We start from the raw sequence: 72,089 nt of genomic DNA, 5'->3' as shown, positions 1-72,089 counted from the left end.
AGCCACATTCTGACCTTCAGCATAATTGATTGGCATCACCTGTTCTTGAACTTCATACAAATGGAATCCAATAGTTACTCTTTTGTGTCTGGCTTCTTTCACTCAACCTGATGTCCATAAGATTCATTTCTGTTACAGAGGTTTCAGTGGTTTGTTCTTTTTATTGCTGTGTAGTATTCCATTGTGTGATTACACTGCAATTTATCTACCCTCCTCCTGTTTTGGGGGATACGCAGTTTTGGAGCATTAATGCACAATTCCTGGAGAGTCTAGGAGTGAAGGCTCCTCAGTTCCCCAGCAGTGTCATTGCATGGCAAGATCATTCCCTCAAAACCCTATCAGACCTGCCATACAAGAGTTGTCTACAAGATGAGCAGTTTGTCTCTTGCCCCAAATAGTGGGGATCTAAAATACACATTGAGGAGCTCCACGGAGCCCATAATTCTGGGAGTCTGAAAGCCCAGAGACTGCACACCTCCCTTGTTTTGGCCCTACTTCTCCTACACCACTCCGGGCTCACTACTACATTGTAACCTTGGCCAAATCCAGCCTAGCCATCCTCCACCTGAGTTTCTTCTTCAATTAACTGCAAAGAGGCCCAAATCAAATCACATATCAGGCCTATGATCAGGAATAACAAAAGCAGGAAAAGCCTCAGGGATGAGATTCTGGGCAGCTGATGCCGGGCTTTAACCTCCTCACCCTGCCATTGTGAGGACAACTCACACTACCCTGTCCTTAGCCCCTGCCAGCAGTTTGAGGCCCTTTATGAGATCTGCCCTGGGAGTAGGGGCCCAGACAAAGGCCGGGACTCTGCTGAGCTTATTGAAAGGAGAAAGGGCCCATTGATATGCATGGGAGGCCCGCCTCCCCTCCTTCCCTCCCTCCCTTTTCCTGGCCAGGAGTGGAGGACAGCTGGGCCCAAGGCAGGCTTTGGGCAGGGCTGGACCAACTCTGAGGCAGCTTCTGCTGACCCCTCCCAGGGCCCACTTGCCTGGAGCACTGGATTTGACCCATGTCCCCCACCCTCCACCGACCCTCGACAGGTTAGCTATGATGGGGCAAGCAAAAGGTCCTGGCACTTCATTATCAATAAATGAAGTTTCCTGGGCCGGGCGAGGTGGCTCATGCCTGTAATCCCAGCAATTTGGGAGGATGAGGCAGGAGGATAGTTTGAGCCCAGGAGTTCAAGATCAGCCTGGCCAACATGATGAAACTCTGTCTCTACAAAAAAAAAAAAAAAAAATCGCCGGGCATGAACTACAGGTGGCACAAACCTGTAGTACCGACTACTTGAGAGGCTGAGGTGGGAGGATCACCTGAGCCCAGGAGGATGAAACTTCAGTGAGCCCTGATGGTGTCACTGTGCTCCAGCCTGGGCGACAGAGCAAAATCTTGTCTCAAAGGAAGAAGAAGAAGGAAAAAAAAAAAGGCCAAGGCAGGAGGATCAATTCAGCCCAGAAGTTCAAGACTAACCTGGGCCTTGTTTCCACAAAAAATTTAAAAAATAGCTGGGTGTGGTGATGCACACCTGTAGTCCCAGCTACTCGAGAGGCTGAGGTGGGAGGATCACTTGAGCCTGGGAGGCTGAGGCTGCAGTGAGCCGTGATTGCTCCACTGCACTCCAGCCTGGGTGACAGAGCAAGACCCTGTCGCAAAAAACAAAAGAAATACAATGAAGTTTCCTATCCCTGCCTCAGGCCATGGGGCCACCTCCACCAAACCCCTTGGAAGTCTTTGCTACCTTCCAGCTGCTGCCATCCTTCAGAGACCCCTGTCCAAGTCTGTCCTTGGGCAGAGCCTTGAGCTTGCTGTACCTTCTGCTGAGATTCCCTTTCCCCTGCTCTTTGCTCCTCTGCCTCTTCCCATCATTCACATCTTAACTCAAATAGCACCACCTCAGAGGGGCCTTCCCTGACCAACCAAGTTCATACGGTACCTCCGAAACACATCACTCTGTTTTATTTTCCCCTTGTTTGGTTATGTGATTATGAATGGTCTCCCCTGTTTGGAATGTAAACTTGCCATGAACTGAATGGTTGTATTCCTCCAACACTGGTATGTTGAAAGCCTATCAATATGATGGTGTTAGCAGGTAGGGCCTTTGGGAGGTGATTAGGTCATGAGCTCTCATGAATTGGATGAGTGCCCTTATCAAAGAGGCCCCAGAGAGATTCCTTGCCCTTTCTGCCACGTGAAGACACAGCTGGAAGGCACTATCCATGAATCAGAAAGCCAGCCCTCACCAGACACCAAATCTGCTGGCACCTTGATCTTGGACTTCCCAGCCTCCAGAACAGTGGGAAGTAAGTTTCTGCTGTTTAAGCCACCCAGTCTACATATTTTGCTACAGTCCTAGCTGACTAATATAAAACATCATTAGACGATGTCCATCTTACTCACCAGTGTATCCCTTGGGCCTCCAACCAGGCCTAATGTTGGTAACAAATCACCCCGAAAACTTACTGGCCTAGAGTGTTAGCAATTTTTTAAAAATCCTTCAAGATTTCCATGTGTCATGAATTTGGACAAGGCATAGCAGGGGCAGCTTGTTTCCACTGCAGAATGTCTGGTGCTGGAATCGTCTGAAGGCTTGCGCACTCACCTGTCTGGGGGTTGATGCTGGCTGTCAGCTGGGCCGCAGCTGGACTGTCAGCTAGAAACCTACATGTGGCCTTCCCAGGTGCTCTCTCCATATGGGCTAGTTTGGGCTGCCTTGCAGCATGGCTGCTGACTTCCAAGTGTGAAGATCTCAAGTGGGGTAGGCAAAAGTGGTGTCAACTTTTAAGACCTAGGCTTGGAAATCAAATAGTGTCACTTCTGCTGTAATCACACACCCACCCAGATTCAAGGGGAGGAAGCACAAACCCCATCTCTTGATGGGAAAGTTCTCAGTGTCACATTCTAAGAAAAGCATGTGGATTGGGATATGTTGTGGTGACCATCTTTGGAAAACACAATCTGCCACATCACTCATAAATCTTTGTTGATTGAATGACTGCTTTATGCTCTCAACTTCTTTCTCCACCTGCCTGTTTCGCCACTTACCAACTATATGACTTGGGAAAAACACTTTCTGTATCAGTCAGAGTTCTACAGAGAAGCAGAACTAGTAGGATATGTGTGTGTGTGTGAGTGTGTGTGTGTTTATTGTAGGGGAAGAAAAAACATCTTTTCCTCTACATCCTCCTAGTTTCTCTGGCTGCGGCCCTGTTAATTAGACTAAAAAAAGACAGATTAACAAGAGAAAAGCATACAAACTTATTTAATGGAAGCTTCACCTGACACAGGAGCCTTCAGAGGAAATGAAGTTAAGCTTCAGCATTTTAATACTAGGTTTGATGAAGAGTGGAGAGTAGTGAAAAAATGTGATAGAAAGGACCAAGGGGTATGCGCTAAGTGGAGTAAACTGAGGGAGACTTAGCAAGGCCTGTTAGTTCAGATTCCTATTGGTGTCCCTCTGTCTTCAGATATAAGGATGATCTTTTCTTCCAGGTCTAGAGGGGCCACCTCTCACATGAGGATCTTTCGATTTGTTTCAGAGGAGAAAGGGGAGTGAGAGGGTCTTTCCTGCAACTGCCATTTCTCAAATTCCTTCAACCTAAAATATTCTATATGCCAAGGCATTATATCTTGGGATAGTGTGTGTTGAACCCCTTCAGTGGATGGATAGATAGATATAGATATTTAAAGGAATTGGTACATGCAACTGTGAGGGCTGGCAAGTTTGGAATTTTTTTTTTTTTTTTTTTTTTGAGACAAGGTCTCATTCTGTTGCCCAGGCTAGAGTGCAGTGGCACGATCTTGGCTCACTGCAACCTCTGCCTCCCAGGCTCAAGCAATCCTTCTGCCTCAGCCTCCCAAGTAGCTGGGACTATAGGCACATGCCACCCACCACACCCAGGTACTTTTTTTTTTTTTTTTGTATTTTCAGTAGAGATGAGGTTTCATCATATTGACCAGTCTGGTCTCGAATTCCTGAGCTCAAGTGATCCGCCTGCCTTGGCCTCCCAAAGTGCTGGGATTACAGGCATAAGCCACCATGCCTGGCCCAAGTTTGAAATTTGTAGGGCAAGCTGGTAGGCTAGAAACTCAGGCAAGATTTGATGTTGCAGTTTTGAGCCTGAAATTCACAGGACAGGCCAGCAGGCTGGAAACTCAGGATTTCTATGTTACGGTCTCAAGGCAGAATTCTTTCTTCTTTGGGAAACCTCAGTTTTGCTCTTAAAGTCTTCAACTGATTGGATGAGTCCCGTGCAGATTATTGAGGGTAATCTCCTTTACTTAAAATCAACTGACTGTAGATGTTAATCACATCTGTAAGATACCTTCACAGCAACATCTGGAGTAGTGTTCGATCAAACAATTGGACTCCACAGCTTAGCCGAATTGACACGTAAAATGTAACCACCACACTTACCCTCTCTGAACCAGCTTTTCCCCCTTTGAAATAAAGATAAAAGTTCTTTACAAAGCTGTTGGGAGAATAAAATGAGAATCCCTATGTGGTACGCAGCCTCTACAATGGCCCCCATGATCTCTGCCTCCTGGTGTTCATGCCCTTTTGTAATCCCCTCCTCTGGAATGTGGGCTGGACTTATTGACTCAATTTTGCTGAAAAGAAATAGAGTAAGGCAGAAATGATGGGATGTCACTTCTGAAATTAGGCTATAAGAGGTTTTGGTTTGTATCTTGCCCACTCTATCTTGCTGTGTCACTCAGTGGCTCTGAAGGAAGCCAGCCGCCATCTTGTGAGCTGCCCTATGGGAAGGCCCACCTGGCAAGTGATATGATTTAGATGTGTGTTCCCTCCAAATCTCATGTTGAAATGTGATCCCCAGAGCTGGAGGTTGGCCTGGTGGGAGGTGTTTGTGTCATAGGAATAGATACTTCCTGAAAGGCTTGGTACCCTCCCCATGATAAGTGAGTTGTCACTCTGTTAGTTCATGAGAGAACTGGTTGTTTAAAACAGCCAGGCCGCCCCTCCTCTCTCCCTTGCTCCCACTCTCACCATGTGAGTGCATCTGCTCCCCTTTTGCCTTCCACCATGATTGGAAGCTTCCTGAGACCCTCACCAGGAGCAGATGCTGGAGCCATACTTCCTGTACATCCTGCAGAACTGTGAGCCAAAATAAACCTCTTTTCTTTATAAATTACCCAGCCTCAGATATTCCTTTATAGCAACACAAAACGGACTAACAGAGCATGGAACTGATGTCTCCAGCCAGCAGCCAATGAGGCCCTGAGGCCTGCTGATAGCAACTGCATGAGTGAGCTGGGAAGTGGATCTTCTCCCATGTCATGATTACAGCCTTGCAAGAGACCCTGAGCCAGAGGACCCAACTAGGCCACACCTGCATTCCAGACCCCCAGAAACTGGAAGATAATAGTTTGTTGTTTTAAGCCTCTAAGTTTCGGGGTAATTTGTTACACAACAATAGGTAACTAACATGCCACATCAGTGGTAACTGCCTTGCACAGTCCCTGGCACACAGTAGGTGCTCGATAGATGTGACGGGAATATGATTCTAACTGAGCTATGGGTCCATGTGAAAGTCTTCCCAGAGAGATTTGTATTTTACCTTGTCATTGATAAGCAAGTTAGTAACCTGGAGAAATGTTAGACAAATAAGGAAGAATGTGTGTGAACATAGAAAGAGATGGATAAAGCAAGAAAGTCTTGGCTGGGCAGCGCGGTGGCTCAGGCCTGTAATCCCAGCACTTTGGAAAGCCTAAGCGGGTGGATCGCCTGAGGCCGGGAGTTCGAGACCAGCCTGGCCAACATGGCAAAACCCTGTCACTACCAAAAATACAAAAATTAGCTGGGTGTGGTGGCACATACCTGTATTCCCAGCTACTCAGGAGGCTGAGGCAGGAGAATGGCTTGAATCCAGGAGGCAGAGGTTGCAGTAAGCCGAGGTCACACCACTGCACTCCAGGCTGAGCAACAGAGCAAGACTCCGTCTCAAAAAAAAAAAAAAAAAAAAAGTCCTAATATTCGTGAGGTCCTAAAAGGTACGATTTTGTCACAGTGGAATTTTCCCACAGAATAATAGGAGAAATAGTACTTCTGAGACAACTTGAGGTCACACTACACAAGTGGCCATCAGTTTTGATTCCAGGAAAGGCAAGCCTTTGAGAGAGGAACTAGCTGGAGATGTTCCTGAGGCAGGGGCTCCGGTGATGCCTCAGAAAAAGAATCTATATTGACAACAATAAATACTTATGGAGAGGGCACTGTAGATACAGTGGGGGGAGCAAAAGCCCTGATCTCAGAGCATCCACGGGTATAGTACAGAGGTGAGCAGTAAACATTTTCACCAATGCAAATATAATTATAGGTTGACACTGCTGTTCTATAAGGAAGGGATTTATTAGGTTGATGCAAAAGTAATTGCGGTTTTTGCCATGGCTTTTGCACCAACCCAATATAAACTAGAAAACCGACTGACACTAGAGGGATCAGAAAAGTAGAAGGAACACAAATGCTGAAATATGAGGATAAATGGGCATTAACAAGGTGAGGAAGGAAGGGCAAAGCATCACAGACAGAACAGCATGTGCAAATACCGTAAATACCATATGATGGGAGGTAACACAGCATATTTGGGAACTGATAGAACATCAGTGTGCAGCTGGAAGACAGCCAGGGGGATGGTGGTGAGAGAGAGACAGAGGTGGTCAGCTGCGGACAGACCATGTGGCCTGGTAGTAAGTTGTAAGCTCTAGTGAGAGTTTGGATCTTTATTCAAAGAGCAATGGGAGCCAGGCACGGTGGCTCATGACTGTAATCCCAGCATTTTGGGAGGCCAAGGCGGGTGGATCACTTGAGGTCGGGAGTTCGAAACTAGCCTGGCCAACATGGTGAAACCCCATCTCTACTAAAAATACAAAAATTGGCTGTGTGTGGTGACGCACACCTGTAGTCCCAGCTACTTGGGAGGCAGAGGCTGGAGAATCACTTGAGCCCAAGAGGCGGAGGTTGCAGTGAGCGGACATCACACCACTGCACTCCAGCCTGGGTGACAGAGCGCAGAGTGAGACTCTGTCAAAAAAAAAAAAAAAGAGCAATGGGAAATCACTGGATGGCTTAAGTGAGGGTGTGATGGAATTAGATTTGTGTTGTTAAGCATCCTCTCTGGAAACCATGTGTAGACTGAATTCATGGGTGGGAGAGGCAGAGTTGGATACTATAATAGTCCAGGCAAATGGTACTAGTCAGCTTGGACCAGAGCAGAAGCTGCAGAGGTAAAAAGATGAGCAGCACCAAGCTGATGTGGAACATCACCCACCTCCCAGTGGAGACCAAAGCTCAAAAGCACGAGGTAATGGAGAGAACATAAAACAGATCCCAGTTCAAATTCTGGCTCTGCTTCTTATCAGCTGTGTGACCTGTGGCAAGTTTCTAACCCTCTCTGTTTCAGTGTGCTTATATGTAAAGCTGGGATAACGAGGCCCACCTTGCTGAGTAGTTATGCAGATTACATGAGATACCCCTGAAAGTGTAGAGCAGTGGACTGAGGCACCTGAGATCCAGTGAACCCTCATAGACATGTGATAAATCCTGACCGAGAACAGGCCGTTTAGTTTTGGCTGCAGCGGACGTAATGTATATTTGTTATAGCGTTTGAAAATGTTCCATTCTGGCCGGTGAATGCCCAGTGTTCCATTCTGGCACAGTGGCTCTCGCCTGTAATTCCAGCACTTTGGGAGGCTGAGGCAGGAGGATCACCGGAGTCCAGGAGTTTGAGATCAGCCTGGGCAACATAGGGAGACCCTGTTTCTACAAAAAATAAAAAAATTAGCTGAGCATGGTGGTCCATGCCTGTAGTCCCAGCTACTCGGGAGGGTAAGGTGGGAGGATCACTTGGGCCCAGGAGTTCGAGGCTATAGTGAGCTGACATCATGCTGCTGCACTGCAGCCTGGGCAACAGAGTGAGACCCTGTCTCAATTGAAAAGGGAGAGAGAGAGAGACAGAATGTTCTATTCTGCCACAGAAGCCAAGAAAATAAGTAGGATGGATGAACTTTGTGACTGATAAGTAAGTTAGTAACCTGGAGAAATGTTAGACAGATCAGGAAGAGCATAGAAAGAGATGGAACATAGAAAGAGATGGAAGGAGCAAGAAAGTCCTAATATTCATGAGGTCCTAAATATACAAGAGACACAAAATATTCATGAGGCTCTAAATATATTTAAGGTACCTGAGGCACTAAATATTCATGATAACCTAAATATACATGAAGCATACGAGGCACTCAATATTCAGCCACCCATTGGTGACACTCATTCTAGCGCCATGTGTCCTCTGCCCAAGAAATGCAAATACCATGCGTGGCTGCTCCTCAGGCTAATTGGAGAAGTACAGCTGTGGCCAAGTGTCTTTGTCTCTGCATATCTTCAATGGAGCCAAGTATGCACTGCTGGCTTCAGGCACCTTCTAGACGTCTGCGGACTTCAAACCTCAGCACAGATCTCAGAAGCACCCTCAGCAGGCAAGGTGGGTGGATGCAGCACCTCCACTCTCCCTCGGTTCAGGCAGTGTTGTCCTTCCATCCACTTGTACCCCATCCTAAGTGTGTGAACCCACCCCACCCCACCTCTCTTTCCTGCTTCTCGCTGTGTGTTTTCAATGGATTTCATACGCTGGGTGATTTAAGCTTTTCATCTTGTCTGAGAGCCTCTCTCCTTGTGATCTCTTGGATATCTTGTCTGGACATGTACTCAGAGGCCACTGCTGCATGGAGGTGAGTTCCCACGTGACAACTGAGTAACCATGGAGAATGAGATTCTGCTGGCTCTGTGTGAGATGGAACATTTTCTAAGCATGTCAGGAGCTGATGTTGGGAGCATGAGAAAGAGGTGAGGCGTCCATCAAGCCAGTTCTGAGAGAATCGTGATTCTCTGAAATGGGTGAATGCTTCTTCCAGGGGAACATTAGAAAGGAAGGTGACAGGAATCAAACAGTTGGTTAAAGCAGTTGTCCCCAACCTTTTTGGCACCAGGAACTGGTTTCATAGAAGACAATTTTTTTCCATGGACAGGGGCGAGGGGAGATGGTTTTGGAATGAAACTGTTCCACCTCAGATCATCAGGCATTAGATTCTCATAAGGAGTATGCAACCTAGATCCTTCGCATGCACAGTTCACAGTAGGGTTTGTGCTCCTATGAAAATGTATTGCCACCGCTGATCTGACAGGAGGTGGAGCTCAGGCGGTAATGCTCACTCAGCCACCACTCACCTCCTGCTGTGTGGTCTGGTTCTTAACAGGCCATGGACTAGTACGGTTCCTCGGCCTGGGGGTTGAGGACCCTGGATTAAAGGGTACAAAAATAGAGTTCGAGAGAAAGAATAAGTTTTAGGGTTGCATAGTACAGTAGGGAAATTACAGTTAACAATAATTTATTGTATATTTCAAAATAGCTAGAAGAGAAAAATTCTAATGTTCCCAGCTCAAAGAAAAATGTTTGAGGTGATGGATATCCTGGTTACTCTGATTTGATCATTACACCTAGTATCAAAATATCTCATGTATCCCCCAAAATATGTACAACTATGGTATTTCAACTTGAAATATTCTTGGAAAAAAAGACCAAGGCAAATGGTGCACAGAATTGAAGACCGATAGCTGCGGAAGATGATAAAGATACTAAAAAACTGCAGTAGGGAATGATTTGGGCCCAAGTCATTGTTTAGTGTTGTATGAGATTTCTAATCCCTTCAAGCGGGTTGAAAAGAATTCCCAAATTGGAAAATCGCCCCAAACACCAAGAGGTTAGAACCCCTGTGGCAAATGCTAGGCTATGCTGCAGTCGTAAATTGTCTCCTACTTCTCAGTAACTTAACACAGCACATTTATTTCTTACACACACAATACACCCATTTGGAGTTGGCTGGGTGTTGCGCTTTATCTGGCCTTCACTCCAAGACACAGGCTGATGGGCCAGTGTTTAGAATATTGCCATCCGTTCCAGCAAAAGGAAGCAAGCTCCGGAGGGCTTCACTCCAGCAATTAAATGTCCTGGTCCAGAAGTGAAACACATCACTTCCCACTTGTAACTCATTGGTCATGACTGGTCACATGGCCTCACTCAATTATAAGTGGCCAGGAAGTGCAATTCCGCCATGTGCCTGGAAGGCAGAGAGCCAGAAATATTTAGTGGACATCCCTGATTTGACTTCCACAGCACTCTCATTTGTATGCACAAAAAGTCAAGGACACAGGATGATTTGGAGGTGACAGTGTCCAGCTGTAAGACCCAGACCCCCGACACCACCTTTAGAAGACACTCCGGGGTTTCCTGATACCACAAACATCCTGGCGGACTCTGATCTGCCAAGACCTAGAGAGCCCAGCTTCATTTATGTATCTGTGTCATCTTACGTAAACATCCCCTGCTCTCACATTATTCTGGGCACGGTGCAGGAGGTGGCTGATGACCATCAAGAAAAGCAAGGTCTCTGTCTCTGACAGGCAGGAGACCCATTAGAGTGACAGTGCAGTGGCCAGAGGGGAAGAAAGGTCTGGAAAGAAAGACAATGAATGGAACACATCAGGGCAGCTGAGTGACCTCTGCATGACCTTTCCAACTTAACCGGGGAATAGGGAAACACTTTTGGCTTTTTAAATAGCATTTACTTTAAGTAGCCCTGTTAATTAGTATTAATTAACAGCTGGTAGTTTCTGTTACCTCCTAATTGGTGGTTTGCAAGTCAAGAAGTTTAGGTAGAGAGTGAGGTAAAGGTGAGAGGAGAGAGGGGCTCCTAGCTTTCTAGAATGAGCAATTAGTACTCATTCATTTGAAAGCAGGGCACCTTCAAGGTTGAGAAATGCCCCTGAGTAGTCACCCCTGGCTAGATATATACTCCCTATTCTGCTTGACAAAACACACACCCAGCTTTCTTTCACAGGTGGCTTCTGTGGCTTGAGGGCAACAGCACTTTACCTCCAGCACTCTCTGAGCCCTGGACCAGTGATCCTTTACAAACCCGTTTCAGGGGCATTGCCCACTTGCCAGAGCCTGTTCCGGCACGTCCTCTTTCATCTTCATCTGCAGCCTCGCTAAAGAACTTGCCAGGGTAGAAATTGCCAGATCTTTGGGAGTGTCCCAGGTTTCTGCTCCCTGAGGGAAGGAGACGTGTCAGCTCAGGGAGCCGGCTCCAGGCGGATGGAGGGAGAGAGTCAGTTTCTACAAGAAATCACCGAAATGTTCGCCCCTGGACTTTGGAATCAATGAAACCTGGGTGCAAGTTCCAGCTCCTCCACTTGCTAGCTGTGAGACTGTGGGCTCATTCTACATAACCCCTCTGACCCTATTAATAAGAGAACCTTCTCCACGTACACTTGTGAGAGTAAATGCAATCACGTGTGCTAAGCATTTAGCACTTTGCCCAGTATATAGGCCTCTATTATTATAAACAAATATTAGAATAATTAGATAAACATTTAGCCCCATTGAGGCCTTCGGCACAAACCTAAATTTGAAGCTAGACTCTCGGCATCTGCCACCGGGAGCCCTCAGCCTCCTGTGAGCACTTAGAATCTGGCTGGCTTTGATAGATGTTATCTAGCTCCCTGGGGGAACCTGGAACCAGGCAGATAGTCTGTCACTAACGACTTCAACAACCCTGTGGGTTGAAAGAGCTTGAAAACAGCTAGCAGGCTTCTTCTGGTGTGTTTCTAGGCCTGGGAGGGATTTCTGGCCTCAGCTCTTTCTGGGCCCGTGCAGTAGGGGGATCCTGGTGGTTCCAAATCAGCCCTTGGCCTTAGGTACCAAATCATCTGGGGATTTTCCCTCATGGCATTTGCCATTGTACCAATTAAATTCAAAAACAACAGCAAGTAGCTGAGACCCAAAGTCACAGCAGCCTACAAGATAGTTTATTTCTTTCAAACACAGAATTCCAGAAGAATAAAGCCTAGGGCTGGTATCATGGCTCTGTTCCACCAAGTTCTCAGAGGTCCAGGTATATCTGACAAGATCCTACTGTCTTGTCACTCAACTGTGCCTGGGCTCCATTCCCAAGGTCGCCCCTTGGCCCAATATGTGCTGTGGCTCCAGCTTTCATGTCCACATTCCAGCCAGAAGAATGGAGGACAGGTAGGAAGAGGGGCAAAGGACACATGCCAACTGTCTTTGAAGGAAGGTTCCCAGAAATTTGTCACATGACCTTTCCCCTTACTTCTCAGTTTAGTGACATGGCCACAGCTGGCTGCAAGGTGGTATGGAGGAAAGATGGTTGGTTTGCAAGACAGGGAAAGATAAAGAGATCACATAGAGAAAGTAAGAGTTGAGAGGTATTTCTGTGCCTACTCAGAAAGTCTCACTGGGGGCTTAAGTTAGCTACAGTTTGTAACTTGCAGTCAAAACAACAGCGAAGAAAATCGTGATTAGGATAGTTTTCTTAGTCCTGCACCAGTGGTGTTGCATACTTTGATATGCCTAAGAATCATGTGGAGGTGTCTGTTTAAAACATCAATTTTTCTGATTCCATCCCCAGAAATTCTGATTCCTTGAGCCTGGAGTGGGGCCAGGACCTGTGTCTTTAACAGCGTCTTCCCCCACTCTGCTATAGGCAGGCCAAGGACTACAGTTTGAGACATACAACTTTACAGTCAGTTCAGAGATCTATCAGTTACTGTTGCTATGTAACAAATATCCCCAGGCTTACTGGCTTAAAGCAATGACTATTTTATGTTGTTCACAGATTCTGTGGGTCAGGAATCTGGAAAGGGCACAACAGGGGCAACTTGTTTCTGCTCTATGATGTCTGTGGCTTCAGTTAGGAAGAGTCAAAAGCTGGGGGTGTCTCAAAGGCTGGGAGCTGGCATCCTCTGAAAGCTCCTTTAGTCCCACATTCAGTGGTTGATGGTGGCTATTGTCTAGAACCTCAACTGGGGCAATCAGCTGGAATACCTACACATGGGCCACTTCCCATGTCATGGGCTTCTTTGCAGCATGGTCACTGGATTCTAGCAGTGAAAATCCTAACAGAGAACCTGGAGGAAACTTGATGGCCTCTAATGGCCTAGTCTCAGAAGTCAAATAGTGTCACTTCTGCCATAATCACAGGCCACTGGATTCAGGAGGGAGGGCACATAGATTCCACTCGATAGTACATTGTAAGAAGGGCATCCACATGCTGTGGGATGGATGGGAGCTCTGGTTGCAGCCATCTTGGGAAAATATCATCTTCTACTAGGATGAAAACTGGTGTCTGCAGAGGGAACTTAGGAAGTGCCAGGTGGCCAGGTCTCTGGCCCTCATCCTGATGGAACCAAATCCCTACCCCGCATGTTGTATGTGCTGACTTTTTTCATCAGCCAAGATTCTGCCTTTCCCTCAAGTCCTGATGTGGAGCTCAATACTCTGAGGGCAGGGGAACGGAGCCAGCCTCTTTGCATTTCCTCCCAAGCCTCAGGAGTATGCCAGTGGTGTATTGGTTCGCTCAGGAGTGAGTGGATCCAGGTGTAGAGGAAACCTTTGGCCAGGATTCCACGTGGGGTGTGTCAAGGAACTGCACTCAGGATTTTTAAAACCATCTGTCACGTGGCTCTTTAGCCAGCTTAGAATAATTGCCAAGTTTTTTCCTCCTGAAGTTGCACTGCGGATGCAGAAGAATTCTTTGATTTTTTTTCCTTTTTAATATCAACTTTAATAGTTCCCTGGGATAGGATTTTCTTTTTTTTTTAACAAAGGAAATACACCCATGCAACCATAGTGTGGGATTCTTAGTGACTCTGTCCACTGGCTGAGAATGGGACCTCAGACATGCCGGAGTTTGAGGGCACAGACTCAGCTTGTACTTGGCGTGTTTCCTGCCTAGGCCCATGCTGGTGGGCTTGGCAAAGCCCTGCTGAACTGGATGCATTTCCCTTGGTTAAAATTATGGAGTGCTGGCCCCAGGACTAACCTCAGAGACATTTATCCGACCCTCTCACTTTCCAGTTGAGGAGACAGAGGCCAGAAAGCCGGGCGACCTGTCCAAAGCCGTGTGGTTCTCCAATCCTTAATCCTGAACAATTTCTGACCCCTCCTAGGGCTATCTTATTAAGAGGGGCCTAGGGAGGGGAGAACAAGCACTCCCACCTTACTAATTGGTGAAATGCCTCTCACCCTCTTTTTTTTCCTAAGCACCCCTTCCCTCCACTATTTGCACTAACCTGTGAATTTGCTGTTACCATCAACACATGTGACAGAAGGTGTATTTGAGCTGAGGTGCTTTAAGCTCTTTCTGGAAAGATCTTACTGCTGGTGGCTGCCCTGGTTCAAGCTGTCATTCAAATAATATGCAACTCTTAGATTTAGGCTTTTCCCATAATAAATCCATCAATGGCATTATTAGGAACCCTTAGGTTTCTTTTTTAATATAGCCATGACAAAAGCCTGCAGTGTATTACAGAGGGGCGGGACTACCCCATAGACATCGTCTGGAGCAGTTTTAAACAAGTCTGCAAATTCTTTGACACTCATCCCATAGAGAGGTGTCATCTGTGTCCTCTCCCCTGGAATCTGAGATGGCCTACTGACCCACTTGTAACCAATAGAACGCAGTGCAAGGGTCAGTGAATGACTTCTTGAGCTAAGTCAGCCAAAACCACCTGGGTCTCTCTACGGAGACAGTCTCTCTGTTGCTGTCACTCTCATTCTCTTGCTCTGTGACTGTGCTCTGCCTCCTCTTTCCTGTTGTCTAACAGGGGCTCAGCTCCACGGCTCTCCACTGTCATAGATTCCACACAAAGCCTACTTCTCTTTTATTGACTTTCACTGCTTTTGTGGTTCATAAGTGTTGCGAGAGCCCTTTCTGGAATCCTCTATGGGGACCCAAAATTGAAGAGCAGTCCCCAGCAGGGTGTACACTCCAGGCCCAGCATGCTTCTGTCACCAGCCCCTGTGCCATCCCACCCACACTCCTGTCCCTGCAGTAGGGAGGGGCAGCAGGAGATGGGTGGGGTCAAAGGAGGCCGTGTGGGGCCTGATCGGTCTAGAAAGGGTGTCACTGGCCTTTCCCACACTGAGCTGTGTCACAGAAATTGCTGCCGACAGGGGTCAGATGGCCTAATACTGAATTTGGGGGGCGGGGATCAGTGTGAATGGCGCCTTGCACTGGAAAGGGGCCCAGAAGACCCCCAGGGCTAATGAAGGCGGCCAGGCATTGTGAAAGGCCTGCAGGACACTCCTAGGGCATGGTGGGGAGGCTGGGAGAGGTCTTAGCCCCGAGGGGAAGAATGCCCATGTCAGGGAAGGCAGGCATTAACTCCATCAGGCAGGGCCGAGGGGCCCCCGCATTAACTCCTCAAAGGCGGCTGAGCAGGGCCTGTGATTGACAGGTGGACTCTGTCAATCAGGACAAGCTGGCGGTGAAAGAGTGGGCCACCAGATACAAAAGGAGAGATGTTTGATGAGCTCCGGGGGCTGGGCTGGAATGGGGGGAGGATGAGCCAGAATCACAGGGAGCCCGCGACTTCATGTGAGCGATGAGATTGGAGAGACCAGGGTTTTAAGTGGGGACCTTTGAGGCCCAGGCATTCATTTGTTATAGAGTGCCTGTCTTGGCAAAAGTGCCAAAAGGAAGCTGACTTGTCAATGATGTCTGTGCCAGATCCTTGAGCTTGCCTCAGGTATTCGGTGAGGCACTTAGTCACAAATGCAACACACAGACGATGACATTGTATGTGTGTATGTGTGTATTGCGGGGAGAGAGACTGGGGAGGCTTTGCTACGGGGGGAGAGGGGAGAGGTTGGCAGTGATGGTTTTATTATGCAAAGGATTCTGAGGACCACGATAGGTGCTGGATAAATATTTGATCATTTACACATATAGCACCGGTGCTCCAAATTGTATTTTTAAAAGCAAGTTCCAACGTTCTATTTTTCTAAGTTTAAAGATTAATTTAAATTAGATGTATGCACTCATTCTAGAAAATATTTGGAAATATATAGATTAAAGTACGGAACAGTGGGGGGAGGCTCCTCCTCCCACTGAAAGTCAGTCGTTGCCAGCATGACGGTGTATTTAGCTCCAGGCTTTTCACTATACATCTTTTAAAATATAATTGTGATCAACTGTACATGCAATTTGGTAATTTGCTCTTTTCTTGCTCAATGTGGTGATACAAGCATTTTCCATGCTATTACAAATTCCTGGTAAACATCATTTTTAATGGCTATGTAATATGGATTGTATTTTCAATTTTCATTAAATTTCTCTTTTATCTTCAGCCTGATTGCTTTGAGGGGCCTAATTTCTGCCAGTCCTAATCTGCTTATCTGTTTATCAGGAGCTGCATTTCCACCACCACTATCTCCTTTTCTGAGGGAACAGGGAGGGCATGACAGAGAGGGTTTCAAATGGGACAGACACAGCAGCTACACGAGGTCACTGGCAAGTCAGAGACACTGTTAGGGCAGGATCACCAAGGGCCCTTGCTGTCCTGTGGCCAGTCTCAAGTTCAAAGATTTTGTCCAGTTGTGTGCATAAGTTTATTAATTCTTACAGAGACCATGTGGCCCACTTAGGATTCAAGAATACCGTTCCCATAGTTATGGGCACATTGTGCTAGAAGAGAAAGTTTCAGACTGGGTAAAATGGTGGCAAAAAGGGATTGTTGCATCCAGATGGGGCGGTGGTAGGGAAGTTCTTTGCAGAATATTGAACCTCCAATTTCTACAGGTGATAAGTGTGTCTTTCCGACGCCTGTATCAAATCTTCCTTCTTAAAAGAGGAATGAAGTCATGCTTTTTTTGAATAGACAAATGGTACTGGGTGTTTAATTCATTAAGGGGCACCCCTTCCAACTTGTGTGCGCGCGCACAGGTGTGTATGTGTGTGTGTGTGTGTGTGTGTGAACTGCCTCTAGCCCTCTTTATTTCCTAAGAACCCCTTCCTTCCTCTATTTGCACTAACCTGTGAATTTGCTGTTCTATGACTTTTCACACAGGTATAGATTTTTGTAACCACTACCACAATCAGGGTACAGAACCATTTCATTAATTCCCAGGACTCATTTGTGCTACCCTTTTGCAGTCAAGCCCTCTCTCACCCTTAGTGTCTGGCCAACACTGATCCAGGCCCCATCACTCATGTGTTTATTAATGGAATCATGCAGCATGTGAGCTGTTGAAGACTGGTTTCCCTCTCTCAACATAATGCTTTTGCAATTCATCCAAGTTGTATGTATCAGTAGTTTGTTTCTTTTCGCGGCTGAGTAGTTTTCCATTGTGTGGATATAACACCATTTGTTTAACTCTTCACCCACTGAAGGATGTTTAGGGTGCTTCCAGCTCTTGGCAATTATGATTAGAGCTGCTATGAACATTTGTGAACAGATTTTTGTGTGAACATGAATTTTTATTTCCCTTGGGTAAATAACCTAGGAGTCAGATTGCTAGGTCTTATTGAAACTGCTTGTCTAACTTTATAAAAAACTACCAAACAATTTTTCAGAGTGGACATACCACTTTACATTCTCACCAGCGACATATGAGACTTCCAGTTGTTCCACATCCTTGTCAGCACTTGATATGGTCAGTGGGTTTTTTATTTTTTTATTTTAGCCATTCTGATAGGGGTGTGGTATATATCTCACCATGGTTTTAATTTGCATTTCCTTAATGGCTGATGATGTGGAACATCTTTTTCTGTTTATTTGCCATCTGTTTATCTCTTTGAGGATAACCAAAGAGGTTATCTTTTTGACCATTTTTAATTGGGCTGTTAGTTTTCTTTTCTTTTTCTTTTTCTTTTTCTTTTTTTTTTTTTTTTTTTTTTTTTTGAGACAGAGTCTCTGTCGCCCAGGCTGGAGTGCAGTGGCATGATCTCGGCTCACTGCTTGATCCGCCTCCCAGGTTCAAGTGATTCTTCTGCCTCAGCCTCCCATGTAGCTGGGACTACAGGCGCGTGCCACCATGCCTGGCTAATTTTTGTATTTTTTTAGTGGAGACGGGGTTTCACCATATTGGCCAGGCTGGTCTCAAACTCCTGACCTCGTGATCTGCACACCTCAGCCTCCAAAAGTGTTGGAATTACAGGCGTGAGCCACCACGCCTGGCCCTAGTTTTCTTACTGTTGAGTTTTGAACATTCTTTATATATTCTGTATATAAGTCTTTTGTTGGATATATGATTTACAAATGTTTTTCTTCAGTCCATAGGTTGCTTTTTAATTGTCTTAATGATGTCTTTCACAGAACAAAAGTTTTTAATTTTTAAATTTTGCTGAAGTCCAACTCATAAATTTTTCTTTATGGATCACATATTTGGTCTCATGTTTAAGAATTCTGCCTAATCCTAGGTCATGAAAATTTTTCCCTGTGTTTTCTCCTAAGAGTTTTATAGTTTTATGTTTTACATTTAGACCTATGATCCATTTTTCAGTTAATTTTTGTATAAGGTGTGAAGTTTAAGTTCAGGTTCATTTTGTTTTTCGTATGGATATCCAATTGTTCCAACACCGTTTGTCAAAAAGACTACTCTTTCTCTATTGAATTGCCTTTGCACTTTTGTCAAAAATCAGTTGCCTATGTCTGGACTCTATTCTATTTCATTGATCTATGTATCTCTCCACCAATACCACATCATCTTGATTATTGTAGCTTCGTAATAAGTCTTAAAATTAGGTAATGTGATTCCTCCAATTTCATTTGTTTTCTTCAAAATTGTTTTGGCTATTCTAGCCTCTTTGTCATTCCATATACATTGTAGAATCAGTCTGTCTTTATCTACAAGAAATTGTGATGGGATTTTGATTGAAATTATGGTAAATATGTAGATTGACTTGGGAGAGAATTGGCATCCTTGCCATGTTGAGTCTCCCAATCCATTAACCTGGTATGTCTCTTCTCCACCTTGTTTTATTTGTTTGTTTGATTTAATAATTTTCTTCCCCCTCTGAGAAAAGGCATAGCTCAAAATGTTTGGCTTCAGAATGAAGAGAGCACCATCTGGTACAGATTCTTTCCTTTTACCCAGCCATGTCTTTTTTCCTTCAAGCCCATTAGAAATGACTTGTTTTTTGCTGGCAGTTTACACTTTGGGGGCAGGGTAGGAAGAGAGTTTTTTGTTTTTGTTTTGTTTTCTGAGACAGGGTCTCACTCTGTCACTCAGGCTAGAGTGCAGTTGTACAATCATAACTCACTGTAACCTTGAACTCCTGGCCTCAAGCCATCCTCCTGCCTCAGCCTTCCAAAGTGCTGGGATTACAGGTATGAGCCACCCTGCCTGGCCTGGAAGAGGTTTTATCAGAACCATCTGTGCATGTGCTAGAGAATCATGTTTTGGTGTTAGTGCATACATGGGTGTCAGCTTGTACATGTACTTGGGCGTCCATGTGTACACACATGTGAATGTTCTTGTATACACATACATATACACATGTGGGTCTCCTCATGTACACAGTACATGTGTGGGTGTCCTCATGTATATACACACATATATAGATTCCCATATATACACACGCACATATGCGGTGTCCACGTGTACATGCACACATGGCCCCACTGAAGCAGACTCTGCCCTCCTCCCTGCTTCAAGCAGCCATGTGACATCCAGCTGAGATGAAGGGAAGGCATTTGCTTTACATGCAGAAAGCTGGCCAAACTTGACCTTCAAAGAATCAGCACAAATGCCCATACAGAGAGCTTCTTAGCAACTGCTTGTTGAATAAGAGAAAAGAATCAGGGAAAGGAGTCAGAAAACAAGGAAGAAGGGAAGAAAATCAAGACAGAAAGCAAGCCTGACCCTTTAAGAACCTAGCTGGTTCCAATAGTGCTCTCAAGGCTTTCTCAGGCTTCTGAAAAGAAAAGGGGAAAGAAATGAATAATACTTTTAGTCCTCCAGCTGGGAGAATGAGCCATGTTGACATCAATTGAGTCAAGAAGGGAAGGAAACACTGCAGACTGTGTAGCCACTTATATTAGCACAGTGCCTGTGTTACCTCCTTAAAATATCTCAGAAATTCCAAAAGTTGGTATCATTATTCTCATTTTACAGAAACAGAATCAGAGAAGTTCAGGAATTTGCCCAAAGTCTCACAGTAAAGAGAAGAGCCTGGATTTAAACTTTTATTTTCACCCTCTAAAATCATTCCTGATATGGTTTGGATATTTGTCCCCTCCAAATCTTATGTTGGGCGTGGTGGTAGGCTCCTATAATCCCAGCTACTTGGGAGGCTGAGACAGGAGAACCGCTTGAACCCGGGAGGCAGAGGTTGCAGTAAGCCGAGATCACACCATTGCACTCCAGTTTAGGCTACAAGAGCAAAACTCCATCTAATATATAAATAAATAAATAAATAAATAAACAGAGCCTGGCATCTTCCTTGCTTCCCCTCTTGCCACGTGACACCCCAGCTCCCCTTGCCTTCTGCCACGAGTGGAAGCTTCCTGAGGCCTCACCAGAAGCAGACGCTGGTGCCATGCTTCTTGTACACTCTTCAGAATTGTGAGCCAAATAAACTTTTCTTTATAAATTACCCAGCCTCAGGGATTCTTTTACAGCAATGCAAAACAGACTGACACGCTTTCTCTGCAATTGGGTACATATACCGTGAAGCACTCAGATTATGCAATGGTTGACATGCTTACTTCAGGCTGCTCAATAATCTGAAGGCCACAGCCCTTTCAAATCACAGGATTTAGGAGCAACAGAGATTAATCACGCCTACACTTCTCCTTTCACAGCTGATGAAACTATGGTGCAGAGAGATGGCTACACAGCAAGTCAATGAGCAGGTAGAAATAGAAGCTGGTTCTCCTACCTCCTGCTTCCACTACATCACCTTCTTCTCAGGGTGACTGAGGTTTTCCAACCCAGGATGTGGCAAGGCAGCCCTCAGCAGTTCTCATTACTCCTTCCATGATGTGGCCCAAGGCGGTTTAGATGGGGAAGTTAGTGGCAGCCCAGGACCCAGGATTCTCAGGCGTCTCAGGCTTCTCAGCTCATTTGCCCATGCTGAATTCCCAGGAATTATTTGAATATGCAGAAGCTAAGGAGCCAGAGGGCAAGAGAACTAGTGGTCTAGGCAGGAGGGCCTTGGAGTCACACTGCCTGGGTGCAAATCCTAACTTCCTAAGTAAGACCTTGTGCCTCAGTGTCCCTATCTGTTAAGTGTGGATATGTGTTATTCAAGGTTCTCCAGAGAAACAACCAGTAGAATAGTATAAAATTTTGACAGTATACTGGGGTTCTTCCTCAAGGGAACCCTGACTTCCCTACACTTAAGGAGTTCTGAGTCTGCAACCTGGCTCAAGTCTGGCAATAGATTGAGGGGCTATGACTATCTGTTTATATAATTCGGATTAGACTTTTGTTCACTTGACCTAGAACTTTTTCTGCTTCTTGTGGGATATGATGAGGTTTCTCTTGAAATAATCTGATCAATCTTTTATTCTTTAATTCATAGTACCCTCCCTTTTTTTCTCCTTTTTTCTCCTTTTTTTTCCTTTTTGCCTTTGTTAGATGCCCAGGCATGCCACAGTACCACGTGTTATCAGTACCAGCTCACATTCCTTTCTTTATTTGGAAAGAGGACTAACTTTCTAGCTTATTAAGGACACCCCTTTCCCTTCCTCTCCACTTTCTTTTATGCGCCCACCCTATCTTAAAAAAAAAAAAATCAAATGTTCAGCCAACCGGGATTAGTTTAGATTGTACGACCCAACCCAAGCCAATGGGGAAAGGGTACAGGGGCAGCACTTGCGTCAGGAATAAAGGCTCTCGTGCCCCTTTGTTCAGGTGTGCTTTCATGGCAACTGGCCAAGGAGGCACTCCTCTACACAGAAGTAAAATTGCTTTGCTAAAAATCCTCTGTTCGAGTGTTCAATTTCCTCAGGATTTTGTAGATTCCTAACATTCTACAGATCAAGTAAGAATCTAGTAGGCTTCCTATCTATTTCATTTCTAGGAACACTATGATCATCTAGCGAACGCCATAGGTATGCATGAGCCAGACTATTCTTATTGCTACTTTGGCTCTGCTATCCATTATGGTAACAATTCCCACCTTGCCTTTGGCAGTCAAGTGCCTGCCACTTGGCCCCTGCCACCCTGGGATTCAATTAGCCCCATTGAGTTTAGTGCAATTCAGTGACTGTAGTTCCTACTGTAAGATCTGGCCTACAAAGAAGAGCAATCCCAGAGCTCTTCAAGGATGCCAGGGCTCCCCTCACAAATCTATTTCTCACAGTGTTGGTGAAAGTTATCTCTTTTGGACCCTTCCAGGGTGGGTGAGTAGGTCTCAAATGACAAATCCACTCTAACATTCCAATCTCCCTAAGCCTTTGAATTTTATCCTCTACATTAAACTAAGGCAGATCAACTCACTTACTGTGAGTGAGTCACCTTTCGGTCTGTGGCCCACCTTTTGGTCCATGTTTCAGCTAACCAGCCAACCCAACTGTTGGAGTCCTTTCCAACTCCTTAAGCTGCAATATTAAATGTAAAATCTCTGCTTAGTGGGCCCATATCAATGAATTCGGCCTGATCCAACTTTGTGTTCCCTCCACCATTATCCCACGTACTTAGTATCCATTCCCACACATGTTCCCTAGATTCTGTCTGTATAAATTAGAAAACTCAAGTAGTTTGTTGGAGTGCAGTGCACCTCCTCATGGGTCATACTTCATACCTCACCTTTAGAGGCCTGTTGGAACTTGAGTCTAGGTATAGGTCTAGAAGCAAAGAAGCGTGGTGGGGTGGTTTCTGAGGAGACTCAGCATTGTCTTGCACAGCAACTGCCTCAGGAGAAGCCATTGCAGTTTCCTCAGGCAATGCATGACTAATCTCCTCAGATGGGGATAGAGAAGCTGCTCCCACTGGAGGTGAGGATGCTGCTCCCACTGGGCTTGGGGAGACTTCTTCCATTGGCAAAGAAGATTAACGAGAATTTAGGGGCTCAATGACCCCAGCTTCATCAGGGCCTTTCCCACACAGCCCCATTCCAACTTTCAGGATCCCATTCCTTCCCAATCAATGCCCCCACTCCATTAGTAGACAAACGACGAGGCTAGAAGTTCAACTTGCATTGTAATTCAGCCAGTTACAGGATGAGATTCTGGATCTGATTTTCGGCAATCTGAGCCCTGTGGTACAGGAGATAAGGGTCTCTTTCATGAGACACATGGAAGCTTTCAGATCATTTATGTGGTACTTGAGCTAGGAATTTGAATCCCTGAGCTCATCCTTTTCTTTCCTCATTTTGTACAGCAACATTAAAAGCAACCAGCCAATCTCATATTCATTAATTTGAAAAAAATTGCTCACAAATATTATATTCACAGTCACCCAGCTCCTTGTTTCTTATAGGTTGATTAGGAACATCCAGTGGTGATATTTTGTGTAACTCTATTGCCAGATCACACCGTAGATTATCAGTGCTCTTGTTACTACTAGAAATAGAGTCATTAATGTTTTTAAATCTAATCAGATTAGACAGCCAATTCCAGAAACCCTAGAACCAATTCAGAAACCTCATCCTTAAAATTCTGTTCCTCTAGAACCACTCTTTGTTCCAAAATATGTATTAGCCAGGATTCTCCAGAGACACAGAACCAATGGAAGTAGAAGATGATAGGATAGATAGATAGATAGACAGATAGATAGATAGATGATAGACATAAATAGATATAAGGAATTGGCTCACATGATTATGGAGGCTGAGAAGTCTCATATTTTGCCATCTGCAAGCTAGAGACCCAGGGGAGCCAGTGGTATAGTTCCAGTCCAAGTCTGAAAGCCAGAGAACTGGGAGATGTAAGTCCAGTCCAAGGACAAGAGAAGACTGATGTTCCAGTTCAAACAGTCAGGCAGGCAAAGTACCCCCTTACTCAGCCTTTTTGTTCTATTCAGGTCTTCAACCAATTGTACAAGGCCCACCCACATTAGGGAGGGCTATCTACTTTGCTATCTCTACCAATTCAAATGTTCTTCTCATCCAGAAACACCCACAGAGACATACCCAGAATAATGTTTGACCAAATGTCTGGGTACCCTGTGGCCCAGTCAAATTGACATAAAATTAACCATGATAGGATGCTAACAGTATTGCCAAAGGAGTGTCTTGGGGAATAAATGAAGTATATAAAGCACCTTGAATAATGGCTGGCATATACTAGGCACTTAATAAACATGGGGGAGGAGACATTGATGATGCTGACAATGACCGTGATGAAGGTGGTAAAGGATGTCAGGCCCAGGGGTTCAAACTTCAAAGGGGCAACTTAGAAAGGGGCTTAGAAAGGTTACTGTTCAGTGGATGATATCAAGAGTCCATTACAGGCGGGGCACAGTGGCTCACACCTGTAATCCCAGCACTTTGGGAGGCCGAGGCCAGTGGATCACTTGAGTCCAGGAGTTCAAGACCAGCCTGGGCAACATGGTGAAACCCCATTTCTACTAAAAATACAAAAATTAGCTGGATGTGGTGGCGTGCACCTGTAGTCCCACCTACTCAGGAGGCTGAGGCAGGAGGATCGCTTGAGCCCGGGAGGTGGAAGTTGCAGTGAGCCAAGATCGCACCATTGCACTCCAGCCTGGGAGACAGAGTGAGACCCCATTTAGAAAAAAAAAAAAAAAAAAGGGTCCATTACAGAAGCTAGAAACCATCTTTTGGGGAAAAATAGATAGGTAAAACAACCACTACTCTTCACAGCAGCCAAAAAACCGTCATGGTCTCTCTTTGACTCCTTCAGGAAGATTGGGCTGGGGCTACCTTACCCCTAAGGACACAACATAGCTTCTTTCATCATCCTGGTGCAGTAGATACAAAAATATATCCCAACTCCAGGATAGACAGAGCTGTATATTAAAGCAATCCCACGAAAGCATCCCATCAAAATGTCCATGAGAAATGCTTGAATGCTGATGCAGAAGGGCATCTTGTTCATGTCCCAAATGCACACACGCATTCCCGTAATGCCCGCCCACAGCTGCACCCTCAGCATCAGGCCCATTTTCCGCTGCCATCATCAGAGAAGCGAGTTCAGACATCAGAGGCAAAACGGCTCAGCCCCTCTTGCCTCCCTTCTCATTTGTTTCCCCAGAAGTTCTTAACTCAAAACAGCTAAGCAGACTAAGCCCTAAACTCCTGCACTTCTTCCCATTCCTCTGTTTCGACCCCTCATGTGAAAAAAAAAAAAAAAAAGATCTTGGAGGATCCCCGTAAGTAAATATTTTCGCCTGAGAGGAGAAATTCTCCAATAGAAACTGGCAGCAACCAGTGAAGCTGGAGAGGCCTGCAAATGTTTTCCTCTCTCTCGCACACAACCCCCATCTGGTGCTGTGTACGTGATGTGTAAAGTGTGCACACAACACGCACATGCACATGCACGCACGTGTTGGATGGGCCCCTATTCCCCATCACTCACTCTCGCCAGGCCTGCAGAGCTCACTATAAATCACCTCAGCCAAGAGAGAGGCCGGGAATATGCTGAATCATCTAATTGGCCAAGAAAGACAGTGATAGAACGATTCCCTTCCCCCTCAGATGCAGAGCAGAAGCCGCCAGCTGCCCGAGGACGCTGAACTGGCTTCTGTTTTCATGTTAATCAGGATCTCCATGCTCCAGCCAAGGACAGGACTGAGACCTGGAGGCCGGCCCGCAATCCTGGTGGTGCATAGCCCCCCACCCACTTCCTTGGACAGGGCCTCTTGCGTCTCAACCCCTGTACCCTGCGAGGCAGTGACTCAGGGGACCTCTCTATAAAATGAAAACTTGCCCCCGTGTAGCACGTTGAGAGTCTGCAATGGGGGCCACTTTCCGTATCAACCTGCAATTAAGTGGAATTACAGGATCCCTACCTTGTTATGTATTTGTCCCAATTTTGCTCTACAGCAGCCTTTGTCCTACCCGAAAGTCACATTTCTGAAGTTTAGACAGGAGCTAAAGAACCATTTCGAGGCTTGTGCTCTGTACACAGTGGCTTCTCTCCTGAGCTCTTGGTTTTCGTTTTCCTTGGCAGGGTGTGGTCCCTGAGAGCAACCAGCAAACCTAAGCAGGAAAGCTGGCCAAAAATCCTATGGAGGGCCGGGTGCAGTGGTTCATGCCTGTAACCCCAGCACTTTGGGAGGCCAAGGCAGACTGATCACCTGAGGTCAGGAGTTTGAGATCAGCCTGGCCAACATGGGGAAACCCTGTCTCTGCTAAAAATACAAAAATTAGCCGGGTGTGGTGGCAGGCACCTGTAGTCCTAGCTACTCAGGAGGTTGAGGCAGGAGGATCGCTTGAACTCAGGAGGCGGAGGTTGCAGTGAGCCAAGATTATGCCACTGCCCTCCAGCCTGGGCAACAGAGTGAGTCTCTGTCAAAAAAAAAAAAAAAGAATCCTATGGAGAAGGCTGCCTGTTTGCACCTCCAACACTCACCCCCCTGGTGTGGGCAGCTTGGATGGGAAGAAGCCACCATCTAGAGCCTCGTCCCACCTTCCTTCACCCCACCTGCTGCTACAGAAGAACGACCACAACCTTCAGGACAGCCTGTTTACTGGAGGGGTAGGGGTGGAGTGGGGTTAGGGGCTTCAAGTCATCTGGGTACAAGGCTGGGGTTCATGGGTGGAGAGGAAGGTCTTGGCAGGGTTTCTGTGAGCAGGGTAAATTCAAGCCATTAAAGAAAATTAAGTACTTAGCACAGTGCTTGGCCCGTGGTCATGTTTTCGTTGAAAGGACAGAAGGGTGGGCCAGAGGGAAACCGAGATCCCGAACACCAGTAGCACCTGCGAGAAGCTTCTCTGGTCAGGATCAGGAAAAGCCTTCGTTGACCAGTGGCCTCACAATTTTGGCCTCATTCCATGCCCCCCATCCCCAGCAGGGGAGGTCTGCTGGAGAGAAATGATATCTTGTGGCGGAAAAACTTGCTCCTCTATCCAACTCACCCCCCTCCGCCCATTTTGTAGGAAAACAGAAAACAACCTAGGGAGAAGTGTCTGGGCCAAGAAGGATGGAGTGACTGCTGAGCTGAGGGACAGCTTTCTGCTTTCCCCTCAGGCCATCAGTTCTCCCACAGTTATCCATCCTCCAGAAGTGCTCAAGTGGGGACCAGGAATCTCTCCTCTGACTCACTAAAGCCACCACAAAACTAGGAAGGTGGGTCTGGTGTTTTGCCCCTGGAGCTGATGTTTGCCTGGACTCTGGGCCCAGTGACCTCCGGAGGACTCTGTTTTCTGGAAGCACTGTGACCTCTGTGGACCCATGTCTGCCACAGGCCTATGTCACTTGAGCCTTTGCTATAGTTCCTGTGAGCGCCTTGGGCTTGTGTCTGCCATGGGCCTCCAGCTACTGTGGACTCTGGACCTGCCATGGCAATCCGCAGAGGCCTACAGGAAGGCAGGTGGAAGGAATGACTAGGAGGGTGGTATTGCTTTCCTAAAGGCAGAAATGAGTTTTAAAAACTTTGGGAAAAGTATGAAAGCTGTACCATTATAAAATGTTTCAGCAAGAAAAGAGAAGGACACATATTTCTACACTTTTTTTTTTTTAGAGATGGAGTCTCACTGTGTTGCCCAGGCTAGAGTGCAGTAGCTATTGTCAGGCACAATTGTGGCTCACTGCAGCCTCAAACCCCTGGGCTCAAGTGATCCTTCTGCCTCAGCCTCCCAAATGGCTGGGATTACAGCCATGCAACATGGCGTCTGGTGGGACTCATTTTATCTCTTGGGAAGTTGGTTCTTTGAGGACCTTTTAAAGGAATAAGGTTAACTGGTTGTTATGGACTGAGTTTTGTCTTCCAAACATTCATCTGCTAAAGCCCTAACCCCTAGTACATTGGAATGTAACTATATTTGGAGATAGTGCCTTTAAAGAGGTGATCAAGGAAAAATGAAGCCATGGGGCCGATGGGTGTAGTCCAAAATGGTTAGTGTCTTCATAAGAAGAGATTAGGCCAGGCACAGTGATGTTTGCCTGCAGTCCCAGCTATGCAGGAGGCTGAGGCAGAAAGATTGCTTGAACCCAGGAGTTCGACTCCAGCCAGGGTATATTAGTCCGTTTTCATGCTGCTGATAAAGACATACCTGAAACTGGGAACAAAAAGAGGTTTAATTGGACTTACAGTTCTACATGGCTAGGGAGGCCTCAGAATCATGACGGGAGGCAAAAGGCACTTCTTACATGGTGGCAGCAAGAGAAAAATGAGGAAGAAGCAAAAGCAGAAATCCCTGGTAAACCCATCAGCTCTCAGACCAGCCCCCATGATTCCATTACCTCCCGCTGGGTCCCTCCCACAACATGTGGGAATTCTGGGAGATACAATTCAAGTTGAGATTTGGATGGGGACACAGCCAAACCATATAATTCCACCCCTGGCCCCTTCAAATCTCATGTCCTCCCATTTCAAAACCAATCATGCCTTCCCAACAGTTCCCCAAAGTCTAAACTCATTTCAGCAGTAACTCAAAAGTCCACAGTCCCAAGTCTCATCTGAGACAAGGCAAGTCCCTTCTGCCTACGAGCCTGCAAAATCAGAAGCAAGCTAGTTACTTCCTAGATACAATGGGGGTATAGGTATTGGGTAAATACAGCCATTCCAAATGGGAGAAATTGGCCCAAAAAAGGGGTTACAGGGCCCATGCAAGTCTGAAATCCAGTGGGGCAGTCAAATTTTTAAGCTCCAAAATGATCTCCTTTGGCTCCAGGTCTCACATCCAAGTCACATTGATGTAAGAGGTGGGTTCCCATGGTCTTGGGCAGCTCCGCCCTTGTGGCTTTGCATGGTACAGCCTCCCTCTTGGCTGCTTTCACAGGCTGGCATCAAGTGTCTGTGGCTTTTCCAGGTGCATGGTGCAAGCTGTCAGTGGATCTACCATTTTGGGGTCTGGAGGATGGTGGCCCTCTTCTCACAGCTCCACTAGGCAGTGCCCCAGTAGGGACTCTGTGTGGGAGCTCCAACCCCACATTTCCCTTCCGCACTGCCCTAATAGAGGTTCTCCATGAGGGCCCTGCCTCTGCAGCAAACTTTCGCCTGAACATCCAGGCATTTCCACACATCTTCTGAAATTCAGGCAGAGGTTTCCAACCTCAATTCTTGACTTCTCTGTAACTGCAGGCTCAACACCACGTGGAAGCTGCCAAGGCTTGGGGTTTCCACCTCTGAAGCCACAGCCCAAGCTCTACATTGGCTCCTTTCAGTCACTGCTGGAGTGGCTGAGACACAGGGCCCCAAGTCCCTAGGTTGCACACAGCATGAGGACCCTGGGCTCAGCCCAGGAAACCACTTTTTCCTCCTGGGCCTCTGGGCCTGTGATGGGGAGGGGCTGCTGTGAAGGTATCTGACGTGGCCTGGAGACATTTTCCCCATGGTCTTGGGGATTAACATTAGGTCCTTGCTACTTATGCAAATTTCTGCAGCCAGCTTGAATTTCTCCTCAAAAAAAAAATGTTATTTTCTTTTCTACTACATTGTCAGGCTGCAAATTTTCTGAACTTTTATGTTCTGTTTCCCTTTTGAAATGGAATGCCTTTAACAGCACCCAAGTTACCTTTTGAATGCTTTGCTGCTTAGAAATTTCTTCTGCCAGATACCCTGAATCATCAAGTTCAAAGTTCCACAAATCTCTAGGGCAGGGGCAAAATGTCCCCAGTCTCTTTGCTAAAACATAACAAGAGACACCTTCACTCCAGTTCTCAGCAAGTTCCTCATCTCCATCTGAGACCACCTCAGCCTGGACCTTATTGTTCATATCACTATAAGCATTTTTGTCAAAGCCATTCAACAAGTCTCTAGGAAGTTCCAAACTTTCCCATATTTTCCTGTCTTCTTCTGAGCCCTCCAAACTGTTCCAACCTCTGCTTGTTGCCCAGTTCCAAAGTCACTTCCACATTTTCAGGTATCTTTTCAGCAATGCCCCACTCTACTGGTACCAACTTACTGTATTAATCCGTTTTGATGCTGCTGATAAAGACATATCCGAAACTGGGAACAAAAAGAGGTTTAATTGGACTTACAGTTCCACATGGCTGGGGAGGCCTCAGAATCATGGCAGGAGGCAAAAGGCACTTCTTACATGGTAGTGGCAGGAGAAAAATGAGGAAGAAGCAAAAGCAGAAACCCCTGATAAACCCATCAAATCTCATGAGACTTATTCACTATCACAAGAATAGCACAGGTAAGATCAGCACCCATGATTCAATTACCTCCCCCTGGGTCCTTCCCACAACACATGGGAATTCTGGGAGATACAATTCAAGTTGAGATTTGGGTGGGGACACAGCAAAACCATATCACTGGGCAACATAAAAAAATAATATTAAGAAGAGATTAGGACACAGACATGCACAGAGGGAAGACCATGTGAAGACACAGAGAGAAGACAGCCGCCAACCAACCAAGGACAGAGGCCTCACAAGAAACCAACTTTGACAACATGTTGACCTTGAACTTCTAGACTCCAAAACTGTGAGAAAATAAATTTCTGTTGTTTAAGCCTGCAGTCTGTAGTATTTTGTTATGGCAACGTGAGCAGACTAACACACTAGGCTATAGTGGATGAAAGAAGATTGGGCCTGCTTTGTTTATTGCTTCGTTTTCCTAGCACCTGTCATGAAGCTTTTTTTTTTTTTTTTTTCTTTTTTGAGACAGGGTCTGGCTCTGTTGCCCAGGCTGGAGTGCAGTGGTGCGATCTTGGCTCACTGCAACCTCCACTTCCCAAGTTCAAGCGATTCTTGTGCCTCAGCCTCCTGAGTAGTTGGGCCTACAAGCATGCGCCACCACAGCCAGCTAATTTTTGTATTTTTTTTAAAATATGGACGAAGTTTCACCATGTTAGCCAGGCTGATCCCAAACTCCTGGCCACAAATGATCTGCCTGCCTTAGCCCCGCAAAGTGCTGGGATTACAGGCATGAGCCACTGCACCTGGCCATCATGGAGCTTTCAATAAGAAAAAGTAAACCATAGTTGCATAGCAAACTATTCTAAAATCTAGTGGGTTAAAAACCCCAACAAATCATTAATTTTACTCGCAATTCTGTAATTAGAATGGAGCTCAGTGGGGACATCTTGTCTCTCCTTCATGCAGCATCAGCTGGGCTGCCTTGACTAGGGAATAGAAGGTTGTATTAGTTATCAGTTTCTGCATAACAAATTACTCCAACATTTAGTGGCTTAATGTAAGAAACTTTTATTATCTCACATAGCTTCTGTCGGTCAGAAGTGCAGGTGTGGTTTAGCTGGGTGCCTCTTATCTAGCCGTCTCTGGCTTGAGGTGTCTCATGAAGTTGCAGTCCAGTTGTCAGCTGGAGTTGTGTTCTCATCTGAAGGTGCAACTGGTGGAAGAATCTGCTTCCAAGCTCCCTCATGTAGTTGATGGCAGGTCTCAGTCTCTTACCATAAGGGACCCTCTATAGGGCTGCCTCACAATATGGCAACTGGCTTCCCCCAGGTAAGCCATGCAAGAGAGAGAGAACATGTAAGAGAGTATCCAAAATGGAAGCTAGTCTTTTCTCCCCCAGCTTTATTGAGATATGATTGATGCCACATCAGTTTTATAATATAATCTTGGATACCACTTATGCTATACTCTATTTGTTAGAAGCTAGGTACTCAGTGCCATCTACATTTGGGGGAGACCAGACATCTCTCCTCTGACTCACTGCAGCTGGATGTCTAGAAAAAGAAGTAAATTCTCATAATTCAGGATATGACACTCCTGAGACCTCCATCCCTGGTTCTTTCTCTGGTGTAGTTCATCCTTTATCACGAACATACTCTTCAGAATACATCAGTGTTTGGGCGAGGTGATTACACAAGGGCAGGAATCCTATCATTGGGGGCCATCTGAGATGCTGCCTACCATGAGGTTTGACTTTCAAGATGGCTCTCTCATACAACTGGCAAATTGGTACTGGCTATTGGCTGGAAGCATAGATGAGGCTGTGGGCTGGGAGCTTTGGTTCCTCTCCATGAGTTGCTTGGGCCTCCTCACAGCATGGTTGCTGGATTCCAACAGCAAGTGTCTCAATAGAGTATTAAGGCAAGTGTACATTACATATTTAATGACCTAGCCTCAGAAATCACATAGCATCACTTCCACCACACTCTATTGGTCAAAGGCCACACAGGTTTAAGGGTAAGGATCATAAATTTTACCTATTGATGCAAGAGTGGCAAGGTTCAAGAAGAGCCTGTGGGACACAAAATATTATTGCAGTTATCTTTGGAAAATACCTTTTGCTACATTGGAGCTTAGTAGTATTCAGAGAAGGGGCTGAGTCTATAGCTGAGGAAACTAGACCCAAGGTGGATGTCTAGGAAGAGAAGTCAGTTCTCATAATTCAGGATATGAGACTCCTGAGACCCCTGTCCCTGACTCTGTTTCTCTGGTATAGATCATCCTTCATGACTGAACATACTCTTCAGAGTATATCAGTGTTGCTATGGTTTGGAGTCTACAAAGATGGGCCCCCGACTCTATCGGTTAGGATGTTTGGTTGCAAACCAAAGCCCCAGTAGGAGGGCTGAGCCTTGAAGGTGAAAAAGTCTTTTAAACTCAAACTGGAGGAGTGAATTCCTAATGGCAGAATGTCAGGCACCAGGCCTGGGGAGCAATTTGTGGATGATGACTTCAAAGCCACGCCATTAACTCACAAGGCCCACCCTGCTAATTTTCAATATGCGTATTCACCAGTGTCCTCAGTTCTCCCAGTCTGTTCTGCCAGAGTCTTGCTGCTCAAAAATCAGAGAAGTTGGCCGGGTGCGATGGCTCACACCTGTAATCCCAGCACTTTGGGAGGCCAACGCAGGCAGATCACGAGGTCAGGAGATTGAGACCATCTTGGCCAACACGGTGAAACCCCTTCTACTAAAAATACAAAAAATTAGCCGGGCGTGGTGGCGGGAGCCTTTAGTACTAGCTACTCGGGAGGCTGAGGCAGGAGAATGGCATGAACCTGGGAGGCAGAGCTTGCAGTGAGCCGAGATTGCGCCACTGCACTCCAGCCTGGGTGGCAGAGCAAGACTCCGTCTCAAAAAAAAAAAATCAGAGAAGTTATGGGGCCCTGTAAGCAGAATTATCTCCTCCCCATAGAAGAGCCTGGTATCTAAGTAGGAGATTTCCAGGGGTTGAAAGGCTGGCCTTTCCAGAATGGAGGCTGCCAAAGTCCCAGGGAACCATATATCAGTGAGAGGACTAACAGGATTTCTCATTCATTCATTCAGCAAATATTTATTTACTACTGCATAGCACAGTATAAATTTCATTAGTTTGGTGGACATTTCCTTTCCCCTTCCTAACAGCAATAAGATTTTCCTCTAAGAATGCCCCCTCCCCCCGAAATTATGTAGCAACCATGCAGTTTACCCCATTTTTACCTCCATAGCCTAAGCTAATCAGATCAATTCCATTTCCTTTGTCACAGTGGCAGGGATGGTTCACTCAAAGAGATGCTCAGGACTTTTATGGGAAGGAGTATGCTCTCTTTCTTTCCCTGGATGTGATTGAAAAAGCTCAAAGACTCAGTTTCTGTTGGCAGCCATCTTGCCACCACGAGGGAAGTCCACCTGAGCAAAGAACCAGTGCAGAAGAGAAATGGAGCCAGAGCCTTGATAAAACCATGCATGCCTGAAGCCCACTGGATATTTTAATTGTGTGAGCCAATAAATCTTCCTTATTATTCAAGTCAGTTTTTTGGGTTTTCTTGAGACAGAGTCTCACTCTGTTTCCCAGGCTGGAGGCTGGAGTGGGGTGGCACGATCTTGGCTCACTGCAACCTCTGCCTCCCAAGTTCAAGTAATTCTCCTGCCTCAACCTCCCGAGTAGCTGGAACTACAGGCACATGCCACCATGCCTGGCTAATTTTTGTATTTTTAGTAGAAACAGGGTTTAGCCATGTTGGCCAGGCTGTTCTCGAACTCCTGAGCTCAAGTGATCTATCCACCTCGGCCTCCCAAAGTGCTGGGATTACAGGCACGAGCCACCACCCCCAATTCCCCTCAAGTCAGTTTGAATGGGCTCTTCTACAATTTACAAGTTCTTTAACGGATGCAACTTCAGCAAAGTTGCAGGATACAAGGTCAACACATGCAGGTTAGTTGTATTTCTGTACACAGGCAATGAAAAATCTGAAAATGAAATTAAGAGAATGAGAAGACAAGACAGAAAAAATTTGCAAAAGACATATCTCGTAAAGGACTGCTATTCAAAATATAAGAACTCTTAAAACTCAACAATGAGGAAATGAACAACCCAATTAAAAATATTGGTAAAAGATCTGGAAAGCCACCTCACCAACGAAGACATGCAGATGGAAAATAAGCATGTGAAAAGATGCTCAACATCATATGTCATTAGGAAATTGCAAATTAAAACAACAATGAACTATCACTACAGACCTATTAGAATGGCCAAATCCAAGACACTGACAACACCAAATGCTGGTGAGGATGTGGAGCAACAGGAACTCTCATTTGTTGCTGGTGGGAATGCGAAATAGTATAGCAGTTTGGCAGTTTCTTACAAAATTAAATATATTCTTACCCTATGATCCAGCAATCTCACTCCTTGATATTTACCCAAATTAGTTTAAAACATACATCCACATAGAAACGTGCTGCACATGGATGTTTATAATAGGTTTATTGACAATTTCCAAAACTTAGATGCAGCCAAGATATTCTTCAGTGGATGAATGGATAAATAAACTGTAATATTCCAGACAATGGAATATTATTCAACACTAAAAAATGAGCTACTAAGCCATGAAAAGACATGGAGGAACCATAAATGCATGTTACTAAGTGAAAGAAGCCAAACTGAAGAGGCTACCTACTATCCGATTTCAACTGTATGACATTCTGGAAAAGGCAAAACTATGGAGATGACAGTAGAAAGATTAATAGTTGCTAGGGTTAGGAAGGGAGGGTGGGATGAATAGGCAGCACATAAAGATGTTTAGGGCAGTGAAACTATTTTGTATGATACTATAATGGTGGATACATGTCATTGTATATTTGTCAAAACCTATCAAATGTACATCATCAAGCCAGGCACGGTAGCTCATGCCTGTAATCCCAGCACTTTGAGAGGCTGAGGTGGGTGGATCACTTGAGCCCAGGAGTTCGAGACCAGCCTGTGCAACAACATGGTGAGATCCTGTCTTTAAAAAAACAAAAAGAAGAAAAGAAAGAGAAAAAAAAAAGAACGTACAACATCAAGAGCGAACACTAATGTAAACTATGGACTCTGGGTGACAATGATATGTCAATGTAGTTTCATCAGTTGTAATAAATATACCACTCTGGTACAGGATGTTATGGTGGGGGAGGCTGTGCATATGTGGGGTACTGGCATAAGGAATAAGGATAGACATATAGATCAATAGAATAGAATTTAGAGTCCAGAAATAAACTCATGCACTTACGATCAATTGATTTTTGGCAAGGGTGCCAAGGCCATGCAATGGGGAAAGAATAGCCTTTTAAACAAATGGCGCTGGAACAACAGGATATCCACATGTAACAGAATAAAGTTGGACTCCTAGTTCACATTGTGCACAAAAATTAACTCAAAATGAATCAAAGACCTAAATGTAAGAGCTAAAACTGTGAAGCTCTTACAAGAAAATATAGGGGTAAATCTTCATGACCTTGAATTTGGTAATCAGTTCTTAGATATGACACCAAAAGCATGAGCAACAAAAGAAAAAATAGATGAACTGGACTTCATCAAAATTTTAAAAACTTTTACGCATCAAGGAATGCGATCAATAAAGTGAAATGACAGAATGGGAGAAAATATTTGCAAATCACTTATCTGATGAGAGTCTAGTATCCACAATATAGAAAGAACTCTTACAACTCAACCACAAAAAGACAAACAGCCTAATTTAAAAATGAGCAAAGGACTTGGATAGACATTTCTCCAAGGAAGATATACAAATGGCCAATAAGCACATGAAAATATGTTCAATCTAATTAGTCATTAGGGAAATGCAAATCAGAAACATGATGAGACACTATTTCATATGCAATAGGGTGGCTGTAATTCAAAAAAAAAGAAAATAAGTGTTGGTGAGGATGTAGAGAAATTGGAACCCACGTACATTAATGGTGGGAATGTAACATGGTGCAGCTACTATGGAAAACAGTTTGGCAGTTCCTCAAAAAGTTGAACACAGAATTACTATATGACTCAGCAATTCCTCTATTTACATATAAACCCAAAGGAATTGAAAACAGCTATTCAAACAAATATTTGTACACAAATGTTCGTTGCAGTTCTATTCCCAATAGGCAAAAGGTAGAAACAAATCAAATGTTCATCAGTGGAGGAATGGATAAAGTGTGGTATATCCATAAAGGAATACCATTCAGCCATAAAAAGGAATAAAGTGCTGATACCTGCTACAATATGAATAAACCTTGAAAACCTCAGGCTGAGTGAAAGAAGTCAGACACAAAAAGACAAATATTGTCTGATTCTATTTATGTGAAAAATCCGGAATAGGTAGATTCAGAAAGCAGATTAGTAGTTGCCAGGGGATTCGGGAGGGGGAAATAGGGACTGACTGCTTATGGATCAATGGTTTCCTTTTGGGGTGATGAGAACGTTTTAGAACTAGACAAAGATGATGGTTGTATAACATTGTGACTGTACTAATTCAAATGAATCGTGCCCTTTAAAGTGGCTAATGTTATGTTATGTGAATTTCACCTCAATAAAAGCAAACATGCTGTGAATGAATGAATGTGTGCATATGTGAATGGCTGCCATGGAAAGGAGCATTTCCTGGGTCATCTACACCAATATTTCAAGGCGCAGTCTTTGCTTTCCTTTACTGACTCCTTATCCTAGCTGTCTGCCCTTTAAATTTCCCTGGCAGGCAGACATTTGGAAAGCCAGTATTCAACAGGTCCGGTGCCCCAACTCCCCCAATGTCTTAAGGCATTATCATCATTGTTCAAAAATATTTTACAAACCCAGTCTTGGAAAAAAGGTTTTATTAAGAACCTCATTATTATATCCGTTGCCCTAATTCCACATCAGATTATTAACAAAGGCTTTGTGGACTGAGGCTCTGGGCAACTGGCCATCTTCTCAGCAGGACTGTGCTGATTCTTACTCTGCTAATCCACAAACCTGTTAAACCTCACCAAGTCAAAAGAAAAGATTTCTGGGGAGAGGCACTTAAAAAGAGGCTTGGGCTCTAGGAGCTTTTTTCCATTGCACAACTCCCAGCAGGGCCTTTCTCAGAATGTGCTGAGTGAGATCATCAATATTTAAAACGAAACTGCTCACATCCAAGTAAGTGAACAACAGCACCAAGGGCATGGCTCGGTCTCTGCTCCTGCTCCTCATTTTGTTCACTTGAAAGATGTGGCACTTACTTGTCCCATAATCAGGACCTTCAACATTTAATTTAGGCAGTGGGCACAAGGGGCAGAAAGTGGGCAAAGGAAACTGCATATTTACATGCCATCTCACCCCATAGCCAAAAATGAACTCAAAATGAGAAAAGCTACATGAGGCCAAAGATACCCTCATAGCAGAGTGGCCACCAAGACCCCCATTGTCCATCATGTGTCAAATGTCCCAGGCCCACACAACCACCTGAGGCCTGCCAGAGGGAGCTGGGTAAAAAGCCTTTTCCTCCCCAACAAGGAAGGAAAAAGCTCTCCAGCTCCGTCTCCTGCCCAGCCACATGGACCTGTCTGCAAACTCCCCATCCATTTCCACACTACCTGGGCTTTGGTCTTGCTCTTCTCTCTGCTAGGATGCCATCCCCAAATTCAGGGCCAAGTTAAAATTTTTACCTCTTCTTCGGTGAATCTGATCAGGATTCCCTCATTAGAAATTCTTGCTCCTTCCTCAGGGCTCACATGGCATTTTCATTTTGGCTCTGGCATTGCTGCATAGCTATCATTTGTCCTGCATTTTCTGGGCTAGCCTTAAGTTCAAAAATGTCACACTATCTCCCTACCTCCCTGTACATGTCCTAGTAATTCCAGTATTTCAACATCAAAACAACATCTTCCAGATTATTTCTCCCAATTGGAAGCAACCCCATAATCCTGTACTTAGGCTACCTGTCCTCAGTCTTGGTTTATAAATTGTGATCACTGTGATTAGGCCACTTATTTCACTCTGCTTTGATCATAATTATGGACTTTGCTCCAGTAGATTGTGAGCTCCTTGGGGGATAGGGACTCTATCAGTTAGGATTCGGTTTGGCTAGGAGCTAGAGACTCAAAATTGCAATGTGGCTTAAATGTGAGAGCAGTTTCTCGTGTGTTAAAGTTTAGAGATAAACAGTTCAGCATGGAAATGGCTGTTGTTCTAAGAAGACCTCAGGGACCCAGGCTCCTTTCAGCCTACCATTCCAGATCCCAACACTGATGAAGGTGAAGCCCTTGTTCTCATGGTTCATGATAGTGGCTAGAGCTCCAGCCATCACATCTACATTCCAGGCAGCAAAAGATGAAAACTAAAGGAGGCAATGGTCAAATATCAGCCATCTCTTAAGGAAGGTTCTTGGAAGCAGCCACATTGTCACTTCCACTTATAATCCAATAGCCTGAACTTAATTACATGCCTATGCCTACCTGCAAAGGAAGCTGGGAAATGTAATCTTTCTTCTAAGTGGCCATGTGCCCAACTGAAAATCAGGGTTTGAGTATTATGTTAGAAGGGGATGTAGTATACTGGGGAACAGTCTCTGCCATAGATAGGCTTATGCATCTCAATATCCTAAGCAACTCTAGTGGAGTTTGACACACAGCATCAAGGAATGAGAGGTAAGATAGCAGAATGGGTGAAAGCACAGATTCTGGAACCATCTGCCTGAATTTGAATTCCAGCTCTGCCACTTAACTAGCTGTGTGACCTTGGGCAAGTCATTTAAACTCTCTGTGCCTCAGTTTTCCTATCTGTAAAATGAGGATAATAATAGCGGACAGGGTTATTGTGAAGGTTAAATAAGTTTATCAATGTAAAGCCTTTAGAACAGGAACTGGTACATAGCATGTGCTATATAAGTAGTAGCTATGGTTATTATTGTGGTGGTGTTGGATGAACAAATGGTCAAACTGAGATGTTACCTGTTAAGGAGCAGCTGGGTCTGAGGTTTCTGATGGCACAATGCCTTTATCTAAGCCTAGAAGCTGTGGTTGGTGTGGAAGTCCCCAAATATGGCTGCCCATAACTCCCATCAAGAGGTAGAGACTTATTTCCCTTCCCCTTGAATCTGGACCAGCCTTGTGACTTGCTCTGATGAATAGAATGCGATGGAAGTGACCTCGTGCCAATTCCAGGTCTCAGCCTTAACAGGCCTGGCAGCTTGTGCCTTTGTTCTCTTGGCAGCCAACTGCCATATAAAGAGGTCTGGCTGCCGTGCTGGAGCATGAGGCCATGTGGAGGGAGAAAGGCCCTGGGGGATGGAGACTACGAAGGGAGAGAAAGTGAGACCCAGCCAGCCTTTAGCCATTTCAGTCCCAGCTACTAGGGTGCCAGACATGTGAGGGAGGCCGGTTGGATGTTCTGGCCCCAGTCAAGCTCCCAGCTGACTGCAGCTGCATGAGTGACCCCAGCCAATACCATGTGGAGCAGAAGAACTGCCCAGTCAACCCACAGAATTGAAAGGAACAATGACTCATTGTTTCAAGCCATTCAAGCCATTAAGTTTTGAGGTGGGTTGTGGAATAGCAACAGAAGCATACCAGGGCTCAATGCCTGATCTTATCCTGCTCTCAGGGCCCACACCTTCCTGTGTCAATTTTCTGTCTCCAGTTCCTGCAAGACTAGGGCAGAATCTGGGGGTTCTAGAACAGCCTTTGCCCTTGAGTCTTAGGAAGACAGAGGCAAAAGCTTTGCCCCTTATTTCCTCTCTCTATCAAAAATAAGGCAAGAATATTTGCAACCTGGTGACCCTTCTGAAATCTTCTGAGGCCAGATGAGATGAATTTTGAGTTTGAGGAGCTGAACTCTGAAATTTCATCTTCAGAATACTCTGAATTCCAGCATGCACGTCTCTTTGGCCCATTTTTCATTAACACATTAAAATAAAATCCATTAAGGCATATCACTTCAGTTGGAAACTTGACCAGAACTGAAGTTGACCAGAGTCATCATCTCCCCTATTTGCAGAACTCATTAGAATATCCAAAGTAATTTTCACCTGCATCATCTTACTTGATTTCTACAATGAGAAAAGGCTTCTCTAACCAAACCACTATGGTAAATATAATCACAGTGGAAAGAAGGTTTTTAAAAGTATGCAAATAGGACCACTAATTACAAATGAATCTTTAGCTCATCAGCAAGATACACTCCTCAGCTGATGACAACATCTGAACATAAAACTCAAAACAGGGCTAGGGGCAGTGGCTCATGACTGTAATCCCAGCGCTTTGGGAAGCTGAGGCAGGAGGAAAGCCTGAGGCCAGGAGTTCCAGACCGGCCTGAGCAACATAGTAAGATCCTGTTTCTACAAAGAATAAAAAAAATTATCCAGGCATAGTGGCACATGCCTCAAGTTCTAGCTACTCAGAAGGCTGAGGCAGGAGGATTGTTTGAGCCCAGGAGTTCAAGGTTACAGTGAGCTATGATTGCACCACTGCACTCTAGCCTAGGCAACAGAGTGAGACCCTATCTCTAAAAATAAAACAATAGGTAATTAATTAATTGAAAACACTCAAAGAAAAGCTTTTAGTTAACCCTATCTTTTATTAAACTGGCCATCCTCTAAATTCATCAAAACGAGTGAGGTTCACAGAATTGAATATCAAAATTTCTACTGCTCATACATTTCCGCAATTTTCAAGGCACCCAGAGTTTTTTGAGTACCCATTTCTCACTGGTATGAGGAACTTGGTACCTATGGCCATTTTAAAACATGGCCCCTAAATTCTTTGATACTACTCCCATCAACAAACTAGGTTCTATCTCCCCTGCCCTTGAATCTGAGTGGGCTCATAACTGCTTCAACCCATAGACTATGACACATGTGATATCATGTGATTTCTGAGGTTGGGCCAGAAAGGTACATGCAATTTCCACCTGATTCTCTTAGGACAGTTGCTATGGGGGAAGCCAGTTGTCACATAAGAAATCCAACCTTCCCAAGACTGCTGTGCTGATGAGGCCAAATGTCGATGCTCTGGGTGACAGCTTCTCCCTGCAGAGGCACCAGACATATGAGTGGAGCCATGTTGGATCCTCCAGACCCAGCCCACTCACCACTGGGTGGTCTCAGCAGATGCCACGAGGAGCAAAAAACCATCCAGCTGCACCCTGCCTAAATTCCTGACCAGCAGATCCTTGTGCACAATAAGATAGGTATGGTTTTGTGCTACTAAGTTGGAGTGATTTGTTATGCAGCAATAGTGACTGGAAGAGTACCACAAATAAAGCTGTCTGTGATGAAATCAGAGACCCACTGAGCGGGCTTCAACCTAACAGAAGCTACAAGCCACCTTCATCCAAAGCCCAAGATGGGCTCTTCATGCCCTTCCCAGCCCCTCTTACACCGGTAAAGGCAGGCAGCCCAGTTAAGTGGGAACATGGCACTCAGAGACAGAAAGACTTGAGTTTAAATCCTTGCTCTGCCCTAGTGCAGCCTTGGGCAAATTGCTTAATCTCTCTGAACCCCAGTCCCCAAAGTGGCCACAGTACCACATCCTTCCTAGTGTGGGTGCCATAAGTCAGTGAGCTAACCCAGCAAAGCACCTAACACACTGTAGGTGCTCCATAAGGTTAATTCCATGTATTGCTTGGGGTCATGTGTTCTGGGTCTTCAGTGAATTTCGAATATTCATGAGTCTTCATTTTGGTCCAGAAAACACGCTATTTGGCTTACTCCAGGATGGCTCCCATTCAAGTGGTAGAATTAGACTGGCAGGCCACAGCAGCTATTGAATGAGATTGGATCATTTGATTCATTGCAGTCTCTCCTCATAGCCTCCCGACCCCCTAATCCCCGGGCTGGAAGGCTGCCTTCGCTGAGCCATGATGAACATCAGTGGTGGCAAACCCTGGGCTGTGTGGTTCAGTCCTGGGCTAGTAAACACAAGTCTTGCCAAACCTGAAACTCAAGTCATGGATGAGTGGTGAGCTCTGGACTGAGGTTTGGCCTTCCTCATCCAACCACTATAATCACATAGGTTATTAAGAAGTAGATTTTTTTTTTTGAGGCAACTTTGGAATTGGCTGAACCAGCAGAATAATTTACTGTAATGTACTTTCCTCTCCCTATTCCCCATCCCCTTCCCCGCCCCCACCCCAGACAAAACCCACCACTGCAGAGGCTACAAAGGACCTTGTTGCTTAGCAACAGGAGTGAAACTAATCAACACAGCTCTGAATAATAATATTTTTTCAAAACACGACTTATCCTGAAATTGTGCGGCAAATGTGAGGCCTTCCTTTCAATATAAACAGTCATTTTAAAAACATCCATAATTAATTTCGTGATGTGTGCTCATTCCCTTCACTGGTGGATTAGCCTTGTTAAATAATAACAGTAACACCGACAACACTAATACCATGTAGCCTTTGTCCAGCACATGCATTTGACATTTTGTAATTCTGTCGGCCTTAGAAAGTCATATTGAGGTGGAAGGGGCCAGTATTTAAACTCGTTCTCAAGCTGGAGACATGGACATGAAGAGGTTAAGTGTAGTAGAGCCCAAATTACCAGACAGGCTTTCTGAAGCCAAATCCATGTAGTTTTCCCCCAAACCATGTAGTTTTCCTATTCTTTGACCAGCCTGTAACTTATGATAGAATCACTCTGAACCTCAGTTTCCTCCTCTACGAGATAGGGATGGTGAGTGGGTTGGACTGGATCAACTCCATTGTCCCTCCAGCTGTAATATTTCTAGCCCAGTCCAGGAGCTATCCAGGATGAATCAACAGGCCCTCCGTGGTTTAGAGAGTCTGTGGGCCTTATAAGTGAGCACAAAGAGAATGGTGAGGAAGAGAATGAACAGAAAGCTGTGGCAGAGAAGACTCACTTAGAAGGCAAACAAGATGGCTGGGTGTGTTGGCTCGTGCCTGTAATCCCAGCACTCTGGGAGGCCGAGACGGGAAGATTGCTTGATGCCAGGAGTTGGAGATACGCCTGGGCAACATATCGAGATCCCATCTCTACAAAAAAACTAAAAAATTTAGCTAGGCATGGTGGTGCATGCCTATAGTTCCATCTACTCAGGGTGCTGAGGTGGGAAGATGGCTTGAGCCCAGGAGTTAGAGGCTGCAGTGAGCTATGATTGCACCACTGCACTTCAGCCTGGGTGACAGAGTGAGACCCCCGTCTCTTAAAAAAAAAAAAAAGGCAAAGAAGGTCTTCTAGAGAAACAAGAGTTGGACGTGAGGGGAGGAAGAGCAGAAGAACCCCTGTGAGGGGAGGGGAAGCAAAGGGGCCCTCAGCCACTGCCAGCAGGGGACATGGACATGGCAGAGGTGAAGATCATATCACAGAGGTGGCACCTCAGAGTCATACCCAGGAGCCCCAGGGTGCCTGAGAGGCCAGTTGAGCTGCTCTGGGCCAGGGAACCTCTGTTTGCTCAGCAATTAAATGGAGGTGTCGCAGGAGCAGCCCTCTCTTTGAATTTAGTCAGGTTTGGTTCCTGTGGGCCTGAAGGGATGTTGCCCCACAGATTTGGCAAGAACTCTGAGCCAGTTGTGAGTTCCCAACTCAAACTGCATGGGCTCAAAAAGGACTCTATTGGCTCCTATATTCTCAAAGTTCAAGGGATGAAGCTGATCGAGCAAAGTCTTGAGGCATCTTTTTTTCTCTCTCAGCTCTACTTCCTTCTGTGTGAACTCCGTTGTCAGACAGGCACCTCCCTGAGGGAGGCCTCCCATGACTGTAAGATTTCCTTCATCCTGACAGCTTGTGAGGTTTCAGTTCTGGCAACACCAACAAAAGTCAAAGTGTGTGTTTGGGGGACAGGGTTTCCCTGGGTCACATGCTCAATCCAGAACTAGCCACTGATACCCAGAGCATGGAGTATTCTGCTTGACCATGCATTTGTCATAAGCCCTCCCGTATAGGGGTACCAGATAATATACAGGATACATTAGAATTTTAGATAAACAAGAAGTAATTTCTAAGTGTAAGTTATGTTCCAAATACTGCATGGGATATACTTTTTTTTTTTTTTTTGAGATGGAGTCTCACTCTGTCGCCCAGGCTGGAGTGCAGTGGCACCATCTTTGCTCACTGTAACCTCCACCTCTTGGGTTCAAGTGATTCTCCTGCCTAGCCTCCCGAGTAGCTGGGATCACTGGTGTATGCCACCATGCCCGGCTAATTTTTGTATTTTTAGTAGAGACAGGATTTTGCCATGTTAGCCAGGCTGGTCTCGATCTCCTGACCTCAGGTGATCGGCCCGCCTCGACCTCCCAAAGTGCTGGATTACAGGTGTGAGCCACCACACCTGGCCAGGATATACTTATACTAACAAAATTAATTGCTGTTTATCTGAGGTTCAAATATAGCTGTATTTTTATTTGCTAAATCTGGCAGCCCTCCTCCCACATGGCCCGGGGAGGGGTGTGGGACAAGGGGGCAGGTTATCCCCACCTGACCCTTCTGCATATCCCTGATGCAAAGAGAATTGCAGTTGCTTAAGGCTTACAGGTTCCAGAGATGCCAGTAGAGGCCAGGCCTCCCTGGCAGAGCTAAGTAGCATGGCTCAGGGAGGCCCTGGGACCCTTGCCAGCTCCACAGACCCTGGCTGGAAACTGTCTGCTTTGCTGAACACAGATAAACATGCCGGAGGCACCTGTCTCCCATTGGGTGGAAAGCGACCAACTTCCAATGCTGAGGACTGGGTGGTTCTTTGCATAGGGTGACTCAGTCTGTTTGGGCAGTGCCTGTCCCATCCATGCACCCCACTGTAGCCAGGCAAATCTCCTCATAGGCCCTAAACAGGCCTGGAGTGTTTCTTCCTTGGCACTGCTGCTTTTGCCTACAACAACTTCTGTTTTTCTCTTTTGTGTAACGCCTACCTATTCTTCAAAACCCAGCTCAAATCACCCTTCCTTCAAGAAGCCTTCGTTGATTTCTCCCTAAGCCAATCAATGTACACCATTCATTCAGCATTTATATGCTGCTTTATGTTATAAATTACCTTTTTATGTCTACAGATCTTACCCCCAGTTAGATTATGAGCTCTTTTGAGGTAGGGACTATGTTTATATTTACAATAAATCCCCACGATACCTTGCACAATGTAGACAATCAATATTTGTTGATTGATTTATTGATCAACAGATGGAAAGCCAGCCATGCATGCAAATAAGCTATTTCCAGGGAGTTTTTTGCCCTTGATGCACAGAAAGCAAACACATTTCCTTTTGATGGTATAGAATAGTAGTTCTCAACAACTATGTCCGCATCAGCTAAGTTGCCTCCCCCAAAATTTGTTATTATCAATAAAATACAAAAATCTCAATTTATTTGCCTAAATAAATTAGAATACATTCAAAGTTATCCCTATCATAACATGGCTCACACTCGTTTGCCTTCTGATGCACTTTCTTGAGTGGAAGAGAAAGTTGTAGAAATACAGTCATCAAGCCAGGAGTTGGGCAGAATCCTGGGCCCACTTTCTGGAGGAGGCTGTACATGTCAACATCATCTGTCTGTGTCTTTTACTGGGAACAAGAACAATGCTCTCTGAATTGTGGATGAAATGAATGGCACACATCACAGATTTCCAGTTGTCCTTAGCATCCCTCCTTACCCACTGCCTTCTTCGCAGTAACAGTCACTAACTCCTCTTTGGCTTTTGGGGCGAGGGGATCTTCCCCTTTAGTGGGAGGGTAAGAAGACACGAGAAGGAAAATAAATGCACAGAAAACTCCCCTAGGGGAACACTATTTCAACTTGCGAATTGTTCAAGAAGCAGTTGAGCCACCAGTGAAGGCAGATGAATATCACAGTTGGTTGCGGACAGGGGCACTCAGGAGCCTCCCTTAAGGCAGTATGGCAGATGCCTGCTGTAGAGACACTGTCTCCATCCTGTCTGGATCCCTGGGGGCCTTCCGCACCAGCGAAACTTACAAATGCCAGAATCTGCATCTCTTTTGCCTGAGGACTTTTGGGGAGGGGGTGCTGGAGCCTGCTCTGCCCTGCAGGGAAGGCTGAAAGTGACAGTGACAGAGAATTAAGAACCCCACCTCCCTAGAATGTAAATACCACAGCTCCCTCACCCTGCAGGTGAGATCACTGTGAGGCATGTTCTGTTCTGTCTCCTAGAGATTCCCAATGAGATTAAGCTCCTGTTGCCTACAGAGGTAACTTGCTGGATAATGTGCCCTCTATTTTCTGCCTTCCCTTACGTGTCTCATTTCCCCCAACCCTTCCAGCATTTCCTTCACCTTCTAAATAAACCTTTTTGTACTCAAATCCTTGACTCAGGATCTGCTTCTGGGGGAAGGAACCCAAATCAAGACACCTGCTGTGGGGTCTAGGAATAGACATTTTATTGTAAATCCTCCCAGACCATTGGGTATTCACTCCAGAATCCAACTACTGTGGCAATGTTGATAGAACCAAGAGAAAACCCCATATTTCGCTGTCCCTAAAGAAGAGGTGAGTTTGTGTGTCAACTCCACCAATGGTCAGTTGCTAATAATCTTGGGCAAATGACCTTACAGAGCCTCTTTTTCCTTACCTGAAAACTGTGGGCCCCAAAGCATGTTGAACTCCCTGGACCACCTAGGAGTAAATGGAACGTTGTGGGAGAAAGTGCTTTGCAAACTGGAAAGGGCTGTCAAGGGACCGGTTCTCTTCCTAGGAAGCTGAGAGCAATGTTGTTCCTGGTTAAAACCAACAATCGTGAAATGCTAGTGTGGAAAACGCTTCATTTGGTGTCAGGAAGGAGACAGGCTGCCATCTCCCCATTTTCCTCCTGTGCTATACGGTTTGGCTTTTGGTCACCTCATTTTACCCCTCCACTCCCCATTACCCTACGTCACCCCTGGTCTTTTAATTACTGAGCACGTTGCAAACGATCAGCACTCTGGGCCTGTTAGCATGATGAATGAGCAATTAAAACTACATAAGCAATTACACCAGCTCTAAATTTTCCACGTTCAGCCCTGGCAGTGTGTTCTGCGGTGGGTCAGTCAGCTCTTTAGCCAGAGGGATGGGGGCCCCTCTGTCAGAGAAAGAAGCTCTCTCTCAACCTCCACCCTCAGGTAATCACTGGGTCCCCAGAACTGCACACACTCTGGGTGAAGCGGCAGAGGAAATCTCTCCAAGGTCACTCAGTCCTGTCTGACAGACTGCCCTGATCCTTCAGAAAAAAACCATCACTTTTATTAGCTCCAGCCCATTGGCTGAACTGTCTAGAAAAAATAAACTACAAGAAAGCAAGGGGGAGTGGTGTATCACAACAAAGTTTTATAAGAAACTCTCTTCACAAGGGGTACAATACAGTGCAATAAACACTTAAGTCCAAGAAATGCTTTCATTCAGGGTGCATATCTGTATATAGTGGAAGGAAGGGACAAGCCCTATTTTCAAGGCACAGTGGCTCATGCTTGTAATCCCAGAGCTTTGGGAGGCTGAGGCGGGAGGATCAGCTAAGCCCTGGAGTTCAAAACCAGCTTGGACAATAAAATGAGACCCCATCTCTACAAAAAATTTTAAAAGATTGGCTGGGCATAGTGGTGTGCGCTGCTAGTCCCAGCTACTTTAGAGGATGAGGTGGGAGGATAGCTTGAGCCAGGGAGATGGAGGCTGCAGTGAACCGTGATAGTGCCACTCACTGCACTCCAGCCTGGGTGACAAAGCAAAACCCCATCTCTAAAAGAAGAGAAAAAACAAGAAAAGATCTCTGACCTCAGGATTCCTGAGACAGATGTGAATAGGCATGGTTACTTGCAAGAGGGCTACTGGGTGCCCACTGCCCATTATTACATGAGGGAAGTCAATGAAGTGATGGGGTCAGGTGGGGAGAGAGATGCTGAGACAGAATAAAGGAGGCTTATTTGATTTGAAAGTTTTCAAGCATGTTCCTCTCATGGCTGAGTCACTCCTTGATACAGGACATGTTGAGGGAAAAGGTTTAAAAATAAAATGCAAACCTAGGCCAGCCACCCTTCCCAATAGACTGACTCCACACAGCTTTGCTCTTACCCTCTCCGGAGACCTTGCCTCCTCAGCAAGCCTGACTTTGACCTTGAAGATAAAACCCAACCTGGAAACTGAGGCTCCGCCTACACTCTCAGAATCCATGTTCTCCTGGCAGGGAGCAGAGGGACTCTGTTGGGTCCAGTCAAATCCTGGGCTTCCTTCCAGCCTGGGGTCCTCAAGGCAAATGGAGTTGTACCCAGCAGTTGTCACCATCAAGGCAGAGTTGCATGTCAGTTCTGTTCCAAGGAGAATAAAAGCAAAGGAAGATCAGATCATGTTTCCCGTGTATGTAAATAGAGGTACAAATGCCTTGGGCATTTGTTTCTTTCATTTGGGCTTAGCTGAGGGCAGTCCTGTCTTAGTTTGGGTTCTTGCAGAAGCAGACCCTGAGAGATTCAAGTGTAAGTAGTTCACTTGGGAGGGAGCACAGAAGGGTACCACCACCAACACAAGGTCATTAATATCAAGTCATTTACCACTGTTGGCAACTGGGGCTTGGTCCCACGGGGAGAACTCTAGGACCCAGTGAAGCTGTCTCAGAGTGACCCCAGTCAAGCGAGCCGCCTTATCAGTTTGTTGATTGGGGGAGGCTGCTAGGAGGAGGCTCTTTAACTCACCAAATTGCCCAAGTCTGGGGGCAGGGATGCTCCCTGGGCCAGAAAAAAAGCCCTCAGGCAAACAGTTGCAGGTGCTCACAGTAAACACCCTTCAGAAGTTCTGTGTTGTCCAATAGGTAGCCACTAGCACATGTGGCTATTTGAATTTAAATTAATTTAAATTAAATAAAATTTAAAATTCAGTTCCTCAGTCTACTGGCCGCATCTCAAGCACTCAATACCCACATGTGGCTAGTGGCTACCATATTTGACAGCACAGACACAAAACACTTTCATCATCACAGAAAATGCTATTGGACAGCACAGCTGTCAGAGTATAGAGATGAGCGCTGGAGGCGGTGTTGGTAGGTGGGTTACCAACAGCGCCTGCTAGAGGAAGATAGAAGGGGAGCAATGAGTCACAAGTGGCCACAAAAGCTTATGAAATCCTTTGGTTCAGTAGAACCCCAAGAGATTATAGAGTTCAGTTTTCTACTGCCAGGACATGAGACTTTAATCATCCTACCCAGACAGCTTTCCTGTCCCAGCGCTATGTGGCTCCTCATCCTCACCATGAACAGACTGTGTAGATGTGGCTGAGCAGTGTTTCCTCTGATAGAGCTATGTCCCTTACAGAGATGAAGAGAAACCAATCAACATTTTTTGTTTTATATACACAATGAGATGGTTAACTACTTTCCCCACAATTCCTCCACATTATAAAGTAGAATTCCTTTTAATGGTTCTTACAGGATTTGTGTTTTCTATCCCTTTTCAATCTTGTTTCTGAACCATTCTAGACCTCTTTCAAAAGGCTGTAGCAAATATTTCTATGGCTTGGATAGAATGGTGTAGTGGTTAAAAGCATGGGCTCTGGAGCCAGACAGCTGGGGTTCAAATCCTAGCTCCACCACTTACCATTGTATGATGTGGGGCAAGTTATTTAATCCTACGTTACATTGGTACATTGGTGTTCCTAACACATGTGGGTCAGTTCTACTTTTCCTTCACTCATACAAGTACTCCTCACCCCAAACACTAAGACTATAGAGACATAGCAACCAAGTGCAGTGTGTGAACCTTGATTGCCACACCCCGACAAAACTAAAAATCTCCCCCAAACCTCCAAGACACTTTTGGAGATAACTGGGGAAATCTGAATGTGAATTAGATGTTAGATGATGTATTAGCTATTGAATTGTTACCTATTACTAAGTAACTAGTTACCCCAATACTCAGTGGCTGAAAACAACAACAATTTATTAAATCATCCAGTTTCCATGGATCAGGAACCCAGGAGCAGATTGACTGGGTGGTTCTGGCTTAGGGTCTTCCATAAGGTTGCAGTTAAGATGTAGGCTGGGGCTGCAGCCATCCAAAAGCTCAACTGGGGCTGGAGGATCTGCTTCCAGATGGCTCTCTCACATGACTGGCAAGTTGGTTCTGACTGTTGGCAGGAGGCCTCAGTTTTTTATTGCCACATGGGCCTCTTTATAGGCTACTTGAGTACCCTCACAATATGGCAGCTGGCTTTCCCAGAGTGAGAGAGCCAAGAAAGCAAGGAAGAAACCACAATATCTCTTATGGCCTAGCCTCAGGAATCACACTCCATCACTTTCCTTAGTATCCTATTAGTTACCCAGCTCAGCCTTATTCACTGTGGGAATGGAATCCACAAGGGTATGAATACCAAGAGGTGAGGACCACTGGGAGCCACCTTGGAGACTGGCTACCACATGTATGAGGTAATATTAACTTTCTTAATGTGAAAATGATATTGTGGTTTTGCAGGAAAATATTCCTCTTCCTAGTAGGTGTATGTAGAAGTATTTAGGGGTGGAGTATAGCGATAGCGGCAACTTTCAAGTGATTTGGCAAAAACAAAGTATTCATATGTTAGGTTAATCCATGTGAAATTTCTGATATTCAAACATTTTTGACAAACAAAAAAGGCAATTCATCTGATTCAACCTAATACAAAGAGATAGGGCAAATGTGGCAAAATGTTAGCAGTTGTTGAATTTGGAGTAGGATGGTATCTTAGTCTATTTTGTGCTTCTATAACATAATACCACAAACTGAGTAATTTATAAACAATTGAAATGTATTTCTCACAGTTCTGGAGGCTGGGAAGTCCAAGATCAAGGCACTGTCAGGTTTAGTGTCTGGGAAGGGTCCTGTCTCCGTTTCCAAGGTGGCACCATGAACACTGCATCCTCCAAAGGAGAGGGGAGGAACATTGTTCCTCATGTGGCAGAAGAGTGGAAGAGCAAAGGGTAGGTAAGAGAGAGCCTGAACATGGCACCAATCTCAACCATGACAGTGAAGCCCTCATGGCCTAATTACCTCTTAAGTGTCTCACCTCTTAATACTATTACAAAGGCAATTAAATTTCAACATGAGTGTTGGAAGAGACAAACATGCAAACCATAGTAGGTGGGGAAGGTGATCAGGTTTCCTTGCACTATTCTTTCAACTTTCTTCTATGTTTTAAAATTTAATTTTTTAAAAAAAAATTTCTCTCACATCCTAAAGTAGAATGAACTACTGCTTCCTCTACCCAGTTAAATTGTAATATAATTACACTTGGTTTTTAAACCCAGTGATCATGGTGAGCCCCCATTGGCCTTCTTGCTGGAAGAAGCATCCCCATTTCCCACATCCCCCAATTGTTTCTAGACTTCCCTATGGTACTGCCTTACCTGTGTCCTGGAACCAGTCTCTATGGTCCCTCTGCTCTGTCCTGTCTAGTCACCATGCAGCTCTCTGTTTGCTACTGACCCTGGGAGGTCTACACTCCACTGGGCATGGCCATATTCTGCTGATGACTATTCCTGTCTGTTTCCCCAGTCTCCCAAATGAGAACATTGACCCAGGTCAATAAATACTCCACAGATGAATAAAAAGTTACCACCCTCCTTAATCCCCACAGCACAACTGGGAACAGGCTATAAATTTTAAGATTTGGCTAACTCAGGATAGAGCCTCTCAGCAAACTAGAAAGGAAAGAGAACTTTTTCAATATGATAAAAGGCATCTACCAAAAAACCTACAGCTTATATCATAAAAGACTGCTTTCACTCTAAGATTAGGAATAAGACAAAGATCTCCATTCTCATCACTTCTATTCAGCATTGTACTAGAGGTCTTTGCCAGTGCAATAAAACAAGAAAAAGAAACAAACAAAAATTGGAAAGAAAGAAGTAAAACTGTCATTGTCCTCAGCTGATACAATCATATATATTAAGAATTCAAGGAAATCTACAAACAAACCACTGGAACTGATGGATGAATTTAGCAAAGTAATGGGATACGTGGTGAATATACAAAAACCAATTGCATTTTTTATATATTAGCAACAGAAAAAATTGGAAAATAAAAACACATCATTGTATAATAGTATTTAAAAAACCATCACATGCATAGGAATAAATCATCTCTCATCATTGCTATACACCCTCTGCTCAAGCCCCCTCTTGTGCACCACCCCAATGTCCTGTCAATCTCTGACTTTGTTCATGCTACTCCCCCAAATGTCCTCTCTACATCTCTCTGCCCAGATAAATTGGCCCCACCTTCTGTGTTTGAGGTTATTCCTTCTCTGTGGAAATGTCTCTGACTCCCAACTGTATGCCTTCCTGCCTTTTCCACTCTGGCTTCCCATGACATCTCTTGGACCTTTTCTAGATTATAACTCTATAGCGTTAACCAGAGTGAAAGGCATATGGACAGGGAAACAGCAAGTCTTTGCTTCAAATCCCAATTCTTCTACCTATTAACTGTGGACTTGGGCAACTCACAGCCCTCAGTTCTCTCTTGTTAAAAAGGAGAATAATAATGCTCATCTCCTCAAGATTGTTTTGAGGCTTGAACATATAATGTAGGGGGAAAATGCCTAGCAGGGTGACTGATTCTCAAAGAATTGGAGTGGTGGTTAACATTATTATTGTTACTTGGTTTTTCTTCTCAGCAGGACTTAAAGCTCTTCAAAGATAAGACTAGAATCTAGCTCTGAGTCTTACACCCAAAAGGCCCTCAGTAAATGTTTGTTAATTATCCATGATTTTACCCGAAGAGGCCACATTAGTCCTCCAGAAGAGGAAATACATCCTTACTAGGTGAAATGTTAAGGCGATACTCAAATTTCAAATGAGTGGAGGGCCACTTCTTAGACTCTACCTCAAGGCCTGTTTGCCCAACCCACAGTGCTCCAGGGCTCCTCCCTCATGTGACACTAACATCTCCAGTGTCTTTGGTTATTTTGTCCAAATTAAAAGCATTTCTTAGCTTTTTGAGGCAGGCAGACTCCCAAGATTGAGGAATGCATCTTGGTCTTCATCACAGCTCCGTTCAGTGCCTCGCCTCAGTTTGCATCTCTACAAAATGGACATAACATTTGTGCCTGGTCAGGTGTGGTGGCTCACGCCTGTAATTCCAGCACTTTGGGAGGCTGAGGTGGGAGGATCCCTTGAGCCCAGGAGTTCGAGACCAGCCTGGGCAACACAGTGAGACACCCTCCCAGCCCTGATCTCTACAAAAAATTTAAAAATTAGCTAGGCAATTCTGTGGTCCCAGCTACTTGGGAGGCTGAGGCGGGAGGATCACCTTGAGCCCGGGAGTTCTATGACTGTGCCACTCCCTCCAGCCTGGGTGACGGAGCAAGACACCATCTCTTAAAAAAACAAAAGGAAAAGATTTGTGCCTGGAGTGTTGTTGTAAGTATAACATCCATAATGGATTTGCATATCCTTTGTACAATTAAGATAATACACAAATAGTTATTGGTTTTAAAATCAAGTGCCCAATAAATACATGCCAAATGTATTGGATTATTCATGATTTAACAGAAACCTATATTGGGCTTCTCTTTTCTCATCTGTAGAATAGGGATAAGAATAATACCCACCTAGAGGGTCATAATCTAAAAACATATGACTGTTCATGTAAAGAGCTTGGCTCAGGACATAGCACTTGTAAGCATTCAGTAAATATTGGCTACAGAAGTGGATTTACTGCGAACCTAATAAAGCTTAAGCTTCAGGTCCCTTACTTACACTGGCCCCTTCCAAGCTTGGCTCAGGGGTAGTAAGGTACTTAAATGTTTTGTACAGACCACCATCTGTTTCCAGTTTAACTTCCCCTCTAACACACCTCCCATTGGGTCAGATGGTGCAAGAGCAGCTGCAGGCATATTTGGGTTCTGGCTAAGGGGAAATGAAAGTGAGGATACAATTAGTTTTTGTTTAGGGGTTTGCAACCAATTCCATGTAAAATTGATGCTAACCATCACACATTGCAGTGCAGAAATAGCCTTCAGGAATTCTCCTACTGCCTCTGGGCTGACTTGCCCAGTATTGTGACTTGAAGGTGCGTGCCAAAGGTTGTTTCATAACATAAATGTGTCTGTCCTGCGTATCTCTTGCGACATAGCAAGTCATTCTAGAACTCAGTGGCTTCAAATGACAACAGTCATTTGTTTTGTTCACAAATCTGTAATAGGCAGGGCTTTGCAGGGACAGCTTCTCATGGTTTCACATGGCATCATCTGGGGTGGCTCAAAGGCTGGGGGCTGGAATCATCTGAAGGCTCCGAGCTCATGTATCTGGTGGTTGATGCTGGCTGTGAGCTGAGACCTCAGCTAGCTGGCTGTGGCCTTTCCATGGGGCCTGGGCATGGCGGCTGGGTTCTAAGGGTGATTGTCCCAAGAGGGCCAAGTGGAAGCTGTCTTGCCTTTTATGACCACCTTGGAAGTCACGTAGTGTCACTTCTGAGGTAATCACAGACCCACTCAGATAAGGGGAAGGAAGACAGGCCCCACCCCTCAATGAGAGGGATACCAATATCCCACTATAAGAAGAGCATGTGAGATGGAAGGTCTGATTGTGACCATTTTGGAAAATACAATCTTCCATGGTGTCTTATGGCACCCAGCCCCTAAAAATATGTAGGTAGCAGAAGAAACAAAGCCTGAAATGTACGGAGCCAGGAGCTAATCTGTGGAAAATCTTCCTAGTCAAGATGGAAATTTGCTTCTGTCAGGAATAGACTCAATAATGCAGTGTATGCAATTAATAACACACCATATATTTTTATTTCTTTTCTGATGGGACTTGCACAAAAAAGGATTTATCAAAATTCATGTGTTTCATAGGGCACGAAACTGTAACAGTCCTACAAACACAAGTGGCATCTGTTTGAAAAGTGGCAAGTTTTATCCATCCAGTGTTTCAGATCGCATTTTAGCATATCTGACGCATCTTGTCCTGACGGAGTCCAGTGAATCCAGAAAGAAAAAGGGCATGCAAAATTGCTAATGTTGCTGCAAAACAGCCTGAAGAAACAAGTGCTCTAGTGTCAAAACTACACAGGCTTATCAACACATCAATGCATGTAGCATAAGAGTAATTTTTATTTTATTATTCAATTATGCAGCACTGCAGCACAATATATGCACCTTAATTTCATGTTAATTTCACACACACACACATAAGAATTACTGATCATACCAAAATTCAAATAGGATAGGAAGGTAGAAGTATCTCAGTAGTAGTCAAAAATGTAAAGTAGAAGGAGACCCACAGTTACTTCAAAATGTCACTCTCTTAATACATCACAATGGAAGCTAATTACCAATGACAACTAGTGAATCTGAAAGAAACTTTACAACACTATCAATAATTTTATAAAAAGGAGATCAAGCACATTGGAGGAAAGACTGATCTTTCTATTGTCTCTATAGAAAACAATGTTTTAAAATTGTTATCACATGAAAAGGCGATCAAAGCGGCACAGCCCACCAGAGTAGAAAAAGGAATCACAAAAGTGTTTCAGACAATTAATTAGTAAAAACACTAGATATTTTTCTGGATTTTGTGAAGTTTGAAGTCTTTGTGAGCTTTTAAATTTCATAATTGTCATTTCTTTTCTCATTTAAACGTTCACCTTCATAGCAGGTTTTGTGTTTGTAATTTTGTATTCATTTTTAAAAAGAGAGTCCCCCAAAATGTTTAGTCTTCAGATGCTGTTGTAACCATAATAAGTTCATTGCCCGATGCACACAGCAAGTCAGTACTCTGAAACACCGGGTTGCAACAGCGAAAGAGGCTTAATTGTAGGGTTGCTGAATGAGGAGATGGAAGGGAAGCTCAAATCCATCTCCCTGTGGAACTGGGGGTTAGAATTCTTAAGGGTTTTGGAGTGGGCCAAAGTGTGGAGACGGTTGATTGGTGGAAGAGTGCAGAGTGAAGTCATGGGACCAGAAGGTGAAGAAACTCTGTTCTCGTGCTGATCTTGTTCCTCTGTGGGGGTCTTCAAACTGGTTGCGGGAATTCAAGGTCTGAAAACCATCGTAAGTGATCCTTAAACAAAAACCTTATGATTCTAATGTCAGAGATCCTGTCTGTAGGAATGATGGGAATGCAAATCAACTCTTAAACAGTCAGAAATCCTATCTACAGGACAAATGGTCAGTATCTAGTGCTGCAGGACTTTTAGCAACAAGGAAGTGGGCCAGAGTGCAGTCTAACTGATGCTTAATGATAACTATATTTCTGTCCAGAACCCGGCATGCAATTTTTGTCAACCTTGTGAGGACAGTTTCACCACTATTAGCCACAATCGGCTCCTGTGGTCTATTATAAATATATCCTGATCATAATAGATACCAGGCATATAGCAGTTTATAGGTGTGAGAAGACAGATCAGTGCCAATCACTTCAAACTAGTATCCTCTCCTTCACCTTCTTCTTTTTTCAGGGTCAAAGCACAGAACGGAGTTGTAAAAGCCTGTATTAGACTATGAGGGCTGCTGCAACGAGGTACCACACACTGGGAAGCTTAAACAACAGAAATTTATCTTCTCACAGTTCTTATGGCTGGAAATCCTAGATTGAGGTGTCACAGGGTTGGTTCCTTCTGAGGCCTCTGACCTTGGCCTGCATGTGGCCTTCTTATCATTGTGTCTTCACATGGTCTTTCCTTTGTGCACGTCTGTGTCCTCATCTCCTCTTTCTTTTGTTTTTGTTTTCGCTTTAGTTTTTGTTTTGTTTTTTAAGACTGCAGTCTCCAACTCCCTGCCTCAGCCTTCCGAGTAGCTGGGACTCTAGAAGCACACGATCATGCCCGGCTAATTTTTAAATTTTTTGTAGAGACAAGATCTTGCTATGTTGCCCAGACTGGTCTTGAACTCCTGGCCTCAAGCAATCCTGCAGCCTCAGCCTCCGAAAGTGGTGGGATTACAGGCGTGAGCCACCGTGCCTGGCCTCCTATTCTTATAAGGACACCAGACATAGTGGATCAGGGTCCAGCATAAAGACCTCATTTTAATTTAATCACATCTTTAAGGGTCCTGTCTCCAAATACAGTCACATTCTGAGATCCCAGGGCATAGGACTTGAACATCTGAATTGTGGTGGGGGACATGATTTAGCCAATAACAGGGCCCAAACCATAGATCTTCAGAAGGCAGAAGACAGCCCCAGCTTGCCCTGACCAATCTGCTCAGTTAGCGCTTCCAAGCTGCGTTCAGTTCTGAGTCATCAGGCAGTGTCATCAAAGGCCCCAAGCCTCCTTCGGATCAGCCAGTAATGCCAAGCAGTCCTGGCAAGGGGAACCCGAATCATGGCAGGAGAATTACAACCTTCAGCGGGAGAGGGAAAAGCCCTCAGCTCCTTAGCGCTGGCAGCAGAAACCCTTTTGGCTCTATTTTAAGAAACCTTCAAGCACGTGGGGCTTCCTCCCCAGAGAGGACACCCTGGCCTTGCATGGAGGTGTTTCTTGGCTCAGGGCAGGCTCAGGGTACCACCTTCGGTGCCACCTAAGCTATAGCCCCTCAAGCTCTGAGCTGCACTTCATCTGCATGGTCTCAACACCCGCCAGCCCTGCTCTGATTAAAGCGTTGCCAGCATTTCCACTCTACGATTTTGTTAATGTTTAACATCCACTGAGGTGGCCTCTATCCATGCTGAGCTGCCTGCCTGGGTGGTCCAAGCTATCTCCACCAGGACCAATTAGTTTGCTACCTTAGAGGTCTGGATATGATCTGGATCATTACTGGTCACCATTGGTGGTTGCAAGCGTGGGAAGTAGGGGGAGAGGGAGAGAGGAGGGAGCTCTTGGCCCTGGGTAAAGCTTGAGCAGCATCCTGGTCGCCCATAGAAAGCTGAGACGTATCAGCCAGCATTGTGACTCAGCTGTCATTTTGAGGAGTGAGTAGTATGTGCGCCCATCTCTGTGCTAGGAACTTGACATATGACCCCAATCTTCACAGCATCGTTGAGAGGTGAATATTATTATCCTCATTTTATACATAAAGCAAATGGAGCTCAGGGATGTTAAGTGACTTATCTAAGGTCACAGGGCTTGTTATGGCAGAGCCAGGATTCAAACTCCAGGCTTTACAGTAACAAAACCGACTTCAAGTGTTTTTTGTTTGTTTGTTTGTTTTTTGAGACGGAGTTTCACTCTTCTTGCCCAGGCTGGAGTGCATTGGTGTGACCTCGGCTCACTGCAACCTCTGCCTCACGGGTGCAGGCGATTCTCCTGCCTCAGCCTCCTGAGTAGCTGGGACTACAGGCGCCTGCCGCCACACCCTGCTAATTTTGTATTTTTAGTAGAGATGGGGTTTTGCCATGTTGGCCAGGCCGGTTTCAAACTCCTGACCTCAGGTGATCTGCCCGCCTTGGCCTCCCAAAGTGCTAGGATTACAGGCATGAGCCACCACGGCCGGCCTCAGGTGTTTTTTCCATTAGCTCATGCAGCTTCTCACCAGTCCACTCCCACACAATGTCATCCGGAAAGGAATTGAGAAACTATTGAGTCTAATTCCTTTATTTTGCAGAAGAACATTATGGCACACACTGGAATGGCCACCCCTAAACCATTCACAGTCCTCTTTTCCTTTGTCTTCTACCATAGAAACTGGAAAGTTAAAATGCTCCTCTTCCTAGACTCCCATGCAGCTGGGCAGAGGACACATGTGTCTCAGTTCTGGCCAATGATCTATAAACGAAACTCACAAGTTTGGGGCTTCCAGGTAAAAGAGAACATTTCTCTTTTAAAATACCCTTTGTCCGCAGGGTGCCGTGGCTCACGCCTGTAATCCCAGCACTTTGAGAGGTCGAGGTGGGTGGATCACCTGAGGTCAGGAGTTCGAGACCAGCCTGGCCAACATGGCAAAACCCCATCTCTACTAAAAATACAAAAATTAGCCGGGCGTGGTGGCATATGCCTGTAGTGCCAGCTACTCAGGAGGCTGAGACAGTAGAACTGCTTGAACCTGGGAGGCGGAGGTTGCAGTGAGTTGAGATCATGCCACTGCACTGCAGCCTGAGTGACAGAGTGAGACTCTGTCTCAAAAAGCAAACAAGCAAATAAACACCACCCTTTGTCTTCTGCACTCCTCTGTCTTCCTTCCTGAAATGCAGTTGCAATGCCTAGAAGTGCAGCAGCTTTCTTGCAGCTATGAGGATAAAAGCCCCATGTTGAGGATGGAAGATCAAGGAAATAGAAGGAGTCTGGGTCTTTAATGACAAGGCTGAATTGACACCAACCTGAATTTCTTGTTGGTTAGGTTTTCTGTTACCTGTGGCCAAATTTGATCTTAACTTATACGAGCATCCAGATAGCTTTCCCTGGGCCTGTGCTTTTACTGCAAGGCTTAGAATCCCAAAGACTAAAGAAGCCTTGAAAGAGCATCCTAGATGTCAAAGACATCATCCCAGGGTTGTCTCTTCTGGTCCTGCCCCCTCTATGCATTTTGCAGAGGATTTAGAGTGGGAGCGGAGACCTTGCTCACATGAATAGTCTCTGCATTCACTGCACATAAGTCCCTCTTGCTGAGAGGGTTGAAGGTTGAGTACCCTGCTGCTTAGCCTTCAGGAAGACTCCTCTCTTCTTAGCTAGTGTGTCCTAGTGTGGAAGCTACAAATCACTGGGATGATGTCCAGAAGGAGATGTCCAGGACTGGTTGGCGGAATATGGAACATTTAGCCTGGAGAAGAAATGGCTCAGGGAACAGAAAGGTCATCTTCAAACATCTGAAGGGCTGCTTTGAGAGGAGTGAAGAGAAGAGCAGATGCTTTCTGCTCTGAGAGGTACTAAAAGACATGGTGAGGACCAATGGTCAGAGAGGCCAGGGAAGCTGGTTTGGGACCAGTCACAGAAAGATCTTTGTTAACAGCTGGAGCTACTTCCAAATGGGCTGGCCTACAAGATGTTTGAGAAAGGCAATGGGCATTAGTCTAGTAGGTTTTAGAGCTAATTCAGGCATCCAACCAGCAGATGACAGGAGAACTCCCAAAGTCCTTCCCAGTGACAAAATTCTATAGTTCTGTGAATCAAACTATACATAAGAAATGCCACATGAAGGCCAAGGTGGGCAGATCACGAGGTCAGGAGATTGAGACCATCCTGGCTAGCATGGTGAAACCCCATCTCTACTAAAAATACAAAACATTAGTCGGGCGTGGTGGCGGGCGCCTGTAGTCCCAGCTACTCAGGAGGCTGAGGCAGGAGAATGGCGTGAACCCGGGAGGTGGAGCTTGCAGTGAGCCAGGATGGCGCCACTCCACTCCAGCCTGGGCGACAGAGCGAGACTCTGTCTCAAAAAAAAAAAAAAAAGAAAAAAGAAATGCCACATGACACACATGACATGGAGGGTAAAGAAGGGAGGATTTGGAATCAGAAAAACTAGATTTAGGCTGGGTGTGGTGGCTCACACCTACAGTCTCAGCACTTTGGGAGGCTGAGGCAGGAGGATTGTTTGACGCCAGTTCAAGACCAGCCTGGGCAACATAGTGAGACCCTGTCTCTATAAAAAAAAAAAAAAAAAAAAAGAAGAGAAAAGAAAGAAAAGATAAACTAGATTTAAAAGCTGATTCCTCCCTCGATGGCAAAATCACTGTAGCAGAAACGACTAGTTTTTCCCAATATATGGTGTCCCTCTTTTCACAGAAATGGAGCCTCGAATTTTTACTTGGGCACATGATCATCTGGAATAAAGACCATATTTCCTAGCCTTCCTTGCAATTAGGTGTGGCCATGTGACTAAATTCTGGAGGCAGGGCAGAAATGGTGAGTGCAACTTTCAGCAAGTGTCCTTAAAGGGAAAGGGCAGGCTTTTCTTCCCTCTTTTTATCATCCACCCATTCTTTCATTATGCTGCCTGGAATGAAAATGTGATGGCTGGAGTTCTAGCTGCTATCTTGGATCATGAAGGCAAGGACCACATCCTAGTAATGGCAGAGCAATGGATGGATCCTTGGTCCTTATAACTTTGTGGAGCAGAGCTTACCCCCAGTCTCCAATCGGAAAGAAAAATAAACTCTTATGTTGTTTTAACCACAGCTATTTTGAGTGTCTGTGCATAATCCTAACTGAAACATGCATCGACTCTGGAGCAAAGTCTTTTAAGCTCTCTGAGCCTTGGTGGGTAACCTCATCTGTATAACGGGACTCATAATGCCCACTGCACAGACCTCACAATGTGCTTGGGGAGGGGAATGAGATGATGTTTGTGAAAGCACTACAAAAACTATTCCTCACTGTGATAATGTTACACCTTTGTTGCTGGGCACCAGGAAAGGCATGATGGGTGGGGGAAGGATTGGGGAAGGAGGGTTGTACAAAAGGATCAGAAATATTTTCCCCCTTCCACAGTGCTTCCTAAAAATTCTGCCTTTCCTATATAAACCAATTGTGCCACTGGAGCTCCAAAATTCTGCCTTTCCTATATCCATAGGTCTTGATCTCCCTGGTCTGATTCTTGGTGGTAGAGTAAGGAGACTACGTTAGAGGATTTCTAAGTCTCTGAGAACTTTCATAGTCTGTGATCATCTGACTTTATTAATTCTATACTAGTCAGATTTTTGTGGCAAGGCAATTCAGGATTTTTTATTTTACAACCAATAAAGGCTGGCTCCTTTCTGAATTGTTTACCTGTGGGCAAAGCACTTCTCTTAGCATCAATGGTAGGACCAGCATGAGTTCACATGGTAGAGGTAGATGGCAGCCCACTTCTGCTTCACCACAGACAGAGGAAAGACAGGGATGTGTTCTTGCTAGCCATTTTGCAAAAGGCACGGGGGATATGCAGTATGTAACAACATTAAAGCTGCTGGGCAGAAGCCACATGTTGACCAGAGCTGGGGGACAACACACCAGTGCCTGCAGATTGGGAAACAACCTAAAATTCTTGGCAACCTTCAGGGAGACTGTACACTCCCCTCACTACCTTGGTAAATAGTGTACTTGTCACAAAGTCCTCCTGTAGACAATCCTCACTGACCCGAAGCTTCATGTCAAGCTAGTTCACGGCTCCCACAGGTTGAGCCAATTCATCTTTGGTTGGAGCCCAACTCTTGTCTTTCAGAAACCCAGTACATTCTCCAGCCATTAGGATTCTCTGAGGATTGGCCTTGACAGGTCAAAAACCAAAGAAAGAAGATGTGTCACTAACAGAGATGATTGGTACAGAAGTGGCCTCCAGGCAAGTGTCATGGGCTTGGTTGGACTTCTCTCTAATCCTTCCATGCTTGGTAGTGTCCTCGACTCACGGAAAGTTCTTTGGCAGCTGTTGACTTGAATTTAACTTCCAAGGAGTCTGGAAATGGGTGGGAATCTGAGAAGAATGGAGTAGAAAAGTTAACAACTTGAGATTAAGCCAAGGGAGGCTGCCCCAACCCCCCTCCTGCCAATTCACCCTTCTCTATCCTTAATCCATTTGGCAGAAGATTTAGAGTGAATAGAGCTGATTATAGTCTAGGAAGGGCAAGTCTCCTCTAAATTCAGAGTAAGAAGGCTCAGGCACAGAATGCAGAGGTCCTTTTCCCAACAGATGATGGGGTTGAGTGGAAAAGTAGGCCCCAGGAGAGAAGAGGATTGGAGCCCTGAGTGAGCGGAAGATGACAGGAGTGCCTGCCAATGTCCAGGGAGGATGTCAGATCCTGACCGAGCAATCAGAAGCAGACAGAAGAGGGTGAGCAGGGAATAGGAGCACAGACCTTTGCAAATGCCTCTTGAGCACTAAGGCCCTGGACCAATAGGCCACAGTCTGAGCTTATATCAAGGAAGAGTGAGATGGGCTCTGCTCTCCCTGGAGTGAGCTTGCCGGTTCTGTGGCTCATGGTTGGCTGGGGTGGCCCAGTTAGCTAAAGTCAGCAAACATTTCAGAAGCCCTGACTGGGCTGAGTCCCAGCATCTCTAAAGAATTGCACTCTCAGCTCAGCACCAAGGAAACCCACAAAGGACCCCTGCTAGACTGGATGTTTATGTCTCCCCAAAATTCATCTGTTGAAATCCTGACCATCAATGTGATGGTATTAGCAGGTGGGGCCTTTGGGCGCTGATCAGGTCACAATAGTGGAGCCCTCATGAGTGGGATTAGTGCCCTCATAAAAGAGATCCTAGGGAGCTCTTCACCCCTTCTGCCTTGTAAAGACACAGAGAGAAGGCAGCCATCTATGAACTAGGAAGCAGGCCCTCACCAAACACCAAACCTGCTGACACCTTGATCTTGGACTTCCCAGCCTCCAGAACCATAAGAAATAAATTTCTGCTGTTTTTAGCTTCCAAATTCATTGTATCCTGTTATAGCAGCCTAAACAAACTAAGATAAACCCACACTCCCAAAGGACTTTGAGCTTCCAGAGACCATGACCCAATCTGCCCTGTTCACCACTACACCCCAACCCAATACCTGGTACAGGGAAGCTATGCAATACATTGAATTGAATTGACTTGAAACTGATCCCAGGAACCCTTCCACTTGCCCATCAGAATATTCTCTCATGGTTGCACTTCCCCTACCATAGCTCTCTATTTATTCATATACTTATGCATTCATAAGTCCATACCAATATGCTGAGCAGTTACTATACGAGAGGCACTAAGCTAGGGCCCTCCCCTCTCATGGCAGGTCCAGCTCTCCTCTGTGTCTCTTTATCTATCTTTTGGGGATGCCCATCCATTCTTGGTCGATTGGTAATAGACACTTATTTGCATTTTTTTTTCTTTTTGAGACAGAGTCTCGCTCTGTTGCCCAGGCTGGAGTGCAGTGGTGTGATCTCAGCTCACTGCAACCTCCACCTCCCAGGTTCAAGCGATTGTCATGCCTCAGCCTCCCAAGTAGCTGAGATTACAGGTGCATGCCACCATGCCCAGATAATTTTTTGTATTTTTAGTAGAGACGGGGTTTCACCCTGTTGGCTGGTGTTGAACTCTTGACTTCAGGTGATCAGCCCACCTCAGCCTCCCAAAGTGCTGGGATTACAAGTGTGAACCACTGTGCCCAGCCAACTATTTGCATTTTAAAATAGTCAACTGAAGGTAGAAAATTTATCCAAAGAAATGACTTTCTAATGATGAATGGACAATGGCAGTTGTTGACATTTTGAAGAAGGATGAAGAGGCCCTAAAATCATGCCTCTTAAATGGAGTAATCTTCTCTGCCTGACATCCATGGGCAGTGGGTCCAGCATTCAGACCCCCATCCCCAGCACCAACACACACATACATTGGACTTGGTTTTCCATGCTTAGGAAAACCAAGCCCGTGCATGCTTAGGACCACAAGCATGTGCACAAATGCCTTTATAAAGAATCATATAAGCAAAGACACCCACCTGAGCACAAATGCTTTCATGAGCCTGCTGTGTGCATGCACCAGAGTGGTCTCTTCTCCTCTCCACCCTTGACCAGTGCTGGGTCTGGTTCCCACTGTAAATGCAGATGCTATGTGATTGACAGCCCAGCCAGGAGCTCACATTCAGTTGGAATCTGAGATACCATTACCATGGCGACCATAGTCCCTTGCAGCTCCGTCATCTTCCATGCTCTGGGGAGTTGAGTGTTATACCTGGGAGACTTTCCTTCTGGAAGCCACACCTTCCTCCAGGAGTGACTTTTAATTTTCCCCCAAGCTCTTTGGAGAGGTAAAGACTCCTCCCTATGGCTCTCTCTCTGCTAATGATGAGGGCGGTTTTAAGGAGAGTTGTTAGGCTTTAATTAAGCTCTTGGTCTCCCAGAACCTTCCAGCTACTCTCCCGGGGTGTCTGATGCCATGTCTAGCCAAAGAGAGTAAGAAATTCACCCCTTTCTCTACAGATAGGCCTACAGCTGAAGCTATAATCACAGAGTCTTTGAAGCAAAAGGGTACAGTCCCGCTGAAGTTCATTGCTCAGATCCCCTTTGCTATGAACTGAATATTTGTGTCTCCCAAAATTTATATGTTGAAATTCTAACCTCCAATGTGATGGTATTAGGAGGTGGGGCCTTTGGGAGATGAGTAGGTTCTGAGAGTGGAGCCCTCATGAATGATATTACTGGCCTTATAAAAGAGGCCCCTGAGCGCACTGTCATCCCTCTGCCATGTGAGGTCACAGTGAGAAGATGGCTATCAACCAGGAAGTGGGCCCTCACCAGATACTGAATCTGACAGTGCCTTGATCTTGGGCTTTCCAGCCCCTGGAACTTTGAAAACTAAATTTCTGTTGTCTATAAGCTGCCCAGTTTATGGTATTTTGCCACAAGACAAAATACCAGAAAACACCCCTCTTCAAGACTGAGGAACTCCTTCCTTCAGCTGCCTGGGTGTTGGCTGCTGACAGCTCTCAGCTGTGTCTCTCTCCAGGAATTGCCTGCAGTCCAGGAAAGCTGCCTCACACAAGGTCACAGCCCCTCCCTGGGGGCAGACCACATTCAATGATTGACCTATTGGGGGTACAAAGAACCGGCCCCCTTGCTTCAACTGGGGACATCTCTGGTTCAACGGTTCCCAGGGAATCATGGGAGACCTTCTGTTATGACTGCATCACAGCTCAACTCCTTCTCTGCCCAACGTTGCTTCTCTCATTTTCTTATAGGTGTTGACCTAAAGGCACACCCCCAGAAACCACTCACTCAGAAATCTCCATCTCAGAGCCTGTTTTCAGACAATCTAAGGCAAGACAAGGGGTCTGAAGCTCATCTAACACAGCCCTTTTCTTGACAGATGAGGAAACTGAGGTCCATGAGGGGCTAGAGACCCTTGAGATCACTCTGGGAGTTGATGTGAGATTTGGTTCTCAGATCCAGACTCTCAGCATTGGAATAGATCTTCAGGGTCCCCTGATCTAAGCAGGAAAAATATATATACTTAAGAGGATACTGGGTAAATTTCATAGCATTGATGGCAGAAGTAATGGAGTTAAATAACCAGAAATGGACCCTAGTGGCCATTGCCACAATGTGCTGCCCTGGGAACTCCGTCTTGCTGATGCTACCACCACCAATGAGAAGATCCCATGTGGCCCCTACTTCTGGGTGTCAAGAGCTCCTGATGCAAAGTTGCCATGGGAGCCTGGATTGGTGCCCATATCCCAGCACAAAGAAGGCCGGGGAAGGTAGGAACCTGGAAGGACCAGTTGAGTCAGCCAGACTGTAGATCAGTGGCGCTCAACTCTGCCGGTGCATTTAAAGTATCTGGGAGCTATAAGAGATCACATTGCCCAGGCCACACGGCAAACCAATTAAATCGGAACTTCTGAAGGTGGGACCCAGGCATAGTATTTTCTTTCTTTCTTTCTCTCTCTCTTCTCTCTCTCTCTTTCTTTCTCTCTCTCTCTCTCTTTCCTTCCTTCCTTCTTTTTTTTTTTTTTTTTTTTGAAGTGGAGTCTCGCTTTGTTGCCCAGGCTGGAGTGCAGTGGTGCAATCTCGGCTCACTGCAACCTCCACCTCCCAGGTTCACATCATTCTCCTGCCTCAGCTTCCTGAGTAGCTGGGACTACAGGCGCCCGCCACCACGCCTGGCGAATTTTTTGTATTTTTAGTAGAGATGGAGTTTCACCGTGTTAGCCAGGATGGTCTCGATCTCCTGACCTCGTGATCCGCCCGCCTCGGCCTCCCAAAGTGCTGGGATTACAGGCGCGAGCCACCGCGCCTGGCCTCCAGGCATATAGTATTTTCTTTAAAGCTCCCTGGGTGGTTCTGATGAAAGGCTGAGAACCTCTGCTTCAGGAGAAACCAACGATGAAAGGACTGGGGTCTCTCTCCCCTTTGCTCCTTGTGGTATTAGATAGTGTTTGATCAGAGAAGAAGGACCACCGTGAGGGATGCAGAATAAGGGATTTATTGTGGAATTGGGCCTGACACAATTGTGGGAGCTGGTGAAGCCACCTATGTAAGAATGCTAACCTGTGTGTGATGGTGGACTTGAAGCAGGAACAGCAGTTGAGATGAAAGGATGGACACAGTTGTAGCTACCTACTGCTGTGTAACAAATTACCCCCAAATTTTTCAACTTGACACAATGAACATTTATTATCTCACATAGCATCTGTGGGTCAGGAATCCAGGAGCAACCTGGCTGGATGGTTCTGGCTCAGGCTTTCTCATGAGGTTCCAGTCAAAGTGCCAGCTGGGGCCTGTGGTTATCTGCAGGTTTGACTGGGGCTGGAGGGTCTGCTTCCAAGATGGCTTCCTCACATAGCCATTGACAGGAGGTCAATGGCTTCCTCACATAGCTATTGCTGGCTATTGGCCAAAGGCCTCAGTTTCTCACCACATGGGCCTTTCCATAGGGCTCCTCCTGATATAGGAGCTGGTTTTCCCCACATCAAGTGATCTCAGAGAAAAGAGAGAGGGAGAGAATGAGACCAAGACAGAAACCACAGTGTCTTTTTTTTTTTTTTTTTTTTTAAGATGAGACGGGGTTTTACTCTGTCACCCAGGCTGGAGTGCAGTGGTATGATCATGGCTCACTGCAGCCTCAGCCACCTGGGCCGCCTACCATGAACATATGTAGACAGGTGCAAAGACAAACTGGAACCCACGTGACAGCTGGAATCCACATTTGACCATCTCCAACCTTGATGGTATGGGTAACCTGCAAGAAAAGCTGGCATCCTTTGCAATTACTGCACATGCACCCAGAATCTGGAGATGCTGAAGAAGATCCAAAAAGAGCTGTTGCAGCTACAGGCCTGGCTGATGCTACAGGCCTGGCTGATTCCCCAGGCCAAAAAGGAGAGCCAGGAGATCAGCAACAACACATCTGAGCTGCAACAGCGCCTGGCTCACACAGAGCTGCAGAGTGTGACAGTGGCCGCTGCTTCACCTCTGCCTTCCAAATCTCACACAAATGTCTCCTGTGGCCAACTCTAACTTGGAACCATGCAGAGAACTGGATTCTGGGAAATGTAGTTCTAGCTTAACTAGTGGCCACAGCACACAGGCATCACAGGGCTGGAGTATGTGTTAGGGGATGAGTGCAGCAAATGAAAGAGGTGGTCATAATAAGCTCTCTGTTCTTTCTCCTTGGACTAGGGACAGGAAGAGCAAAGACAGCCATGGATGAGCCAGAGTCTGACAGTGAGAAACTCAAGAGACTCCAGTCTTCTCAGAACCTCAGGGAAAACTCCAACTCCCTCTCCAGGCCCATGACAAACCCACTCTGGATTAAGCTTCTTTCATCTGTAGTGGGGAGGGAGGGAGTAAAGGCTGGGAGATGGACGATTTGAAAGCTGATTTCCTGGAGTAGACAATAATTTATCCCCACTTCACATCAATACCTCTAGACAGCCAGATGAAAATCATGCTGTAATGTTCTGGTCGTATCTAATAGCATGGCCACTCATACTGTTAGTTTGATATCTCTTGACTCCAAAGTGTCTCACACAAATGGTCCCCAGGCAGTGGCAAAATGGCACAAACGATGACACATAGGACCTGCCCAGTCAGTCATTTCAGGAATACCCAAATATTTTCCCTATTTGTCTGCTCCTGCCTAAAATTCTGTCACTGTATTAACCTGCTAGCCAAAACCTTGCATTTGCTTTTGCATGCAGCTATCTCTAAGAAGGGTCACGTTTTAGATTATTATCAATCATTTATATTCCTTAGTGCAAATGAAGTCTGAAGAGGTCTGTTGATGTAGGGGATAAGTGAGGGCGCATTAGGCACTTGACAGGGACAGATGAACAAGAATGGAGAGCTTTGAAAAGGGTGTGTGAAAGAAATAACCTGTGTGTTCACCAAATCCTGTTTCATTTTCTTCTTTCTGGGGGTCACAGAAAGACTACCTTTCCCGGCCTCCCTTGGAGTTAGACTGAGGTCATGTGATTGGATTCTGGCCAATGGGAAGTAAGTTGAAATAATATAAAGCACTCCTCCCAGGCCTTGCCATTAAAAACATCTTGTGCAACCTTCCCACTGTACTGTCACCTTCAGCAGCAACCATAGAGGCTATGTATTAAGATGGTAAGATAGATGCACCTGGGATCCCAGATTCACCTAGTGGCTGAGTGCTGCCCTGAGGAGTGGCCCAACTCATCAGTGGGGGCTAATTTGTTTCTGCAGCATAGTCTATCCTACCCAGGCTAATACAAAAATTGCTGCCAGATGGCCAGGCACAGTAACTCACGCCTGTAATCCCAGCACTTTGGGAGACCGAGGTGGGCAGATCATTTGAGGCCAGGAGTTTGAGACCAGCCTGACCAACAGGGTGAAAGCCTGTCTCTACTTAAAAAAAAAAAAAAAAAAAAAAAAAAAAAAAAAAAAAAAATTGCAGGGTGTGGCGGGCGCCTCTAGTCCCAGCTACTAGGGAGGCTGAGGCAGGAGAATCGCTTGAACTCGGGAGGCAGAGGTTGCAGTGAGCGGAGATCATGCCACTGCACCCCAACCTGGGCGACAACAGAGGGAGACTCCATCTCAAAAAAAGAAAAAAAAAAGGTTGGTAAAATAGTGATCCATGTTACACAGTGACAAAAATTCCATCAAGCTTCCACTTGCAAATAGTAAGTGATGGGAAAACCTTTGAGTGGCAAAAATGACTCAAGGTAAAGATTAGACTAAGGGTATGGCCTTCCCCCAAATTTCCAGAAGCCTAAAGGTAACTTTGATTAAATGCAGGGGGCAAAGTATACGGATGAGAAAGCAAAGACATATAGCAGATATGAAAACTATATCTTGAAAAGAACTTTGGATGTGGTCTTTGGCATGTGGAAGTGACTATAAGCAAATACATCAATGGCCCATTACATTTTTAGGGGAATTGTATAGCCAAAGAAACCTTGAGCCTAGACCTCAAAAAAAAGTCTTTCTTGAGTCAGCTATGAAGATAAAATAATCCTTGGGCTCCCACCATGTTCAAAAAGTAGACTAAGAAAGTTCTATGACCCTCAAGGAGGGATTTCCTCAGTACCCATTTAGATATAGCCAAAAAATATTATAGGAAAAAAGAACTAGAGGGCAGAGCCATGACTTGGGGAGAAAATGAACAAAGAAACTCCTCCAGGAGAAAACTTGGGGTCTAATAAGGAAATCTTAGCTGGGTGTGGTGGCTCACGCCTGTAATCTCAGCATTTTGGGATGCCGAGGCAAGTGGATTGCTTGAGCCTAGGAGTTCAAGACCAGCCTGGGTAACATAGCAAGACTTTCTCTCTACTTAAAAAAAAAAAAAAAATTAGCCAGGTTTGGTAACACGTGACTGTGGTTCCAGCTTCTTGGGAGGCTAAGGTAAGAGGATCACTTGAGCCCAGGAGATGAAGGCTGCAGTGAGCTATGATAGTGCCACTGCACTCCAGCCTGGGCAACAGAGCTAGATCCTGTCTCAAAAAAATAAAAAGAAAAAAGAAATCTTCTTCACCCTCAGGGCATGAGGCCTTCACAGTAGGATCTGAGAATGACTATGGACTAGTGACTGCTGTATGTCTCCCATCCTTCCCCTTTCAGAACGCTAGCGTTTGCTGTGGTATCCTGCCCCTGCTCCACCATTGGATTGAGGCTGAAGGTGTAGGGTGCTGATAACTTGTTTTGTTTGGTTCATAGGTTGCCAGACTAGAAGAAGCAACATCTAGACCTGAAGGTAGGACTATTATGCATCATCCAATGTTTAAGGGTCTATAGGGGGTAAGAAAATGCCCTAAAACTTAGCTTAAACAACAAAGATTTATAATTTCTCACAATTCCCTGGGTCAGGAATTCAAGCAGGGCTTAGCTGGGTGGATCTTCTGCTCTACCTGCCATCGGCTGGAATCATTTGCCCAGCCACATTTAGCTAGTGACTAGGCCAGGAAAACTTCACTCACATGTCTGATCCTCTTCCACGTGGCTTCTGTCTCCACATGGCAGGTCATCCTTCAGTAGCCTAAGCTTAGTTTCCTTATGGCATGCCCTGGCTTCTCAGAGTATAAAGGCAGAAACTCCAGCCCTTCTTAAGGTCTAGGCCTAGAACTGACATGGCATCACTTCTGCAATATACTACTGGCCAAAGTGAGTCAGAAGGCCAGCCTGGATTCAAGGGGAGAGGAAATAGACTTCACCTCTGGCCGGGTGGAGTAGCACACATGCACAAAGGTAAAAGAAATTGTTGAAAGCCCTATATGGATACTACAATGCCCAGAGATCCTGACCTTTGAGCTGGGATGTAGTTGCTGGATAAGACTTTGGGTTAAATTTCTTGGGAATGGGATGAGCATGTTATTTTAGGGGAAAGAAGAATAAAAAAAAGTGAACCAAATATTTGTAAGCCAGAGGACTGATGGTGGTAGTTTATTATAAAAATACCCACCCATTGTGGCAGATTTTATTTTCCTAAATGCTTCAACACTATCTCCCATCTCATGTATTCTTCATATAATATGACCTTGACACTCCCCAATCAACATATAGAGTTTATGTCACCACTCCAGGAACCTGGATGCAACTTTGTGACTGCCTCAATTAATGAAGTATGGCAGAAGTGACTCTGTGTGATTCCCAAGGTCAGGCCATAAAAGGAGACACAGCTTCAATCTGGCTCTCTCTCAGGACACAGGCTTTTTTGGGAGCCCTGAGCCTGGCTTCCCCGAAAGCTCCATGCTGAAGAGACCACACAGAGTGACTACATAGAGGTAAATGCCTGAAGGGCTCCAGTTGTACCAGCCTCCAGCCTCCAGCCACTTGGGTCTTCCCAGGCCAGGAGGTAGATATGTGAGTGAGCTAGCCTTGGATGATTTCAACCTCCAGCCTTTGAGATGCCCCAGTTGACGCCAAGTGGAGCAGAGATGAGCTGACCCTGCTGAGCCCTGTGCAATTGTAGAGCCCCGAAAAAAATATATGTTGGTGTTTTAAGCCATTAAGTATTGGGATGGCTTATACTACAGCAATAGATAACTAATATATAGTAAGTCCTCATAGTCATGTGTTTCATATTTGCAAATTCTACTTACTAAAATTTATATGTAACCCCAAACTGATTACTTAAGACGCTTTTGTGGTCATTTGTGGACACATGCAGAGTGGCAACAAGTTTAAGTCACCCAATGTGCATATTCCCAGCTGAGGTCTATAGGTAAACAGCCTGTGGCATGGCAGGTGTGGCACCATCTTGAAGCAAAACCGTCATGTTGACAGATGTTGACTCCTGCATACCAAGGTGTTTCCGTAGCATAGATAACATCCCATAAAGA

Source organism: Pan troglodytes, chromosome X, assembly GCF_028858775.2.
Source record: "Pan troglodytes isolate AG18354 chromosome X, NHGRI_mPanTro3-v2.0_pri, whole genome shotgun sequence".
NCBI lineage: Eukaryota > Metazoa > Chordata > Mammalia > Primates > Hominidae > Pan > Pan troglodytes.
The sequence above is the reverse complement of the archived record's forward strand: the minus strand, read 5'-3'. Positions refer to the sequence as shown.